Source organism: Ostrinia furnacalis, unplaced genomic scaffold (genome assembly GCF_004193835.3).
Source record: "Ostrinia furnacalis isolate ACB-3 unplaced genomic scaffold, ASM419383v2 OfSCF1435, whole genome shotgun sequence".
NCBI classification, from domain to species: domain Eukaryota; kingdom Metazoa; phylum Arthropoda; class Insecta; order Lepidoptera; family Crambidae; genus Ostrinia; species Ostrinia furnacalis.
In genome coordinates, this window is record NW_021131674.1 from 265,597 (window position 1) to 337,685 (window position 72,089).

General features: G+C 36.9%; 3 protein-coding genes across 4 annotated transcripts in view; 2 read left to right on the plus strand and 1 right to left on the minus strand.

The window, feature by feature from the left end:
- Positions 1 to 1,967: 1,967 nt before the first annotated feature.
- On the minus strand, positions 1,968 to 5,982 carry LOC114352756 (BTB/POZ domain-containing protein 1). Of its 2 annotated transcripts, XM_028304465.1 has the most exons (5): positions 4,982 to 5,982; positions 4,440 to 4,893; positions 4,194 to 4,340; positions 3,307 to 3,404; positions 2,275 to 2,800 (listed from the first exon to the last, which is right to left on the minus strand). In XM_028304465.1, exons 1-5 carry the CDS (start codon positions 5,740 to 5,742, stop codon positions 2,752 to 2,754), a joined length of 1,509 nt encoding a protein of 502 aa, XP_028160266.1. In that variant the 5' UTR covers positions 5,743 to 5,982; the 3' UTR covers positions 2,275 to 2,751. The 2 variants fall into 2 exon arrangements, with proteins under 2 accessions (XP_028160265.1, XP_028160266.1); XM_028304464.1 differs by lacking the exon at positions 3,307 to 3,404 and having other exon boundaries at positions 1,968 to 2,800.
- A 504-nt stretch (positions 5,983 to 6,486) lies between these two features.
- On the plus strand, positions 6,487 to 54,145 carry LOC114352753 (ras-specific guanine nucleotide-releasing factor 1-like). The gene is made up of 9 exons (XM_028304462.1): positions 6,487 to 6,566; positions 9,239 to 9,335; positions 13,682 to 13,750; positions 15,310 to 15,423; positions 17,585 to 17,691; positions 43,889 to 43,940; positions 45,381 to 45,507; positions 47,459 to 47,520; positions 54,140 to 54,145. Exons 1-9 carry the CDS (start codon positions 6,487 to 6,489, stop codon positions 54,143 to 54,145), a joined length of 714 nt encoding a protein of 237 aa, XP_028160263.1.
- Positions 54,146 to 64,621: 10,476 nt separating this feature from the next.
- LOC114352754 (ras-specific guanine nucleotide-releasing factor 2) overlaps positions 64,622 to 72,089 on the plus strand; it is a 15,326-nt gene continuing 7,858 nt past the window's right edge. The window contains exons 1-17 of the mRNA XM_028304463.1: positions 64,622 to 64,698; positions 65,154 to 65,273; positions 65,358 to 65,455; positions 65,541 to 65,598; positions 65,967 to 66,138; positions 66,643 to 66,836; positions 67,869 to 67,994; positions 68,278 to 68,380; positions 68,451 to 68,639; positions 68,716 to 68,814; positions 68,949 to 69,245; positions 69,578 to 69,760; positions 70,493 to 70,555; positions 70,805 to 70,872; positions 70,969 to 71,056; positions 71,372 to 71,523; positions 71,867 to 71,986. Coding sequence (XP_028160264.1) covers positions 65,439 to 65,455; positions 65,541 to 65,598; positions 65,967 to 66,138; positions 66,643 to 66,836; positions 67,869 to 67,994; positions 68,278 to 68,380; positions 68,451 to 68,639; positions 68,716 to 68,814; positions 68,949 to 69,245; positions 69,578 to 69,760; positions 70,493 to 70,555; positions 70,805 to 70,872; positions 70,969 to 71,056; positions 71,372 to 71,523; positions 71,867 to 71,986 — 1,929 coding nt within the window. The 5' untranslated portion in view covers positions 64,622 to 64,698; positions 65,154 to 65,273; positions 65,358 to 65,438. The remainder of the gene's footprint in view (positions 64,699 to 65,153; positions 65,274 to 65,357; positions 65,456 to 65,540; positions 65,599 to 65,966; positions 66,139 to 66,642; positions 66,837 to 67,868; positions 67,995 to 68,277; positions 68,381 to 68,450; positions 68,640 to 68,715; positions 68,815 to 68,948; positions 69,246 to 69,577; positions 69,761 to 70,492; positions 70,556 to 70,804; positions 70,873 to 70,968; positions 71,057 to 71,371; positions 71,524 to 71,866; positions 71,987 to 72,089) is intronic.

A 72,089-nucleotide genomic window follows, 5' to 3' on the forward strand; every position in this document is an offset into this window, starting at 1 on the left:
AGCACTTCAAGTGTGTATCTTCTGTGGTGGTAATACATGTGCTTTTACAACAGAAAGTATTATCTTGTAGACCTTGTAGTGCTGTCGACTCTGATAGATCGGTTAAAGCAGTCTTTTTGAAGCCAGACATTCAAAGAAGGTATGTATTATTTAAAATTCAACCGAATATACGTCATGGTCAGTTGTATTCGTATTATGAAAATTGTTGCGTATCGAAATAAATGTCAGCGGGGTTACAAGCGTAAAAATCTATTCGTTAATTTTATTCATATCATTATTCGAGAAACTATGTAGCCATTCGAAGGTGTTTGAAATTCATAACATTAAAATTAAATTAAACTTCGAATATTCAAACAAATTGACCGTGAAAACGAATTGTAATACAAAACAATTTTTCAGTGAATGTAAATGACACACTTAATTTACTGGACTGCTAGTGACAATTTCTGGGCCACACATATCGTGATAACATTCGGGAGAGCGGAGCGAAGTCATTGCGACTATGCACGAAGCACTAAACTCACCGAAGCATACGCAAATACTTGACTACACACATCTCGATAGCGCGAACCTTCGGGTTATCCCGAGGAGTGTGGCCTAGGGGTATGTGAATTTCTATATTTATTTCTAAATTTTAATTCATGTAAAAAAGTCATCACATTATTGTTCTGTGAACCTTTTTTTTCATGGTGTGGTATTTATTAGCCGTGGTATTTTTTTATTAAAAAGGTTCCACAGATAAAATTCTTAATTATTATGCGAAAACAGGCAACACTTTTACACATACAGCATGTGATTGTCTATGGCCATTTTGTAGGTGGAGCGGGGCTTAAGCTGGCAATACTGACAGTAACAGTCCCATAGGCCCGTATTATAAAACAGTCTATGGTTGGTATAGTCTATTGTCTGGTTATACTGACAGTTTCGAGGGAAGTTTAATTTTTCTATGGTAACATAGGCTTGGTTTGGGTCGAGTTTTAAGCGCCATTTTGTAATACGGGTCTTAAGGCTGTTACTGTGTTCGCTATAATGTAATGGCGCCCTTCCTACCTTTGAAATTAGCTTGTATATTGATATGTATAATACTTAAATCACGGCTACAGGAACATTGCGTTTAGTTTACAAATACAAACATTACTTGTTCAGATCTATTTCCTAATACAGTTAAAAGTAATGAGTTAACGTGATATTTTAGTGATCTTTTTAATTTAAAGAAATGATGATAATCTAAAAACATGTTCAGTTCCTACACCCGCAGAATAGTAATCTTTCAAATATTTAACAATGACTGAATCGTCACATCTTGAATTTGAACCTCAAAGGTTCAAAAGTAATGAAAAATATTTTTTGATTATTGTTGGCGATGGGCCAAAGCTATTTTTTTTTTACATAAATCAGCCTCATCTTGATGAACTTCAATGCATACTTCATTTATATTTCTGCGGTTTTGCTGTTTTAAGGGTCCATGCACGTTTTTCGCAATATTATGAGAAAAACGCGGCGTGCATGGACCCTAAAGGTACATTATACCCATTGTGATATTGTGACATTCTTGTGCCATGTTCCAGTGTCAACAAACACGTTGGGGCAGCATTTTTAGCTATAGACTTAATATTATTCACTTTCAAAAAGTTATTCTAAATAATTATTGTTGATTAATTTTTACAGTTTATTATTCAAACACCAAAAGCAATTTATTTAACCAAAGTTGAGTAATTATGGCTAATACAAGTTCCAGTTAATGGATCCTAATTAAAGAACTAGAAAGATACAATACGCGTGGTTATTATTAATAATACAAGATACACAATTATGCTACTATAGTCTGGTCTGTGAGCACGTAGAATTTTATCCAATGACCCCAAGCTACCTATCCTTATCACTCGCGCGTAATTATGTTGCTGTCGCGCTCGCACACTTACTGCGGGCGCCCGTCGCACAGTCGCGACAGCAATATAATTACGCGCGAGCGATAAGGATGGGTAGCTTGGGGTCATTGGACAAAATTCTACGTGCTCACAGACCGGGCTTTATTACTTTACTAAATTCTATATTTTATACCTTTATCAGCAGGTATTTATGGTTAGTTTTAGCATCACTCATTTTTATCATTATTTTAAGTGCAAACCGTATTATTCAGATAAAATCACTTTTTCGTGGACAGTAATCACAGGGCGCGAGGGCAGAATGTGATCCTTTACTTTGTGACGTCACATTAAATTTATTTAATTAAGCCTCGCCTTAAGTTCAATTTTAAATTAACATACTACTTCCTACTGACACATTTAAAAATACACAACACTAGATTCAATAATTTTATAAACGCAGTATCGTGTAAAAAACTATTTTCTATTGATCCATAAGCATAGTTTACAAATCGATTAATAATTATATCCACGAATGTATTTACAACAATTTGTCTCTTGCCAACTATTTTTCTATTTTATCGATAAGCATAGTTGTATAAACCGATTAATGTTAGATACACGAACGTATTTACAAGAAATTCTCACTCACACCAAAGTCAGTTTTCCCGCGGATCCGAAAGCCGAAACTTGTAAGCCACACCTTAAGTCCGTTTTATTTTAAGTTTGTGTTTGTTTAAAGTATGCCTGTGGTGTTGCCAGCACACAGGCGCTTCTCAAATGTAGAATATGATGGCGGGTATCTGGCCGTCCTCGACGGAGGTGCCGTTGTTGTTGCCGGCCGCGTATGAGAACTGAAACACGACCTTTTCGCCGTTGTTGCAGTCTACAGGCACACGGCGGAGACCTTTGGTGCCGTAGTACGAGTCCGTCCCCTGAAGAAAAAAACGAAAGACAATCAAATTAGTGCTCTTTACTGCCAATTGAGCCATATTGTATCATAGGCGATAATATCCATACAAGAAACCAAAACCTTAATTTTTTTTAACTACTTGCACATTTTTTTCGTATTTTTGTTTGACAAATTTTGGATATGATATTGATGCCTTTCAAATTACTTAGACTGGTTTTAGAGCCACGCTGACGCACGCTGACCGACAGCGCTGACAGCCGAAATGTATGAAGCGTCGGCGCCGAGCGATCAGCGTCACTCAGGGACGTTCCCTTGAATTACATACATATTGATCTGTCAGCGCCGACGATCAGTGAGCGGTCAGCGCGATTCTAAAACCCGCCTTAGATTATGTACGCGAATCAGCATTTCAAGTCAGTCGTCATGCTATTTAGATATGGTTGTAGCATTCAGTAAGACCTAAAGCCAAGACAGACAAGCGGAGATAAGATGCGCGGGTAGTTCATGCTCCTGAATGATTATACCTACTTCTTTTTCAGCCTATCAACTAACAATTCAATTTTTAAATGGAGGACCGTCTTGTCAGTTTCGGCATATTTCTCCCGCCAATTCTTTGTCTCGAAGCGCTGGTAGAGAAAAAAAACGGCATGAGATGGGTAAAGATGGCCTTGGATGGACCCAGGGCGATCTTTATAATATTTTTTACTTAATGCTCTGCTTTTTAAATTATTGTGAAATCTAAAATCTAATTCCATGCAAAGTAAGAAAATATAGGTGACTGAAGGATGAAAATAATAAGAAGTTAATTAAATGTTAGTTTGCAGAAAAGAAAATCAGTAAATCTACTCTACTGCTGCTACACAGATTGGGTACAGTATCATAATGGATAATCGCAAAATTAAGAAAAAGAAGCAATATTTATGTAAATATTGCTTCTTTTTCTTTATGTAATTATAATATTTATGTAATTACAACAATGTAACCTGTAAAAGATGTACTGTGAGTATTTATATAATCTGAAACATCTCAGAAAATGATGTAACAAACTCCCTGATTCAAATACACCAAATACATTTATTATGTTACCACTGTAATTATTATTGTTCTACTTTAACAGTGCTTTGTTTTATAATTTTATAAATATTAAGGCCAATTTGATACTAATCACTATTGCAATATCAATGCAATTACTTACTTAATTTTAGTTTTGTAATTACAGTTATTACAAGTGTTGCAAGATGATCAATGTAGTCAAGTTTTAACAAGTTTTATTAACAGCATTAAAACAATTACTTTCAATTAAGTTCTTAATTAATTAATAGATATGAACATAATAGTCACTGGCAAAATATTTTTCATGTTAAATCAAAGATAAATCCATAGATGTTTTTTGATGAAATATTTTGGAGACATACCTTAAGTTTAGCACTGGCTATGTAGGAAGTGTTGGGTAATATTTCGACAGGCTCTTTAAACATGGCCCTGAAGGTGTCATCAGTGCCATCACAGCAAAATGTTGTCGTGTTGGACCCACACACTTTCTTTGTGGCCAAGTGGATGATCTGTAATGACAAAAGAACTTAATAATATGCAGCATGCACACCAAAAATACCACGTTTTTTTAGTAATGTCATGAAGTATGTAAAATGCAATAAACAAACCTGTAGATGAACTTCATATTCTGACGGTCCAAAATATGATCCATACAGCCCAAACCCTACCACAAAAATCCTTTGGTCTACCGTGAATCTGATCCTATCACTAGTGCCACTGTAACCCCACCTAGACTCAGTTTGCGGAAACCTGTTCACCGTCAGTTCTTTGCCAGTCATGCAGCATCTCGGTGTGTCCAGGAACCCAACATTTGGTTTAGGGTTCACAGTGAAATAAAGAAACAATTGAACTATTTCCCTGTCATCTAGCAGGCCACTTTGTGCAGGCCCCATGGCAAATTCTTCAACAGACATCAGGGGAAATCTGATTGCGTTGAAAGCACGACCAAGAACAGTCCGTTGGTTTATAGGGGTCACGGGCAAGTGACGTCTGGTGCATTCTGCTTCAGACCAGCGTAATACTGCTGCGAAAATTTTAGCCTCTCTGATTCTTAATGTATCCCTGTAAAATTAAATAATTTACAGTTAATAAACTAATAAAACGTTAAACAAAATTCACAAGTAAATAAAAACTTTATTACAACATATACCTCTCCAGCACAGCGTTTAGGGTGTCTTGATCAATATCAGTGAAGCCCTCAGCGTTGAGTGCGTCTGTTGTGTTCTTGTCAATCATTTCTAGGCACAGAGCAGCTAGCTGGGGCTCATCAAATAACCGAGCCTGTGTCAAGAGCAAGAAAGCATTATCTGTGCCTAAGTTGCTTTTCAGGAAGTCTACACAGTGCTCCTCTAGGGCTGCAACTGCATACTTCTTGGCAGTATACAGAGTGGTCATTACACTCTCAGGACCGATCCTAACCTCATCAGAATATAGGAACTTTAACAAAAGTAAGAAAGCAGCTGGCTCAACATCAGGTAACTCTACTTCATGAGATTTGGTTGCCAGGACTCCATTGAACATGGCGTCAAAGACGGCGCTGCCTACCGACAGCACGAATTTGTGCGCCGGGATGACCTGCTGGTTTGAGTCTTTTCCAACAATGAAGTGGACGTCGCTCAGGATTTCGTTATTAAATAAGAAGGATAAGCGTTCTTTTACGGTGGTTTTAGTCGCTTGCCAGTTGTGGAGGCGGCCGCTCGAGTTGTTGGTGGGCATGTTCTCTATGGCGGACGAGGATGGCGCTGGCTCGCTCGGCTGGCCGTTGTCGTCGCCGCGCATCTGCTCGATTTGTCTCGCGAGCTGATTCGACGGCAGCATGTTCTGAGGCGGGTTCTCCTCGGCGGCTTCCGCATCTTCCATCCTCACGTTCAACAGTCTATTCACAATATCATTCTTCGAGCCGGATGCCATAATAATAACACGCACTAATAACTGTTTAGCTTCTGAACATAGCACACTACGATGACACTCAATATCTTAGTTTGGTGGGTAAAAATAGATGTAGATGTTTGTAATAATAGTTAAATGAACAAAAGCAGTGAATTACAATGAAAAGGACTTGATTTTATGATGAAAACAGCTTCGAATTGTGTTTATCACGAGATGAAGTTTGGATAAAATTTTGACGCTTGGGTGACAACGACGTTGACATTTGACAGCTGACTGCGGCGTTCTTCAGTGTTGCCAAATATAGAAATAACGGTATTTTAATAATATTACCGGTAACTTAGTTTACCGGTAGATCAAGGTCTAAGAGCGGGAAGTTTTGGTTTGAGCTAGCTAGGTAAAGATATAAGTTCATTCCCATAAAATAACCTATAAAATTACGCCTGTCTCAACAAGCGGCTAAAGTTCCAGTTTTGTTTTTGTGATTTTTGTTCTGTGTAAATTCTGCGCCAATAGGCTTTGGCAATTTTGAAAACTAATAAAGTTAACAGCTAATATTGTTAACGAACCCTGCCCTGGTAATTTCCTTTTATTTTAAAATGAAATGATCAATTTTTGTTTCAATTGAGTTTTTTCAAAAGCATTTATAAGCACTTTACCAGTCTATTGCCTCGAATTACAAGCAGTTTATAGGGTAAAATCCCATCTTATTTCACAGTTTCACTCACCGCAACTCTGAAGATAAAGTGCACCTAAAGCGGTGGCCCGATGAGAGATGCGCAAAAAGACGCGCCAGAACTGTGCCTGAGTCATGAGCAAAGAAAGTGTACGAAAAGTCTTCGTAGAAGGTGAGTCTTCTAAACCTTCCTAAGCCCTTTTAGGTCTAGAGCAAGTATCCCAGAACCCCTAAATAAAATATCGTTAAATATAGTGGATATTCTAATAGACCACCTCATGTAAATCTATTTCATGGAATTTTACAAGTTCAATGACAATTATTAATTACAAAATAACAAACCGAGAGCAATGAAGAATGTTCACTAATTTTGTTTTTTAGCTTTCTGTATTCTCTGTTAAAAATAAAAAATACACGTGAAAGAATTATTTCGATACGTTAATTAGTTTCCAAGATATTGAATTTTAAAAGTGCGGGCGGCGGCCGGCCCGCCATTTTATGCGCGTGACGTCATATTACAACGACTGGCTCATATTTGTATGGGTGGAATCTTGCAAGACCCACTTCCAGGCAACCGATTAAGCTGAAATTTCGCAAACACATGTGATTTGGATGACCATGCAATATTATGATGACATGGAGCTGATCTGATGATGGAGCTGGAAGGTGGCCATAGGAACTCTATAATAAAACGACTTAAATGCATCGAGTTTGGGCTCGTTCGTTTTGTATTGATGAGTATTTTAATTCTATATAGTAATCGGGGTCTAATGATGGAGCTGGAAGGTAATTCGCAATAAAACGACACAATCGCATCAAGTTTGGGTTTGGTTCAATTTTAATTTCTGTGATGGGTCTGGGTGTTATTATGTATAAAAAGTTTGTATTTACAAAAAAAAATGTATTTAAGTATGTTAATATCCGTTTTCTAGTGAGCGGACACTGTGAATGTACGTCACACGGGGTCACGTGACCGTCGGCGGGACTCAATATTTAAGCGAACTTTGAATGCCTATAAAATCATAACTACTGGGTATTTTTGAATGAAATAAAAAGTAATGTATTTGTAAATGTAAAAGCTTAACTGTAACATAGGTTTCAAGTGATTTTGCATACCTAGTAACATTCTCAATTAATGTACGAGTTTAAGGTTAGTGTAAACTGACCTTTACGATCAACCGCTCTCCGCGGCCGCCACTGCGTATCTCTCAGACGAAGACCTATGTAGTTTTACAGCTGACACGTCTGGCTTTAAAATCTTGTTTGTTAAGTATTTCTCTCCCCTTGCAATAAGTAAGTTATTGCGCTAGCAAATAATACTACTGTTAAATTTTGCATGATTCAGACACATAGTACCTACTACTCGTATTTTCGAAAATATTTTAGTCTGATTTTTGTGTGTCCCTCCTTAATATTGATACTTAACATAGAACACACACTAACTCAATATTAATTTAAATTACTAGGTATTTAACTTTAAATTGCTAGTCATTCAAAAACAATAATTTTGAGTTTAAGTAAATTAATACAGTAATATTAATATGTATACAGACAAACGCCTTCAATGATACTTAGGCAAATTCTTATTTAAGTTGGAGGGCAACAATAAAATTCAAACCGTTGCCTATTTCATGTTGGGGGAAAATACTAGAGCTAGAGTTGAGATTAATACGGGTCAGACATATTAAGAAATCTACTAAGTTTACGAAAGTTTATGCATGCATATTTTGGCCACTTAAAAAAGCTCCAAAATATGTTAAATTCATTTTCGTAAGAGGGTACAAATAATGTTGCATATTAATATTATTTGTAAGGTTACAAGATCACCCTTCGTAGGTCTATGGCTAATTTCGCACGTCATCAAGGGCACGCACGCGCGCCACGGTCGATCCAGCTACAGGTGCTCGCCCGGCAGTCGACTGGTCGCCGTCTGCAGGCCGACACCGCACACCCTTCACCGGACTCCCAAAATAATCACAAGTCAATACAAATCATGACTGACTGAAGTGAAAATAGTTAATCATAGTCTGTATTCTCACTCAGATTTGCAAAATGCGCCTGATAAAACTGTATCAGTGATATTATATTTCTGTAACTTTGCGTTTACTAATTCAACAGGCGCTTACTTAGTTCTGCTTACTTATGGTTTTCGGTAATCTTTGAAATTCATATTTTAATGCTTATCTTATGTGAGTGCCATTTTCCTAAAATCAAAAGTGTCTTTTTAAAATTTAATGAAGCCTTTGGAAGTGACTTTTAAGTTAAACAATGATGACAATGAGAAGCTTGATAAGGGTGGACTTAAAATTCAAGTGAATTTCATAAATGTGAACTAGCGTGATGTTTACTACTCAGTTTGTCACCGTGATGATTTAAATACTTAGTAAGTATTGTAAGGCAGTTTTTTTAATACATGCAATTAAATTATGTAGCTAGGTATCATTTATTTAAGTACTTGTCTAATAAAACATTTCAGTACGCCCAATAAGTAAATTGTAGAGATAAGAAAGTAAAATTATTAGAGTACAAAGCCTTAAATTTTATTAATTAACGTAATATGCATACGCTTTGTGTCTAAAATATGGGGCCTCGGTGTAATAATAAAACATAACAATGGGGCGTATTTTTAAGGCATTCAAATTCCAACTAGCTTTGGATGGAATTTGTAACATTCTTATGTGTTTTATTAACTCATGGGATTAGTTAAAACATAAACTGATCCACATGTATTACTTATGTATGTTAAAAGAAAACCCTGTGTAATTTTAAACGACGCATCCGTTTCAAAGTTTATCTTCAATTATACATGTTCTGGTCATCTATTAATTGTATTTATGTTTCTAGCGGCATGATGCTAAGCCCGAAGATCCAACGTAGCATCCGAGTGAACGACGGGCAGCTCATCGCACTCTCCGACCGCGCTCAGTATGACCACTCGCAGGCAAGTCCATACAATGAACAGGACAAGTTACAAAATGTGACAGTGTTGTAGTTCCAAAATCACTTGACTCCAGCGGTTCTAGGTATTACTCGAAGTACATACCTATCTCCATGAAGCGATTTAAGTGAAAACTGACATATTTTGTACTATTAGGGCGATTAAATAGTTTTTTTTGGCGGTCATAAATGATCCTGGCTACACAGGAGTTGCAGTGGTGAACGAGAAGTGGGCATAGGTTGTACTTAACTGTGGTATTAGAACCTCATAACTAAAACAATGATTACTAATTGTACCCATTATAAGATACATTGCTATTTAGGCGGTCTTTTCGCTTTTCGCTTAGCGGTCCCACCTGATTTTAATAGGTTGCAATAAGAGGCGAATGAGCAATACTTATATAATTTAATTTAATCAAATTTTACGTAAATGATAATACCTTATTTAAAGCATTTTATTCATCATATTTTTAAAATTAGCTGGTCCTTTTGATCTCTTGCGTAGGCCTGTGGCGTGGATAAATTAAATTGGCAGAAATTACATCGCGTAAAAGAAATTGCACAACAAGCAGTCCCGAAATAACACATTACTTAAATATCTACTACTTAGTCTGCGCCCTCTGAGCAGAGAGAGGTCAAACTTCCAAGTGCCTGGCTAAGTGGCTACAGAAGATTCATAGAAACAAAGATGTCTGGCAAACATTGCATTGTAACTCATGTAAAACTTCGTTCGATAATACCTAATGAAAAAGTAATTAAATTAAATTGATTATTTACCTGAAATCAAAACGTTTGGTTAAATCTCTGCAAAGATAAATTATTGAGTATAATTTATCCATACTTGTACGTTCAAATAACCGGTGCTTTACAGTAGAAAACACACAACCGTCATATTATACTTAACCGTTGAAATTTAGGTTTTCGGTTTTCGATTTAGGTTGTTTTTCGAGTTAGGTTTTCGAGTTGGGTTTCCGAGTTAGGTTTTCGTGTTAATTACAATCGTACTCAGTATCCCCTACATAAAAAAAAACACTACTACTTACAAATACTAATCCTGTTAAAACTGCCTACCATTATTTTGTGTGCAAGCACGGAGCTTACGATACTTCACTCACTGTCACTCGCGTTGAAAGTGAGGTTTATTAATTGTTCAGCAGTTACCAATATCCTCTTCCTCAACGCTTCAATGGATGTCACAGTAACATACACTAAGTCCTTCATGTTCTGTTGCCTTTTCGATCTAAATCCAATTTACAAATCAAAATGAAAATTTTGTCCTACAGCGCTCTCAAGTTGATGTTTTTATACAGCGAAGAAAGTTGATAACTTTTGTAACTTTTTAGAAAGCTTATAAAACTCGTTAGTTATTCTACTAATTTGTACGCCAACTTCCATACAGTTTTTTCCAATACCTTACGGCGAAGTTCGGGAGAAATCAAAAAATAAAAAATATTGTTACTAATGACCGTTTATTTCTGAGATTATGTAAGTTTTGGACAAGCACTTTGTTTTTTTAATGATTCCTAATTTTTCAGCTTTCAGAAAAGTATAAAAAACTAGAAACAATCGAACTGCCTAAGGCGGGAATTGAACCCACAACCTTTCGCAGACCTTAGGCAGTTAGATTTTTTTCAAGTTGCTTATTAGTTTGAGAAGCGACTCTAATCGCTAAGAAATTTTTTAATGTTAAGTTATCTTTAAAAGAACACGACGAATCCTGCATTAGGTAGTTGACCCTCTAACGCTAGGGTATTGTTTACCTCCCAACTGTTGAACCCTAGTCCTTCACAAAGAATGGTCATGGATCAATTCGATCTGGGCACTCAGCACGCAAGCACGTTGCAACAGGTTGGCCTGGCTTTTGTCCAAGGATCAGTTAATGCCAGAACAATATAATGTCCCGGTTTTTGTCCCTCTGGCTTGATGAGATTGAATGAGATCTTTATGCTCGGAATGTCTCTCGATTGAAGATACAATAAGAACATGGAATCAAAAATAAAGAAATGAAACTCAGGGAGCAAGTCGAAGTTGTAATGGGCTGGTGACATTATTTGGTAGTTGAAATGGTTGAAAATAAAATTTGAAATACACGGCCAGTTACATAAAAGAGCGACAGGGGAACTGAAAAACAGTTTTTCTAAGTAGTATTTTGCTACTAGAATCAATGATTTTTTGTAATTGGATGTTAAGTTAATTAAATTACTATTGTTGAGTTTTCAGAGAGTAGAATAGTTTCTCTCAATTTTTTATGAGCAAACTGAAGCAGTGACGTGAGACAATTTTTACAAAATTAAATGATGATGATGGTTATATTTACAATATGCCTTATTTTATTTTCATTAAGAGTATTGAGAATAACATGTAAAATATTATACGAATGTTACATGAAAATGAACTGCACCTTTGTATGTAAGTTTCACGGTAAATAACATGTGTACTACATTCACTCGCTCCCACGCGAAGCAACACGTGTACAGATGTTATCGTGTAACATTGACACTGATTGTGCATTGCAGTTGCTAGCCGTAGTCGTTACTATGTGCTTGTATTTTATATTTATTTTATGTATTCAGGTATATTAGTATTACCAATTACCAACAACTGACATACAAAAAAAATGCATTTAACAACCTTATATTTATAAAAGTTTACGCCCGTATTCACAAACGATGCTTGCTTAAGTGAAGCAGTAAGTCGAACGCACAGCGTTGAATAGAGCTCTGTGATTGGTTCGTACGTCACCCTGTGCGTTCACGCGCACTGTGAGAGCTCATAGTAATGTTTGTGAATACGGGCGTTAGTATCATAGTAAGTACCTATGTCATGCCAATAACAGGTACACGCAACTTTATCAATTTTATTCAGGTTTCACGGCGGAATTATTTTTATTTTCGAGTTGTATATTCGTGCTCGTAGTACTGTGCTACGTACGGCTTGTAGCAACTTGTAGCTACGGCGAGTCATGCATGCTACGCTACGTCTGTAGCTCGAAGAAAAGAGGTAAACGCGACGCCGGTCTTCGTGCCTCGGGTTGAGGCGTTCGTTGTAAAAGAAAATACAGTACTACCACATAATAATAATAATAAGTACTATGGTATTACTACTTAGAAGTACATATCAGTCGATCATAAAACAAATAATCCAGCATCTTACCACCTTAAAAAGTAAAACTCAAAAACAATAATTTATTTCTGCAAGTTCAATGTCTTTCTGTGTTTATAAATGTATCTCCACTTATTATATTAAATAAGTGGAGTTGGCTTTAAAACTAAATTATAGTTGATCATCTTTCTATTACTATAGCTGTAGAGTGTACTATTCTACATCAATCCCCGTTAGTTAGTTACCCTCAGTTTCAGGTTTCGGAATGTATCTCAACGGAAGGCAGCTAATTACAAGTTTAATGGACGAGGAGCTGGTGGAGGAATATGTACTTTGGCTCCTGAGTGCTAAGAGCCAAACTTGAACCAACGCTCCCACAGCATTGGGGTCAGATGAATAAAATATTGCAATGGTAGTTCTCTTGTAATCAGTGAGTTTGGTACAGCGAGACTAAGAGTAGGAGCACACCGTTGATTTTTAGTTGGCCGATAGTTGTGCCCGATTTTAAATTGTATGAAGATTCGGCCAAATCGAATCGGCGTAGTGTGCGCACTCCCATACATGCCCATACTGATCAACTGCTCGACTAAACTATCGGCCGACGAAAAATCAACGGTGTGCGCCTACTCTAATAGTGACACCGCGAATTTCTGTAATTAGGGCGCCCATAAAAAATGCGTCTACCTAACTACAATGTTAAATTAATGAATTAAAATGTTCTTCTTTTTCTTCCTCGGTCTCTCACTGATGAGGATCGCGACCACATTAACGCCCGTATTCACAAACATTACTACGAGGTCTCACAGTGCTCGTGGACGCACAGGGTGACACACGAACCAATCACAGAGCTCTATTCAACGCTGTGCGTTCGATTTGTTGCTTCACATAAGCAAGCATCGTTTGTGAATACGGGCAATAGAGTTCCTCAACAAATTAAAATATTATGTTACCTAAAAGTAAATAAATATGTACATGGCAAATTAGATACATAAATATTAACACAAGTCAGAAAAAAAATGGTGAATCATAAAACTTAATTAAACCAGACCTTTAGTAGATATTTGGTTATTTGTATCGGGCACATGCAATCGCTATTTGTTCCGATTGCTTGTGCTCCAAATACAAATGTGCTCTAATACGGACCGATCGTTATAAGCGTACATACTAAGCGAGAATGAAATGGAAATTGTTGCGTATTCATACGATAAATTGATATTGAGGGTAGATCTAATTTGTTCTTTGTTCCAGGCGGGGTACTTGCACAAGCGAAGCGCCGACAACACCAAGTGGCAGCTGCGATGGTTCATCTTGTATCAGGTATGTAATTTTTAATTAATGTGTAATATGTTTTATTACGTTTTCTACTTTATATTTTCAGATTTACTTACTGACTTATATTAGAAAATGGCTGGAATCGCTTAAGGTTCTTTAGGTTATGTTATGTTAGGTTATGTTTGTGTTTAACTTTAATTAACTCGCTACAAATAAGTATGTATTTAGAATGCATTGTTAAATCTTCATTTCCGCTGATTTCTAATAGCGGTTCAGTAAAAATATCGTTGTTAACAAGTTTAAACGTAATATTCATAACTTCACTACTACGTGACTTGAAGAATGAGTACCTACTTACCTTGTTGTATGAAACCACGAGGGCTCATACAATGGTAAAGTGAATACACCTTTAGCTTGCAGTTTAGCACATGCTCTACATCACTCTACACGCTTTTTAGAAATGAAATGAAAACGAATAATTTGAAAACTCTCCGTAACTAAACGGAGTGACGGCCCGAGAGAGCCTACTCGCCGCAAAGGGCCCTCGAGGACTCCATGGCTCTCGGCTCTGAATCTATGCAGAATAAATAAAAGTGTGAATTTTTTTATTTCTAAACGACTTTTTGATCAAATGAAATAGGGTTTTGATTTCTGAACTCATTTAGTGCAAGCACTAGGTACCTATGCTAAAATGTATTATTATGGTTATCTAATGTGGAGTTAATGGGAACATTAATTGCTGAACAAATAAATAGCTTATTTTTGATGGTTCAAATTAAAAGAGTGCATGCATTTTAGCTAAGTAAGTAGTTCGCCATAGGTATACTAATACGGAGTTAATTGAATTTGTCACTCTACGTAAAATCTTTTATTTTATATAAAATATTTTGAAAATGCGTTACCTACCTAATGAGAAAGTCCTTTTTGTACGTACTTAAATCTTTTGTCCGTGCCAAACGAATTGAAAACATCTTCCAAACACTGCAATGAAATTCGAAACAACAACATGAGCGGGCGATTACCTATTCCGCTTGTAGAGCGAGCGCAGACTCGTGCCTTTAGGGCCGCTCATTACTTATGTACCGCCCAGCAGGCCCGCCCGACAGATCAGCGGGCCAAACGCAACGATACAGGGCGAATAAATCGGGTAATGTCTTGGAAATATCAAGCATACAGTTACAAATGTAATATTTTGTCAAGGATCATTTATTTATGAAACTGTTCCGTTGTTGACATCAGTCTCAACTTGAGTTCTGAACGTATGGGTCATTTCTGAGTATAGTATTTTTATTGTCATCTTTTTTTAAATCGATGTTAGAATATAAACTTCCAGTTCAAAATGAAATAAAATTATGGGAACGAATTAAGTGAGAGGACTCATCATATTTAAATCGAATGACGTTTCGTTCATACAAAGCTCGTTTTCAAACACTAAATGATGGTTCGAATCGTCACTGCCAAGCTAGGATGCGCACCACGAAAATTTTGGACGATATCATACTCTTGCCAACTGGATGCCGCCGGAGTGATGGCATTTCCACTTTTTTGCCCCTTGTCTAGGGAGACCGGGTCATTATTATAGTAACTCTCACGTTTTCTCGCAGAACATGCTGTTCTACTACGAGTCGGAGAACAACACGCGGCCTACGGGAGTATTGCTCCTGGAAGGATCCTACTGCGAGCGGCTAAGCAAGGCGCCTATGGAAAGGAATGCGTCGGTAAGTACATTACATGTTATGTATGTCACCGGAAAATAACAAGACTCGTAAGTTGATCAATTTTCTAGGTAGTTGATCAACTCTCGGAAAATAATAAACGGCAGTTGAAATGTACTATTTAACGCATTGAATTTTAGCTAATTGGTCAACTTACGGTACCTAACCGTAATTTATTAATTAACTATATTGCTACAAGTAAAATCATCCACAAATGGACCAATCGTTGCCCAGTGTACTATTTGACGGTACACTATTATCCGTCACTTAATACACTTTTCTCTGATTGGTCGACAGCATTAATTATAAGCATTTAGCAAGTGTTTATTCATAGAGTTACAAACACTTAGATATGTTGTTTTAATATTTATATTTTAGAGATAGGGATATTCAAGTTCGTCTATGCTATATTAGTTAAGTAAATGAAAAATGATTAAAAAAATAATTGGAGCTCAGAGTTTTATTATTGTAAGTTATATTAATAATAAGTATTATAATCAGTTTAATCAGTCAGTACAATCAGTGGGCTAAGTACAGAAAATAATAAGTTTATTTATTTTCTGTACTTAGCCCACTGTAGTACTTTTGTAACTCTGCATCAAAGTGTTCTCGATCGACAAAACTAGTATTGCTCACTGATTGTTCGTTTATTTCTACCACTACAGACTCCATTTCACTCATCATAAATAAAATCACGCGTTATAATAAGAATTATTACCAAACAAAACAACAATTGCTAATTTTACTACTGTAAATAAAGATAATAGATAGATTTATTTACGTTTAAACCGGTAATGGCGGCGGCCGGGTGGCGGGGAGCGGTATAAAAGCACGTGAGTCTTTTAACCAATCAACGTGCACCTTGCCTTTGTCGGATGATTTAACGGCAAGACGCCGTAAATTAATCAACTTACTAAAATACATACGTTAAATAGTACATTTCAAATGCCGTTTATTATTTTCCGAGAGTTGATCAACTACCTAGAAAATTGATCAACTTACGAGTCTTGTTATTTTCCGGTGACATGTATAAGTTAAAAAGAATTAATTTCTTAAATATAAAGTCTAAGGCTGAGTTGCACCACCTTCCTTTAAACTTAATATACCCGGTGTTTTGTGTATGGAGTTTGACAGACTTTAGACATTTATTATGGTTAAAGTACCTATCTAACTAACCCACAGAAAAAGAGATAAAAAAAGAGCTTAACTTGATATCCCTGATTATAAGTTTCATACAGATTGATTGCTTATGTATGACTTTAATGTTAGAACAAAAACATTGGGTCAGCAAGTTATTTTATACAATAGAACATTGAATAACCTTGGTTGCAGAGATCTAGTAAAACCTTTGCCTAGTTGTGGCCACTAAGTTCGTAACATGAATAAAAAATAACCTCACAGCAGGTTGTACATCAATTTACATCATTAATTCAAGAAAAGGTCGATGAACTTGCCCATTCTGGCAATAGAATTCCATACCTTACGAGCTCTTCATTATTTTTCAACTAATATTTAATAATATTCTGTGACTATTAATTCAAAACAAAGAAATTTCATTTTAACAAAATGACTGCTTTATTCCTTTTGAAAAACCAAATCTGAAACTGAACTCTGAAGTTTCCTACTAACTTCTGAAAATTTCTGAAGGAATTAAGCAACTTGCCTGATGCCGTTTTTATTGTTATATTGTTTCCTTGAGAATACTTCGGAATCTGTTTTGTTATGGTTTTTATGTTCGCTTGGATCGGATTAAGTTAGAATTCGCTTTCTTAAATGCAGGAAAATTGTTTTGTATTTCTGTGCCAGTACCATTATATTACGTTATATTAGGAGGTCTTGTTTAAAGAAAAAGAAAAGAACGACACATTTATTTATTTGAAGAAAAACGTTTACGTACTATGTTAACTTGTATACATTGACTATACAAAGTGACCCCTATGGCAACACGTAACAGGAATTTTGTTTTCATAGGGGTCACTTAAAAATTTGGGATTGATGGTGAAAATGGGCATTAGTAACTTAGTAATTGGGTCCCGTTTTTACCCTTTGGGAAGGGAACCCTAACAATAAGAAACAAGGCCAATAATTAAAAATACAATACCGATCAAGTAACAACACTCGATTCGTCAGCTCGATGTTATAAACCACTAAACGTTGCCGGCAGTTCTGCTTCACAATCTCGTACCGTCGCGAGAGCCAGCGGCAGTACGAGCTGCGAGCTGCTTCTGAAGTGGACTGCGTGCACTGGGTCGACGCCATCCGCGAGGCCAGGTGAGTCAACAACCTAGACTGCATCCCATTTAACACCAGGTGCGATTGTGGTCAAATACCTGCATTGTTATGCAAAAAAAAACACGTTTCTTTTGTAAACAGACGACGGAATCTCAAGCTATCATACATAAGTACACTGTGGTATAGATAAGTACCAAGTTGTAACAGGGAGTATTACAACACACAAACACGAAAGGAGCAGCAGGACTGTGTCCTATTTTTTCTAATTAATTTCCTTTCGCGATGAATTTGACCTTCGCTTGTTTTATTGGCGACGTGGAGCTGCGGATCCTAATAACGTAAGAGTTGCATAGTGTGGTACTGTGGTACGAGAAGAGGTGAGATAGTTTTTATTTTTAACTGCATATATTTTACTTTCTTAAGGATACTCAGTTACTTTGGGTATCAATGTTTTTATCAATAAAAAAATCTGTCACTTACCATCAGGTGAGATACAGGCCAAGAGCTTCCTCGTTGTGGATAAAAAAAAGGAACAAAAAAAAACTCGGCTTGCCTACATTTCTTTAGTCATTTTCGTGATGAAAATGAAACAGGAAACTGAAGGAATGTATTGTGTACTACCAGTCTACCAGTCAGCAAAAGGTATTCTTAGACAACTACATAAATTTTAACCTAACAATATAAAATAGGTAAAATATGACTATGTTTATACATAATATGTCATTCAAAATGTGTGTAATTATTTAATATGCAGACAATATGTCCGCTAATTAAACAGCATATCGGCTCATCCCATCATCCGCTTGGCTATAAATAGGCTCGCAGCGAGACATTGTTACATGTGCGCTACACGAGCGTGTCAGCGTGCATATCCATGCACGAAGGGTTAAATCATATTCGCGATACGCGAATCTCGTTATGTGCTATCTACATCGTGATAGACATTGCGTTACAGTAGTTCTGTAAGTTTTCTTAACTTATCACTAGCGACCCGCCTCGGCTTCGCACGGGTGATTAGTATTACATATTGTAAACCCTCTTCTTGAATCACTATCTATTAAAAAAACCGTATCAAAATCCGTTGCGTAGTTTTAAAGTTCTAAGCATGCAATAGGGTTAGATAGCGGTAAGCGATTTCTGGTTCTTCATAGGCATTTCATATCAAACTCGAAGAGTCGACTTGCTCTTAGTTACATAGTCATCTCTATTAATTGTAAAATTGATTCGAACCTGAAAAACTTTTTGTCCTTTCATCGGTTAGATTATAACAGATACGTTTAAAATACCATTATGTCGCTGAAAAGCGAATTAATTTTGTTTAAGAGAATCCAACTTTGTTGTGTAACCAGGTGTAAGGAGATTCCGTCTTAGTAAAGGGGAAAAGCAAGCAAAAGGCTTTGTATTCATAATGCACGGAGATTGGTATCTCCACCATTTTAATCCTGTTCGTTGTTCCATCGTCTTTGCCTAGATAAGTACATAAGCTGACTTAAAAGTTGAGTTAGCTTTCTGAAATGAAGGTTCGCATGTACATACAGCGTACAAAGTGGGTATAACAGGCACAGAATGATGTCGTGACAGTCAGCGCAATCACGCGATGTGAACATTTGTGACAACGCGGTGGCTAAATACTGGCAGTCGTGACACTGCGATTTAATTGGTAAATCGGGATAAAAAAAATAGTTTGGTACTTAGGTTTATTTTTTTAATCTCTTGATACTGTTCAAAAAGTCTTTTTTTGTTTGGCTTTTGGTTTAGGCTCTATCCATGCATGTACGGCGGATAGCACAATTTAGCATCTGTTGATGAAGGTGCTGTTTTAAAAAAAAATAGTTTGATGTACAGTTTTGCACGGTGAAAACGTTCACCTTTGACACTTGTAGTAGATTATGGCTGCACTACAAAAGGTTGTAGCCAGAAAAATCAATAGGTTATTTCTGCAATATCTAATGGACAGCGTAACAAGATAAATATCTCTCAAGTGGATAATCACGGTGCGGGGCCGGTACTTATGGCCGGTGTTTATGAAGATACTTAGAAATCCAAGACCGAGTATTGAGCCGAATGGTTCAATATTTACTTGATGGCCACACTTAAAGGCCACTACAGCTTCATACGAATTCGATATTATATAAAAAAAATCTCTATAAGTTTATTCTTTTGGATAAATTCGTTGCGAGCTCCATGGCAGTAAGCATCCCCCAGGACCTCTCAATTTTCACTGGTTGGGCTACACTGGAGACCAAACTATATCCTGGTTGTACAGCAGTTATAATGGGAGCGACAAGATGTAGGATTACACTTAAATCCGTATTGCAAAACAATGCTCAAAACTCAATTTAAGTCATTGATTCTGTTCTGTAATTGCTCTTAATGTTAAATTCAACTGATTGGTTTAACTGCAGTCCTAAAATCTATGCTTGAAATTGAATTGAGTATTGAGTTTCGTTCCTTCGCCTTAATCTTATAAGCGCCATACGAACCAAAGAAAAACAACAGACTTTTCTTTCCTACAGTAAAAAAGGCGACTTAAAATACGAAACAGAATCTCGGCTGTCCCACGATGACAACAATCAAATAATTCTTACGATCTCGTGTGTGCCGTATGAGTGCTTTTTGCTGTTCGCTCGGGTCGAACCTCCTTTTAGCTATTCCTTTCTAAATTCCCCTGTCGTCTCAGGGATACTGATACGCTTTGAAGATTTGAGTAAAAGAGAATATTGTTTGGAATTTTAGCGTATACGAGTAAAAAGTGGAATTAAATTTTAAAATTGTATTTGTTGCAAAAAGATATTTTTTGTTTTGATATTGTAATTGGTTTGTTTTCATTTCCCTATAGGAGGGTTGTAAATACTCGTAATTGTGATGGATTTGATTTGATAAAGTCGCTTACTAAAAGTGCATATTTCGCAATGTTTTTGTTCATTTCGTACATTTCATAATTTGAAATTAATCGCGAATATGACCTACCAAATGTATTCTGTAATTTAGTTCATCTCGTAAGTGTTGATGAGCCTTCTTTTTTGTTAATTTTAATAGATAGTTAATTGATTGAATAAAGGTTGTAGGATTTAATATTTCAGCCTTGTTAAACATTTCTGATGCAAAATGTCCCGGTCATCATTAGATACCTAACCACACTGTGCAGTGTGGTTACCCTACTCTAAGTATAATCGCACTGACAGCGATCGTTTATTGCTGAGTTTCTCTGTCCAAAAAATATTTGAAATCGATACTCATAATCGGTATTGTCTTCATTTTTTAACGTAAATGAAACATCAAATAAATTATTCTGCCTGTAGAAATGTAACTCACTTTTTGTAGCGGTAATAAATTAATGGTCTAGCTAGACGAAGTTAGGGAGTAAGTTGTGTTGTGATATAATTTATTACTGTGTGTAACAATATAAACACACTAGGTACCTTGTTTCTTGTATGAGCTCCTCTTTATTATACACTAGCTAACCCGGCGAACTTTGTTCCGCCTTAATGGCAATAAATAAGCAGACTTTTTTTTTAATTTCGAACGGGACAAAAAGTATCCTATGTCCTTCTCCTGGCTCTAAACTACCTCCCTGACAATTTTCAGCTAAATCGGTTCAGCCGTTCTTGAGTTATAAGTGGAGTAACTAACACGACTTTCTTTTATTTATATAGAAGATATAACTAGCTTTTGCCTGCCGCTTCACCCGCATGAAAGTTTGTCACAGATGGACAAAAATTATAGCCTATATGTTATTTTGGGTTATAAACAATAATACTGTAAAGTTTCATCAAAATCCGTTCAGTAGTTTTTGCGTGAAAGAGTAACAAACATTCAGACATCCACACAAACTTTCGCATTTATAATATTATAGTAAGAAGATACGAGTAGGATTGCTGCTATGCTATGGCAAAACATGCGAAAGTTTAAAGTATTATCTTACAGACTTTAGTAATGGTTCCGGTGGTTGTGGTACCCTTTAGGAACAGAACCCTAAATATGATGTTCAAGGACATTCAATTCGCCTCGCTTGCGGGTCAACATTTACTTAACGCTACTCTAATTATAATTGCAGATTTGTAGTTACTTCGAATTCAGACTAATATTGTGTTTGTTTCCAGTCAGGCGGTTGTTAGTAATAACATTGTTATTATTTATGCAGTAAAATCAAAGGGGTTAGACCAGCTCATTTTATACATTAGAAAATCTTAATACGAGTAATTTTGGCCACTGGCGTTGATTTAAATGTCGGTTTTTGATAAACTCTGCTTTGTAGTATTCTTCAGATTAAAGCATAATACTACCATCACCTTCCTACCTTGGAGCCATAAGGCGTACTGCGGAATACCATATTTATCTACACTACTAATATTATAAAGAGGAAAACTTTGTAAGTTTGGTTGTAATGAATAGACTCAAAAACTACTAGACCGTTTTTAAAAATTCTTTCACCATTCGAAAGCTACATTATCCACGAGTAACATAGGCTAAATTGTATTTTGGAAAAAAATAGGCGGGTCCGTTATAGGCTTGTATAATGTAGTCCACGCGGGCGTAGCCGCGGGCGGAAAGCTAGTAATGTATGTATAATTACCGACTATCGTTTTGTAAAATCTTTTGTGATGCGTATAGTAGATAGTTGGAATTCGCTGTGGATGTCAGTTTTCTAAAATTCTTACATACTGGGTTAAAATATAGGACAGTCAAGTCATCATAATATTAAAAGCATGGCTACACAGTTTCAGTGCAAATGCATACCAGTTGCAGTAGTGCTGTTGATGGCGGTTAATTTGTGGTCTACCACATAACAAGCTAGTGTTACTTACCTGTCGAAGCCATTACATAGTAATAGAAATAAATAGAATATAGTAAGGGTCGGTTAAGAAACTAAGAAGAGGAATTGTAAAACGCACGATGTTTTTCTAAGAAAAAAGTAGTTGGAATATGCCTATTATTATCTACACTTACCCGCTTATTAATAAGAAGTTAAACCTAGGATGAACTCTGGATTAAAATGTCATTTCCATACTAAATGACAACTTAAGCCAGGGTTCAACTAGGGTGTAACTTTTGTTAATGAGGCCCTTAATGTTTGATTCTAAACATTTTCACAATACACCTTAGGTATTGTGAAACTTAACCTTTTTTCTCTTCACAAACAATCCAAGCACGAGTCTAGTGTTGCAATGCCTACAATATGCATCGCGTCAGGTCATTATGAGACTGTACGGCACTCGTCAGACTCGCAAATGGCCTCTCGCGTCACAAACGAGCCGACAAAAATAACTTTGCGTCGCTAAAGGCACAGTTACATTGATAGTCATTTATTCCGTGCCTGCCACTTTAGTCCAGGCTTCCTAGGGCTGTACCATATTACACATATACACGTTACGACACGAAAGGAACTCTACAACAATCCTGATGGAAATTATTTGATCTGGATATCACAAAATACTTAAATCTAACCCTAAAGGAACTAGAACTCCGCCATGTTAAATACTTATTCTTATACCGCAACACGATGTTTATACTCCATAATGACTTGTGCTTATTAGCTTCGTACCTGCAGTAGACGTTGTAATCCGGTACCGAACATGCCGGAACCACCAGCAAAATGATTTTAGTATATTACTAGCTGACCCGGCGAACTTTGTTCCGCCTTAATGGCAATAAATAAGCAGACTTTTTTTTAATATTTCGAACGGGATAAAAAGTATCCTATGTCCTTCTCCTGGCTCTAAACTACCTCCCTGACAATTTTCAGCTAAATCGGTTCAGCCGTTCTTGAGTTATAAGTGGAGTAACTAACACGACTTTCTTTTATATACAGGGTGTTAGGTAAATGGGTATATGAGCCGACACTAGCCCATGTTAACATGGGCATATAAATGGTATGGTGAAGTCAGAAAATTCATATCTTAATTTTAATTATTTTTATTTTCACACAAATCGGATTTTATATTTATTTTGTATGAAAATTAAAAAAAATAAAATGATGATATCAATTTTCTGACTTCACCAAATTGTATGATAATAAATTGTGTGTAGACTTTATTTTTATAAAAGCAATAAATCATCATCAGTCCCGCTTATTAAAGTTATCCGGGTAACACCAGTTTAATCAAAATCCGGAAACTGGGTCAAATTTTAATTGTAAGATTTAATTACTCTCAGATTGAAACAGAAACGGCTCTTCCTGCTCCGAACGCCTTCGTCGCTTAGTGGTCGGAGAAATGAAAACTTGCGATTCGGAGGGTTCAATTCCTAGGAGCTTGTAAATATAATAAAAAAACACTTTGTTAGTATACAGCACAGTAGGATGTTTTTGGAAATGCAATCTAAATAATAATAATAAATACACTTTATTGCACACCAAAGAACAGAAAGTGACTGACTGACTGAGTGACTGACTGACTGACATAGTGATCTATCAACGCACAACCCAAACCACTGCGGATCGGGCTGAAATTTGGCATGCAGGCAGGAGTTATGACGTAGGCATCCGCTAAGAAAGGATTTTACGAAACTCCACCCTAAGGGGGTAAAACGGGATCCACGCGTACGAAGTCGCGGGCAGCCGCTAGTCTTGAATAAACCTGATAATACGAACATTTTCATTTTGATTTCGTGCTTTAGACAAAAAATCTGTCACGGTGCTCTGCCTGACTGTCTCTTTAGGAGGCCTTATTAAAGCTTGTCAGGACTGTGACGTCATTTGAAACCATAAATAAGTGGACATAAATAGACAGCTTCGGAAAAATGTTTCAGTCAAAAATTAGGAATTCTTGCTTACGAAAATCTACGCAAATGGACCGTTTAAAAATAAACGACATTGGAACATCTCAGGTGCTCCAGATCACAATCTTCCGTCCTCGTGCGTTGTAAATAGGCCTTTATGCAGATTAAAATAAAGTCTCCGGCCGGGACTGGGTCACGGCCGGCGCGGCCCTAATCCGTTACTATGGCGACGCGATGCTGCCGGGCTGGTCACATGACACCGGAGGAAGTGGGCTCACTTGGTGTTTATAACATCTCCTTGTCTTGGTGTTTATAACAAACCTTTGTTCGTCACCTGTCATCCGCTTTGCAATGGAGGGAAGTCGAACCTTAGTTTCGAACTCCTCCTATGTTCTTCTGATTAATTTCGTTGCGGGTCTAATGACAGTTTAACTTTCCCCCGGGACAAACTTGTCCTTCATTGGTTGGGTTTTTTTTATGGCGGTCAAGCTGTAGATCCTGGCTACACAGGAGTTGCAGTGGGGAGAACGAGAGGTGGGAATAGTCCCGAACATCTCCTTGTCTGTGGTGTACGTACACATGCAGCTTACGCTAAGCTTTGACCTCTAAGCTGAAAGGTCCGCGTACCGAACTACTACTATACCAAATATGGATTATCACGAATATATCCCCGCTTTTGTGGTCTGAAAGAGTTTTCTATGTTATGTATATTTTTACCATAGTGAACCACAAAGCCAAGTAGTTAGAGTTAGCTGATGATCACTTATACTCGTATTACATGCATATTTAAGTCATGGCTACTAATTTCAGATTTATTAATAGGGGCAAAGCCCGTCTTCTAAGATTCTCCCAAAGACGCAACTTCTTGAACGCTTTTCTTGTCACGGCGACCGATTCTACTGTGCCCATCTTTCTATCGTTGTTTCTGGAATTGAAACCATTCATCTGGAATGAGGAAATTAGAATGAGTTATCTGTTATATCTTGATAACAAATTAAATATACTTTTGTACGATCGAGAATCGCTTTCAGTCCAACTCTAAATCCGTTTTGTTGCTATACAATAAAATTAAATATAATCATTTAAACCAACAATGGTCATGGTAACGTGTACCTGCAATCATATTTTCTAACCGTATGGTAGGTAACAATTATTAAGCTATTTTTAGGCGACATTTAGATTGCTTTATCGATTTATGCCACAACGAATGTAAAACAACGTGTGCATTTATTATGAGCTGCATCGGAATACGCCCAATCGATACCGTCTACAACGAGTACGTTCCTGTTCAATAACTAGATCTAGTCTTTTAATAGTCATTTTAACTCATACACAAAGCAAGAACTATCAGATTTCTTAGTTGCGATTTTTTATGGCTAGGGACATCAGATTTCAATGTAGGCAGTATTCACCAAATACCGTTTGTTAGGAAGGCAGTATAACCCTGCAAACTTCTGCTGCTGCAATAGAAACAAACGCTGCACCGCACCGGAAATTCGTAGCTCGTAGCACAAATAAATCCGGTTACCAGTATTCCATCACTATACCACATAACGAAAGAATTGGATCATATGAAATTAAAAGAAATACCTCATATTACAATTTGGAGCAATTCTGCACGTATTGAATTGCAGACTGGTGTTCAGGTGAATGTAATTCTTAAACACAACGGTGAACTTAAATGATTTCTTTACCAGTTTCTAGTGTTAAGCTACCTACCTATTTTTTCTGAATTTTGATGCCTAGAAATATCCCATTCTCATTACTTTTTGAACACCCGTAGTAAATTAAAATTGTCTCTACCTGTAGCGGAGAATAATGTTGTGGCAGGCCTTTGTTCAAACGATCATAGCAAATGTTGTGATAGGGATAGAAACATGCGATTTTTGGTTTTACAAAGATAATACGATAAAGAATAACACAAAGTAATAAAAACCACCTGTTATGGGGGCATTATTTGGAGTTTATCAAACAATAAAAAAACAAATTAAAATGCAGATTTTTCTCAAAATGTATATGTTTTTTAAAAAAAATCTTTAAAAAATAAAACCCGATATCACAATAGATCTCAAATACTATCAACTATACCATTATATGTACAGTGGATTAGGATTTCTTCGTGTGTGTACATAGTATTCGTAAACAAACGAATAGAAGTTTTTGTTTGAACAATATCTCTTAGTATGGACTTTTCTAGATTGAGAGACATGTTTGTCAATTCTATACATAAACATGGAGCAATGCGACGGGCAAGAGACCGTTATCATGAATGTTTTATTAAGCGTGATGTCTTTGTTTTGTGAATTTGCTCACACACAATATTTATGGGATGTTTTGCATTTATATGCAAGTGGAGCAAACAGTAAATGTACCTAATAGATAGTATTTTGATTTTGTCTTTATAGAGAGTTCTGTCTCAGTCTGAGAAATGTTCGAGTAGAAACCGACTTTCAAATTACTACATTAATCCGCTTAGACTAGGTATTTATTTAATGTCGTGGGACCTAAATTGTAGTAGGTATTCTAGAGTTGAATGTCATGAACTCTTGTATAATAGGTACATAGAAATAGTACTCACACACAGCACAATATGTCATGGTCACGTTCACATTCAATGTCGTGTTGACTGGCGATAAAAAACTTGTAGTATCTTCCTAATAGGCATTCAGCTGAGCTTCCATCTTTTACATTATAATTTAAAACAGGGATATTAAGGATATGAAGTTTCGGTTACGGTTACGGATAATATAAAATCATTTGGATTATCCGAAAGTTTCGGATAATTTTGGTTACGGATATGAATTAGAATTTTAAAAATGTAAAATTCAAATTGCAAGATACTGCGCGGCGACCCACATAGCAGAGTAAATACAAATTTGTATTTACTCTGCACATAGCCACAGTAAAACAGACGGGGATGTTAGATGGTGTCAGGGAATGCCAGACAAGTAAAAAAATTAAAAATATTAAGATTTAGACTCCGTCTTTATCCCAAACTATCCAAAACTTTTGAATCGGTTACGGCTACGGATATTTTTTTATTTCGGATATCCGATAGTTTCGGTTACGGTTACGGATATCCATAACATCCCTGATTTAAAAACATAGCGAGTACATACTACGATCAATAAAAAATATGGCGCGTAGTCCGTAGCATCTCGTAGCTCGTAGCGTCTCGTAACGGCGCGGACGTGTACATGCGCATTTTAATTTCGTTGAGCATAACTTCGTTGCTTTATTACTGCACCAGCTAAAATGGACTTAATTTAGACAAGATGGTCTGTTTTTTTAATATTAAATAAATAATTTGTTTTATTACTCTAGGTTTCTTGGAAGATTAGCTTTCTATCGATACTTTCTATGGATTGTATCACTTATATTTATTTTGTACAGTTGAAAGCGGATCGGCATACACATTATACTAAAAATTAACAACTACAACGACTATGTAGATACCTAAGCAATACATCGACGTACCGACTTCCGTATATAAGATTTATTCATCTCGGACTAAAGGGAATATAACTAGTATAGTTATGGTGGGCAGCAAGTGGGTAGAAAAAATACGTTTATTGAACAAAAGGTTGAGTTTGGTGTCGGTTAGCGAGAGCCTGCATCTAATGAGCTAGTTACGAGTGCTAATGTTTCTCCTGAGGGTGTGACCTATCTCTGGTTTCCAGTGGTGGGCAGACTGGAATTGAACCCAAGGCTGTTGGTATTAATTTAGTGACCGTGTTTTCTGGTATATTGTGTTGCAGTCCAGGAACTATCCTACTAATATTATAAATGCGAAAGATTGTGTGGATGTCTGGATGTTTGTTACTCTTTCACGCAAAAACTACTGAACGGATTTTGTTGGAACTTTACAGTATTATTGTTTATAACCCAGATTAACATATAGGCTATAATTTACAAACTAAGTTTCACGCGGGTGAAGCCGCGGGCGAAAGCTAGTACAACATACTATTGTACGAGTATGTGTTGTAAACGTTTGACGCAGCCTTTGTAGTTTGTTGACCGGACGTCAACCGCAGCTGGCACTGTTTCAGTACCTCTATTACGAAAAACTTTCGAGTTCGTTTCGTTTGCGTATTCAAAGTGCCATCGAAACATTTTGTATGAAAAATTAAACAGCGCCCCCTATATTATAGCCGCCCTAGGGGGCGCTGTTTAATTTTTCATACAAAATTTTTCGATGACACTTTGAATACGCAACGAAACGAACTCGAAAGTTTTTCGTACTAGAGGTACAGTACCTCTATTACGAAAAACTTTCGAGTTCGTTTCGTTGCCTATTCAAAGTGTCATCGAAAAATTTTGTATGAAAAATTAAACAGCGCCCCCTAGGGCGGCTATAATATAGGGGGCGCTGTTTAATTTTTCATACAAAATTTTTCGATGACACTTTGAATACGCAACGAAACGAACTCGAAAGTTTTTCGTACTAGAGGTACAGTACCTCTATTACGAAAAACTTTCGAGTTCGTTTCGTTTGCGTATTCAAAGTGCCATCGAAACATTTTGTATGAAAAATTAAACAGCGCCCCCTATATTATAGCCGCCCTAGGGGGCGCTGTTTAATTTTTCATACAAAATTTTTCGATGGCACTTTGAATACGCAAACGAAACGAACTCGAAAGTTTTTCGTAATTGAGGTACAGATTTTAGTCCTACTTTATTTTATTAAAATGAATGTATTCAAGTATAGCTACTAGTTATTCGCATAATACAAACTGTACACATATTTATCTAATTGATATTTTTGAACCGAATTAGGATGGAACAATTTATTTATTTAAAATTTTATTCAACAGTAAAAAGCCTATACTTTCATGGCCATAGCCTTGCCAGTTAATAGTGAAAACGGCACATACATACACTTATGTAAAACACAAAATACTGTTTATACAAATCCATATTTTCGTTTCAAAACTCGGCTATTACAATTTTCTCTTTAACGTCAGTGATTATGCATTTACTAACAGTGGTTCGTTATTATATCATTACCGTGAAGAGCGGCCTTGGCTGGCTTGCACGTAAGTTGGCTACACGGGAGCTAATACAATTTATTAGTTGCCTTTACTTCCCGTTAATATAATTTTGCAGAGCATGTGTTCATGCTAGAATAAATCTTCGCGAATACGAAACGACAAATATTGTTTTAAACTTTCATGGTCACAACATCTTATTATTGACGGGATTGCTACCATCAAAATTAAGGTAGGATGGTAGCAATCTCGTCAATAAAATTATTATTCAAATAACTCTTTGAAATAAGTTATTATTTTAGTTATTGTCCAGGCCGTATTGTTAAGTTGTACCTTTTGCCTAAAACACACTACTGTATCAACCTATGCCCTTACAACATTGATTTTATTTGCAAATATTTGCGTATCATGTTTTTGAACCGTTGTTTTATTACAGTACTATTACTACAGTAAAAAGTTCGTATTTCTTCCGGTTACAGTACCTTTGATCGCTTTTAAAACCAACCACCATTATTTTTTATTTCCGGGCCGTTAATGTTATTAACAATATAGATGTGCTATGAAAATCGTTTTGCCTGAAAAAAGAAGAGTTTTATGTAAATAGTGTAGCCTGAAAATCCGCTCGTGAATTTATTCCTCAACTGGCTGCAGGAAATCACAAAGCTCGGTTATTGGAAATGCTTCCTGTTGCATCTAGATCCAGTTAGTGATCTAGGTCGATTGGAAAATTGACCTGTAATTCATTTATTGCTCGTGCAAATACTACGTTCCAGCAGAAATTGGTATATTGGACATTAAGCGATTTTTATTTTATTTATTCAGATTTTTTTAGGTGGATTACATAGAAGTTCTATATTACATACATAGAACTTAATACCTAAGCTAGTAAAAATATACAAAGTACCTGTGCTTGTAACGTGATATTGTGCGAGAAATAGTGAGGAGAATTGAGATCATAAACTGCGGTCGGTCACAGATTGGAATTGAATAATTCCGCGAGTTCTAAATTTGAAATTTATCTCGAACAACCACATATTGCCATTTTCTGGCTCCTCTGGCCTTAACCCAGTTCCTTGAACCCGAGCTCTCCCGCAAATTACATTTATGAGCCAGCCAAGTAATATCCTAAGATCCTTCGCCCATCTGCTTATGGGATGAAAAATATCCTTTACCAAATTTTTATTTAGAGATAAGAAAATATTCTCCAATGTTCATTCAAAATATTGTTAAAGTTAACATGTTATATTTCATTCAGTTTAACAAAAAATATGGAGGTATTCGAAAGTGAAGCCTTCCAAAGTTAACTTTTGTTTTGTTGAAAACCTTTTCAGATTCTTTCTATTGTTTATACCTGACAGTACGTACGAGTAAGGAATTTTATTGTAGGTACTCATTGTTTTTTCATTAGTAGTTAGTTTATTGTTATTTCAAAGTTGTATTATTTTCTATTAATAATTAATGAGGCAAGTTAATTAGGTATATCTTTGCGTCAGAAATGGGTCCACCGCAATATAAAAATCATGGAAAGCATTGGGGGAGGCCTATGTTCAGCAGTGGACGTCCTATGGCTGAAATGATGATGACGATGATGATGAATATAAAAATATTTCTTTTGACCATCGATGTAGTCTAAAAAAATATTTTTAACATTCGTCATTAACAATCGTCTTGGGTATAATATAGGGAGTAATTTAACCGCTAGTTTTTCTTTACAAAATATTTTGATAAAAATACTTTAATTTGCGAATTAGATGGCCCCGGGTGAAGGACGCTTCTAATTCGGTTCCTCTTTAATGAGAAATTCCACGCTACGGACGGACCGTGGTTACACATAATGGGGTTAGGCCCGGGTTATATTTAAAGCAGTTTATTTGTTGTTTATTTATTCTACAGCACAGATAGGTATATCAGAATGAGACGAACTTCACTACATAGTATAAAACAAAGTTGCTTTTCGCTGTCTGTCCCTGTGTATGCTTGGATCTTTAAAACTACCCAATAGATTTTGATACGGTTTTTTAATAGATAGAGTGACTCAAGAGGCAGGTTTATTGGCATAAAATTATAGAAGATAAAAGTCGGGAAATTCCATTGCAACCATGCGAAGCCGGGGCGGGCCGCTAGTAATATCATAAAGTGTTCTTAGAGATCTTACTTTAGTGATTTAAAAAGTACCTTCCCACGCAATTGATGGTGAAGAATGAACCATTAAATAGCATAAGTTCCACAACATTCTTGGGAATCACTTTAGATTCTAAACTTCAGTGGGGTCCTCATAGCAAGCAAGCATAGCAGCAAGGTTCAGTTCAGCTGCTTTTGCAGTGAGAAAGATAAGGCAATTAACTGACATTGAAACGGCAAGGCTAGTTTATTTTAGCTATTTTCACAGTATAATGTCATACGGCATATTGTTGTGGGGCTCAGCTGCGGACATTGAAACTGTGTTTGTTCTGCAGAAGAGAGCAGTGCGGACCATTTATAACCTTGGACCCCGATTTTCCTTGAGAGAATTCTTTAAGGAGATTAATATACTGACAGTAGCTTCACAGTTCATTTATGAAAACCTTTTATATGTTCGCAAAAATATAGAGCAATTTACTAGAAAGAGTGATTTACACAAGTTCAATACAAGAAACAAAAATAAACTTGCCGTTCCAAATTTCAGACTGCACAAGATCGGTAATTCATTTATGGGGAAATGTATTAAACTTTTCAATAAATTACCACAAACTGTTGTAGAATTGCCCATTCATAAATTTAAAGCACATAGCAAAAGCACCTTAATGAAAAAGGGCTACTATAAAGTTGATGATTATATAAAAGATAAAAATGTTTGGAATGTCTAACTACCTAGCTCGCATCAATACTTATGTCTATAATATTTTGTATATTTTAAAGACTGTAAACCCTTGAAAAGGAGGCTGACAATAGTGACTGAGTTTCTTGCGCTGCTTCTTCTCAGCACTGGTCCATTTGTTGTCCCGAAGCAGTGGTAGGGTTAATATTGGGACGTGTAAAAGTGCTTTCTAAAAGCCTATTTGCAAAAATAAATGAATTTTATGAATTTTATTTTATTTTACCGTACCTATTCGGTGCTTTTGTATCTACGTGTCTAAATGTAGAGTGCTTAAAATTAACTCTTACAACTTATAACTATTAGCGCTATCGATATCAATCAGACAATTATTTTATCATTTTGGTAATTTATTTCAAAGTTTATGAATAGGTACGGCAATAGAAAATTAGATTGTTGAGTGTATCTGTCTGTATCAGGCAAAATTCCGGCAGAGAAACCCGCGGGCAAGTGTTAGTTATAGTACACAGTGTGTGATTATTGTTAGAGCTTTCCGTTCACCGTTGATTCTGAGGCGGTAAACAAAGGGTTGCGGGGACTCCTCACTTGTCAATAATGTGCAGGTACAGGCTCGGCCCCGCGAGGCGCCCTTGACCCGTCCCGGGACGCCGCGTCCTTCCCCGGGACTCCCGATCTCTATCTCGGTCCGGGAATCTGTTGTTATTGCATGCACTGTTATTAATTTGGCAGAACTGTTTACAAATAAGGTTGGTTATAGATTAAAACAGCCAGTGGATTGTATTTTATGTTCAAGATATATTTAAAATGGTGCATGAAGTGGCTTTCATATTGACTGTGGAAACTCTATCAGTGACTAAAACATGACACATTTAGAGTAGGCGCACACCGTTGATTTTTAGTTGGCCGATAGTTTAGTCGGGCAGTTGATCAGTATGGGCATGTATGGGAGTGCGCACACTACGCCGATTCGATTTGGCCGATTCTTCATACAATTTAAAATCGGGCACAACTATCGGCCAACTAAAAATCAACGGTGTGCACCTACTCTTAGAAGCAGAACGTATCATGTAAAATATTATCGCATCTTCGAGCGATAATTTCATTTCATTTAATTTAATAAAAGCTTAGCTTTTAAATAATAACACACTACCCCGCTGATTGCTTCGCCCGGGCCTAGGATGCGCACCGCGATAAGCTCCATTTTATCGATTTTACACGATAAACCCATACATTTGTCGTCTAAAATCATCGATAAGATTTTATCACGGCGCGCAACTAGTCGCCTCAAGACTTGGCAATCAATTAAGCGTGCCTCCGTTTAATTAAAGTAAGCCACGTCTCAAAGTTCCGCCAAGTTGGGCTGCTGTAACCAATGTCGAAGTTTCAGGGAGAGGAATAGTTTGGGAAATGGATACGAGGTTACATGCTGTGCGACGAGTATTGAATGCGTTTTTATTATTTTCTCTTAATGAGGGTTTTCGCGATTGAAAAATCCGCCAGATGGCAATACGTACACGCGAGGTCCAAATGCTGCATGATTGGTGGATTTTAACTAGAGATGAAACGGATAGTTGTTTGGCCGGATACCGGATACCGGATATCCGGCCAGCTGCTAGGCCGGATAGCCGGATATCCGGCGGCCGGATAGTTGGCCCATTGTCTCGTTGCATGTCGTCACGAGTTTAGCACCGCACAGGTGCTTCGAACGCGATCAGTGAGTCTATTAGTAGACTAAACTAGTCACACTTTTCTAAAATCGAATCCATCCGAATAGAATGTCAGATTTTGCCACTTGTCTAGGGGGCAGATCAATTCGGGCGATTTCGGTTGCTATCGTGAGTGTGTGATTGAATAGCGAAAATTAAATTACTTTACTTGCTGCGTAATCTGACTGAACTGCATGCATCATGTCATCAGACCATCAGTGAAAAAAAGGTCGCCCTTTTTTATTTGGCGATATTTTGACATTAACAGATATTTACTATTTACATATGTACATATTCGTCATTAGAGTAAATAGCCCAGAAAAATAAATTAGTTTTTTGAATGGCCTTAATAATGGCTTTTTTGCAACTTTTTGAACTTTAAATAAAAGCCTTCATTATTATAAGACATTTTATTGATATTTACCTCAAAGAATAATGTATTTCATTTTATTAATAGGAAATTGTCCTAGTTTTTTAATATCCGGTATCCGGCCGGATAGTGAGTTACCATCCGGTATCCGGCCGGATAGTAAATTTAGGCCGGATATCCGGCTTACCGGATAGTTACCGGATATCCGTTTCATCTCTAATTTTAACATATCTGTCAATGTCATATGTCAAAAATAACCAATCATGCAGCATTTGGACCTCACGTATTGCCATCTGGCGGATTTTTCAATTGCGAAAACCCTCATTTATCCAGAACTTGAAGTAAAGTGTTATAATCTCAGATTTTTGTTACGATTTTTATACAACCACTTTGAAAATAGTCAGTTCTATAATACTATCTTAAACTGCATCTCACTTAACATCGTGTGATTGCAGTTAAATACCTGCTTTGTGCTGCATAAGAACCCCAGGTGTGGTCTTCAATTATGACACCATATCAGAGAGATTACAGTGAGCAATATAAATTGATGCACAGCATTCGGAGCAATAGGTATCTATACCTATTAATTATTATTACTTACTAGCTGACCCGGCGAACTCTGTTCCGCCTTAAAGTCAATAAATAAGCTATCGCAATTTTTCCTTATTTGCTCACCGTTTAGACCTACCCTGGACTACGACAAACATTTTAACACCAAAATCAGCTCAATCGGCCCAGCCGTTCTCGAGTTTTAATCAGACTAACGAACAGCAATTCATTTTTATTTATACAGTGTGTCCGGGCATGTAGTGATCAAACTTTATGGGCCAAATCTAGGGAAAATTTTATCGATAAAAATACTTCAAATTTGGGGCTTGACCCATTTATCGCAAAATTACAAGGATTTAAGTTTTTAATTTTTAGTTTTCACCTCTTCCTTTAAAAACAAGTGAAAGCGTGGTTAGCTTAACATTAATAAGCAAATATTTTATATCATGCGATAGCCAATAAAATTATCTATTAGCAGAAGTAGAAAACAGATACAAGTTTCATACATTTTAAGGGAGTAAGAATGGATTTAATTAGAAAAAAACATGACTTTTTTCACTTCTTTTTCAGTTATTTTCCAACACAAGAAAAACCAGGTCGTTAAGGTATGTTTTATTTGCATTGTATTANACATTAACAGATATTTACTATTTACATATGTACATATTCGTCATTAGAGTAAATAGCCCAGAAAAATAAATTAGTTTTTTGAATGGCCTTAATAATGGCTTTTTTGCAACTTTTTGAACTTTAAATAAAAGCCTTCATTATTATAAGACATTTTATTGATATTTACCTCAAAGAATAATGTATTTCATTTTATTAATAGGAAATTGTCCTAGTTTTTTAATATCCGGTATCCGGCCGGATAGTGAGTTACCATCCGGTATCCGGCCGGATAGTAAATTTAGGCCGGATATCCGGCTTACCGGATAGTTACCGGATATCCGTTTCATCTCTAATTTTAACATATCTGTCAATGTCATATGTCAAAAATAACCAATCATGCAGCATTTGGACCTCACGTATTGCCATCTGGCGGATTTTTCAATTGCGAAAACCCTCATTTATCCAGAACTTGAAGTAAAGTGTTATAATCTCAGATTTTTGTTACGATTTTTATACAACCACTTTGAAAATAGTCAGTTCTATAATACTATCTTAAACTGCATCTCACTTAACATCGTGTGATTGCAGTTAAATACCTGCTTTGTGCTGCATAAGAACCCCAGGTGTGGTCTTCAATTATGACACCATATCAGAGAGATTACAGTGAGCAATATAAATTGATGCACAGCATTCGGAGCAATAGGTATCTATACCTATTAATTATTATTACTTACTAGCTGACCCGGCGAACTCTGTTCCGCCTTAAAGTCAATAAATAAGCTATCGCAATTTTTCCTTATTTGCTCACCGTTTAGACCTACCCTGGACTACGACAAACATTTTAACACCAAAATCAGCTCAATCGGCCCAGCCGTTCTCGAGTTTTAATCAGACTAACGAACAGCAATTCATTTTTATTTATACAGTGTGTCCGGGCATGTAGTGATCAAACTTTATGGGCCAAATCTAGGGAAAATTTTATCGATAAAAATACTTCAAATTTGGGGCTTGACCCATTTATCGCAAAATTACAAGGATTTAAGTTTTTAATTTTTAGTTTTCACCTCTTCCTTTAAAAACAAGTGAAAGCGTGGTTAGCTTAACATTAATAAGCAAATATTTTATATCATGCGATAGCCAATAAAATTATCTATTAGCAGAAGTAGAAAACAGATACAAGTTTCATACATTTTAAGGGAGTAAGAATGGATTTAATTAGAAAAAAACATGACTTTTTTCACTTCTTTTTCAGTTATTTTCCAACACAAGAAAAACCAGGTCGTTAAGGTATGTTTTATTTGCATTGTATTATAGACTAATAAATTTACATTCGTTTTGTAGAATAGCTCAAATACTAATAATACAATGCAAATAAAACATACCTTAACGACCTGGTTTTTCTTGTGTTGGAAAATAACTGAAAAAGAAGTGAAAAAAGTCATGTTTTTTTCTAATTAAATCCATTCTTACTCCCTTAAAATGTATGAAACTTGTATCTGTTTTCTACTTCTGCTAATAGATAATTTTATTGGCTATCGCATGATATAAAATTTTTGCTTATTAGTGTTAAGCTACCCACGCTTTCACTTGTTTTTGAAGGAAGAGGTGAAAACTAAAAATTAAAAACTTAAATCCTCGTAATTTTACGAGAAATGGGTCAAGCCCCAAATTTGAAGTATTTTCATCGATAAAATTGTCCATAGATTACGCCCTTAAAGTTTGATCACTACAAGCCCGGACACACTGTATAGATAATTATACCTATTAATTAGTAAAGTTCTAGCTTTACGGAAAATTACGCTCGATCCACAAGTACTAAATGTCGAAAAAAAAGTCTGTGCAAGAGCTCCTTATCGTAAACATTATTTGCATCCTAATGGTTGTAACAAAATACCTGTTAAAGACCAGAGATGAGTGGTACGAAAACCCTGCATTTGAATTCAGAAAGGTACGTCACAGCCTCACAGGTGAACGGTGGAAGCGCCGTCGAGCGCAAAACATCGCTCGAGCGAGTCGCGATGCGAATACAAAGCAGCCGAATGGTCACGGATTATCTAATTTCATATCCTGTTATGCTTGAAGCCGTGTGTGAATTTGAAAATTAGAATAAACAAGCGGTATTTTTGATGGATAAAATGTGTTGGTCGTGCCTGATGCGTTGCAGCATGGAGGTACACACTTTAATCTGTGCCAATCGTTTTAATGGAAAAATACTGAAACAAATTATTTTGTAATCTTTTCTATTAAATTTTTCTTTTGAGGTTTTTTGTCAAAGGGATAAATGCAAAGGATTCCTCTAGACCTTAATTAATTCTCAAGCTACCTACTATGTCTTTGAGGCATCAAACATTTATTAAAATACGGCTTCAGCCTTTACAGAGTCATGGCAGGCATTTTGCAGGTAGGAGTACCAGTAGGCGTGTACCGCCAGCAGTTTAATTTCGTTTGAACGAGCTCCGCAAATACCCTGTTATTGCGAACGGTGCACGTGCGGACATAACACATTTACCCCATGGCCTCAGTAGTGTTGCCAATAAGCAACGACATAAAAAAAATTGTTTGTGTGACTTGTTTTGTAAATTAGTTTCATCGCTGAAAAGATTGATGTTATTAATAAAAAAAGCGAAATTATTGCAGTTTCAAACAAACCAATGGAAAACGCTGGCTATATGTATACTATGATCTAATGATAGTGGTTCGGGTTTTCCTTAAAACAACAATTTTCCTAAAATCTGGGACATTCCGAGTAAATCGGGACACCTGGCATCTCTACTAAACTCCCTACGCTTTAGGGACGGCGTGGAGTCAGGCGGCAAATAGCGGAAGGGTGCAAAATTTTTTAAACAGCACAGCTACAGTTCTTTAACTGCAGATACGTTGGACTATTGGGTTATTCAGTGGGTTTATTTTAAATAGCGAACAATAAACAGCCTTGAACCTTCAAATTGTATCATTTTGCACTACATACAATTTATTAACCTACAACATTAATTACGTTTTGTAGTCGCATTAACGTAAAAAAGCTGTTAATGAGTTGTCAATATAAAACGTACACGAAGTAACAACAATGTTCAAAAGAAGAATAATAATAATAGGTAGATGACCCACGCTGAACTGTCCCGCCAAACTCAATGACAGGGGGGCGCTACCATCGTTCAACTATATGGTTTCCAACATGGCAAAAATCTGAAACAGCGATCCGGTATTGACGGTGGCGCCCCACTGTCAATGTCATCGACAGGACAGTCCAGTATTTTGGAACTATAATATGTTTCTCTTTTGTCGATTCGAAAAAAGTTTAAAAAAACAAAGGAGTTTTCATTATTCGTTTTTCATTCGAACGCCGTGTTTACTAGGTACTGGCTGGTGGGAATAAGCGGCGGCGAACCGAAAAGAAAAAATGCAAATTGGAAAAGCGACATACACGTTACTGATTGTCAATTGTTTATTCGATTGAAGTTAAAGTAGTTTTGCAATTTAGTTAATTTAGTAGCATAGGAAAAGTTAAATTAACACACTGAAATGAAAATTAAGTTGGATTCTATTCTTTTGTGTTGCCTGATTGGTGAGTAATTTAATTGTAATTAGTTAATAACAATAAAATTCTACAATATGAAAAATAACTTTTATATGGAAAAGTTGTGCATTAATGAAAGTAAATACTATTGAACATTCGAGTAAATGAAACAAATGAACAAATTGTATAAACCAATAAAAGGTTTATTCAATTGAATAAAAATCGAAGCATTCTCCGGACACTACGTTAGCAGATTGGATCACAATTCAGCAAATTGAGTTTGTCGCAAACATTTAAAAGATTTGCAATTCAATTTCCAATTATGAGTGGACAGAGCCTTGTATTGTTTCGGCCTCGGCTTTTCATAAGGCTGATTGTTTTTGCGCATTTGTTTCTGATCGGCTTTTAGGTATCAAAGTAAAGTGGCTTTAACTTTTACACTTTTTTGTTGGTTTCCATTACCTTTCTTAAAAAAGTTGGATTAGGTTAGGGTTAATAGTTGTTTGTTCTAACAAAATACTGATGTTGGTACATTTTATTAAAATAGTTACACGAACTAACTGAAAAATGATAGTTATCTAGAACAAACGGATACAATGATAAAAAATTTTTTTGAAGGTTTTTTTGTTAAATATTTGATTAATAAATCATCAATGTTGTATCCTCAATGTATGAATCTTGCAATCCTTATGTGCTCAGAGGACTGAATTCACGACCCCACATTATAGAGTGAACCTGCTGTTTCTGTTTTCCCTGGAGGAGTATTAATATTTCACCCAATATCACGGCGAGCGACAAACGGACGTAATTAATGACGGGGTCCGGGCTTTTATAGTTATTAACCGCACAATCTGCCTGATGAATTGCGTTCACGTTTCAAATATGCTTAGTTACTCTGGTTTTTAATATTATAATGTTTGTGATTTGGTGTTTACAGTTTACCCCGGGCGTAACTCGTTTACCTCGTACTCGTATGAGTTAGTTTTTTTTTGTATAGAAAACATACTTGAACTCTTGAACTTAATCAGGAGAAACAGGAGAAGTTCGGGGTAGGTTATTTTGTGTAATGGAAAACTGGAGATACTCGTAGTTGGAGATGGGAAGTTAATTTAATACCTTTCTAATAGTGATATTACATCGCGTAAAATGTGTTATAAATTATAGAGATCAATTTATTGAAATTGAAAAAAAAAATTATTAATTATTGTCAGACGGGTGTCCTTAATCGTGTTAGTATAGTAACAATAAATATATAACTTATATTTCATACCTCTAATTATTTATTCTTTATTTAACACGTGAGATAATATAGTAACTGCCAGAACGAGTACCTATAGGCGTTTGACAACATAAGCTTTAATGCGATGCATATGTGTACATCCATACATAATAATAGAGGAAAAATTTCGCCCTGCTTACGAAGTAACTGAACTGTGAACAATATTCTCACAGCTCTCCTGCCAATCCCGGTTAAGCGCCGAGTAAACTTTGTGGCCTCCCTTCCTGTTACACGTAATACAGTATGAAGCTCGACATTTTAGTTCGTATAACGTTGGTAGCTCGTAGCTCGTCCCTAAACTGAGCTTAGTTAACTTGCATAGCTTTTAGCAAATAGACTGACTTTAACTTTATCATGCCATGTAGAAAAGCAGTTCTGCCTATCCTATTAAGGGTGGATTCGACCAAACAAGAGTAAAAATTAATCTCAGAATAAATCGTCAGTTTTACCATGTACTGAAACTGTCAATGTGCCAGTTATACCAGGAGTTATTCTCGGATAGAAGTTTGATGGAATCGGATCGAAGTGACCTACGTGGTATAATATGGTAGTGAGAATATACTTATTTGTTATTGTCATATGTACAGTCACGGAATGAAAAGGTTCGTCAGTTTTCAAATTGATTCCTTCAACGAATCGCGAGCACATATTATTATTACCTTTTGAAACTATGTTACAGAATAATCTCGAGTTAGAGAAAATAATCTTTAACTGTTCGTCAGTAAAGTTCAAAAGTATTCAGATCAAAGTTGTTTGACGATTTATCTTGTCAAGAAGATTATTATGATTGATAAACTAAAACCTTCTTGTTGGTTCAACCTGCCATTATTATTTCTATTTAATAAAAAAATCTATTGTCAATTGGTCAATGTCATCATTGCATTGCACTGATGGGATAGAAAAATAAACAAGCAAAACTTTATTCGTTAGCAAACGTCATGAATATTTATTTAAATGTTAGCAGCACTGTTTCTTGCACTGTTATGTTGGCAGGTTTGACTCTTACAGTACCTAGTGCAAGCGAAAACCGACACTAAGGTGACGAACCTTTTCATTCCGCGACTGTACCTACTTTCTACCAAAATATGTACATGATATGCTACCATTCAATACTGTGCCGATAATAATAATAATAATAATATAAATAAAAATGGAATTTATTTCTCACCACAAACAAGATACAATGTAACATGCTTACGATTAGGTATAACCAAATATGTATATGTAACNTTTTTCGCCTTTAAATAGGCAACATCTTTATCTCATATAGAAATGTGTCTCAGGGGGAAATTATTATCAATTTTCAATCGAGAAAATAAATTTATACTCTTGACAGACACAAAACCACTCAATGGTTTTCCAGCAACAATAAATAAGGCAGTATTATTCAGGGTTCGAGGATATATATCAAGGGATATACAGGGTGTTTCTTGTAAGGTGTCAAGCCGAAGGCAGGTGATAGGTAAGGATTAGACCTATCGATTTCACCCCCATGTATGTTCTAAGATTTTTCATAGTTTAGAAGTTATCGTTAATTTCGTGATTTTTTCAAATTTCATGACCTAGCAGGCTTTAAATTTTTTTATCTTTTTTTTGGGTTGACTTTTTCAGATTTCTTTTTTTTTGACAGATTCCCTATTAATTGCAGTTGTTTGAAAAAAATAATCACCTTTCTACCTTTGATGCAAGATACAAAATTTTTGCTAGAAACATAAAAAATATGCTTTTAGCGGAACATTCTAAAATTTTCAACATAAAAGTTTAAAAAAAAAAAGAACTTCTATAGGTCCAAAATAATTTTAAAAACTGCACAGTTTTCTGAACTTTCATAATAACACAAAAAAACATGTACTTAATAGGCCATTATTTTCTGTAATCGCTCCACTAAAGTGGTAAGTCGGAGATTCCGTTACAAGTTTTTGACTTTCTTAGGACTAACTAATGTTTGCAATCCCCTAAGTTTACGTTATGTAGAACACATTTAGAGACAATAGCTGAAAATATTTTTTTTTATCCACAACGTGGAAGCTCTTGCTCTTCATCTGGTATACAAAAGGGAATATGAAAATATTGATGAACTGCGGACAAAGCTGACTGAAGCNTTCTCCGACGGCCAGTTGTATGTGGAATACTCCAGAGTATACGCACACAATAGCCTGGTGATTTAAGCACCTGAAGGAAAAACAAAAAAACATTTGACAACAGTGCTACTGACAACGCCACTCTTGTGGCGGAGTTTTGGGCTGACACTGTGTAGGTTTGTTGTCGACACGAAAAGAAGAAGAAAAACACATTGTTTACAAAGAAATCTGTGGCAGGTGTAGTGTTTTAATTTTGTTTTAGAAAGATCTCATAATTTTGTAAGTATTCAAATATTTAAACATAATGATGTGCAGATTTTATATCAAAAAATATAATCATTTAACAAAATTAATTTTATTTATTTGTTTATTTATTTTTGGGAAACATACATGTACGAGCTGCTTACTGCACATCTTTAGAATTGATAGAAATGATACGATTTTAGACTTGATGATTTGCTTTGATTTATTGATATTGATAGTATACGAGTACACGCCGTAGCGGTTGATTGTGCACTGATTTGATGGATGAAAAGTGATACAATTAGGGTGAAAATGCTGATGGCGCGGAATGTGCGGTCAAGACCGTACAATACAGTTACAATATAATTTAACTTAGGTGCAGTGAGAAAACACATAAACCAATTAAGTTTCCACAGTTAAATATACACATAAAGTTGGGCAAACCATTATGACTAATTTTTTGTGGTGAAAAATATAAACTTANTCATCCGAAATCTTAAAGCCTGTTCCTCTTAGCCGTTGCCCGTTTTCTATTATTTGGGTGACATAATTAGTCATAGATTCGCAGTTTTCGAGGCGTATGTTGATGAGATTTTTCAATAGACTTATCTTTCTTGTGAAGCCTGAATCATCAAACATATTCTTCAATGTAGTCCAAAGATCATATGTGGTAGCTGCCTGCTTTATGTGAACATAAAGCGCCGGATCGATAGTGAGGATTAACTTTGCTTTCGCCTTCGAATCTTCAATTTTCTGGGCTGTAGTCGCCGTTGCCGCTAACTGTGTTGCAATGGCGNCCGGGCTTTATTGTCGACTATAAAGGGCGGCGAGTGTGGTCGGGTTGACCTGTACCTTTGTTTGTGTGTTTACCCCTTTTTGGACAGCTTTTTTCATCATGACTCTACCGTTAAAATTTCACTTTGCTCGTCATTTTTAGTTACTCATCTATCGTGTCAAGCGTTACGAGTTGCTATCCATAAACCATCAAATCAAATAGATTATTCAGTACAGGCCCTTTCCATGGCACTTATACACGTCCTAAAGCTTGCCCTACCTACCACTTCGGGACAACATATGAGCTGGTGTTGAGAAGAAGTCATCTTCAATAGAAGCCGCACGCCCTGGCATGGTGACACGTTCTGTCGTAGTTCACAGCGTGGTCTAGAGTTTAAATCTTGGTCACGTCACCATCACCATTTCGACAATTGAATTTTGTCTGAATCAGCTAATGTCAGATTGAGTCATGGGACTAAGGGGGCGTTTAACAAGTACATTTATTTATCTGTATTTACTCAAAGAGCAGTACAAAATATATCATCGTAATTCAATTAAACTCCCTATCGTTGAGATTATCCGCAGTTCCTGCCAGATGTCGCTGCGCGTGATCTTTATTAACCTCACCGGCGCACGCGCATGTGGCACTGTTTTCGTTCCATTTCAGCCCGGGGGGAAGTGTGCGTAGGGTTGGTGGATGAGAAAATAATATTTTCTTTGAAAAAAAAAAATTTTTTTTGCTAAATTAAAATTATTTACTTAAAGGGTTTTGGAATTACAAGTTGAGTAGAATAATAAGTTCTTCTCTTTAGATTATCTTTGCAGTTTTGCCAAGCTTTGCTTTTGTGTAACTCGATAGAGCAGTATAAGTTCCAAGGACTTTTTACACACCAAAAAAATGATTTATTTCAATAGTGTTTTAAATTAATTATTGTAACACATAAAAATAATAATTAAAAACGGAAAAACTTGACAGAGTAGGTTTTACTTCACTACAAAGCTAGCTACCGAAGTAAAAAATTCTTACTACTTTTTTCGTCCACCAAGTCATGTTGTTTCGTGCAAACGTTTTGTAAAAAAGAAGGCAAAATAAGTATAAGTTGAGTTATTAACTTTACTTGAGAACCCTAGTTAAGCTACACCGCGTTACAGCGCTAGTGGAGATTAACTACGGAACAGTTTTCAAGTTCATACCCCGGGATTATTTTAGAACTCTATTTCTGACAGGACTTAACGCCCTGACCGTTTCTCGGAAGTAAACATGTTATTACACTGTATGTTTGAGACAAAGATGAAAGAAATTATAATTAAATAACAAGGTTTTGACTGGCCCTGTTGTTTAATTTAACTTTCAATTTAGTCGGAGTTGTGTTGTGTTAAATTGAGTTTATCGTTTTGTTATAACGGAGTCCAAAGATGCTTTATTTACATTTAGCCAATACTTGGATGCTATTAAGATATTTCATAATTTTCATACTTAAATTCATCGTTGACCTTTTTTTTTGTTTTGTAAGTATTCATAGACAATTTACAGTGACAAAAAATAGGAAGCTTAAAAAATATATTAAGTTTCCTTGTTGGACTTTTCAATTTATAAGTGACGAAAATGTCTCAATAGTTTCAGTGCCTGACTGCCCATTCAAATGGTTCGTAACTTTCGACAAGTAACAAAAAAGAATAAGTATTATTATGGATTTAGTTTTGATTAGGATTGATTTTTATGTCACAAATTATCCTCTCTACTAAACAAGAAATACCACGATTGTAATGATCCAGCAATTGTTATTTTTTTCTGCTACAGCAGCCATCAGCTCTGTGCCCACTGCCACATGATTTTAGCGATTCTGCGGGCTATGTCAGTCACTCTGGTTCTCCTGCGAATCTCTTCATTTTTTATTCAATCACGCAGGGAAACTCCGAGCATAACACGCTCCATCGCCCTTTGGGTGACCTTGTGCCTTGTTGTTATAATAACTAATTATTATTTTACTTTTATATTTATTTGACGTTCATAAGTGCCACTTGTGGTCTAAACTGAATAAATATTTTTGATTTTGATTTTTTGACTTTGTTCCAGGCATGTGCCCCCCGCTACGTGTCGTTCGTGTCCCACAAGCTGAACCAGCGGGACCCGGTGGGCACCTGCTACGTGGCCAAGACCTCGGACGCCATCAAGGTCGAGGAGATCTCGCCGTGCAGGACCAGTAAGTTGACGTTTTGATAATCTGATGTTGAAGTTGAGTTTCAAGTGAAGCAAAAAAATTCATACATGTAAAATTAACGTAGTCTAGACGATACACTTTGTTATCAAGTCTGATACATAATTTGTATAATGAGTTTAGGATCTCTTTCGTTGGATAAAAATGTAGGTAGAGCCCTGAGGACGACTTAGAGAAAAAAATAACGTAAAAATAAAGTTTACAGTACATACATCTTCAGTACTTAATTATTTTGGACGTAAAGCTTGTTGTTCTAGCCAAACAATACGATGCGAATCACAATATATGTCGACATATATTGTGATTCGCATCGTATTGTTTGGCTAGAACGTAGAATAGCAATTTACATCATTATTAAATTCTTGATTAAGCCCTCATTTGCTTTAAGTATTTTGATACCCACCGTATCTTAAATAGCAACTTAAAACAATCGCCTCATTAATATTCGCAAGCATTTAGAAAATGTGGCGATACTTTGTTTCCACGTCGCATAATGGCGGAGGGCGCGAAAGCTTACGAAAGCTCGCGAAGCGCGAATTCCCCGGCACTTCCGCCGGTAATGGCTTGCCAGGGTGACGGCTCAAGGCGATAAGGGTCTACTTTGTGGAATATTTCTATAAAACTCTTTAGTAATTTGCAATTTTATTACTTTTAGCACTTATTCAGTAAAAGGAACCAACATAAAAGCTTATTACAGACAGGAACATCAGTAACTCTAGATTTGCTTTCTATTTCTGGCCATCAAAAGAGTTATTACTTTAATTACTCTTTTAATGAGATTTAGATGAGAGTATCCAGGAGAAGTGATAGAGACGTTCAGAGAAGAAAATTACGAAGAAAATTTTGTGTAGTAATAACTTACAGCTTCAGCATTTTAGCTTGAAATTATGGAGTTCCAAAGAGTTACTTGTTTCGTAAATGCGGTGTAAACTTAGTACGTACTTATCTGCTGACAACATCTTTAACGGGCTCTTGGTGTTCGCATACGAGACTTTGCTATTTGCGGGTTCGAGTCCCGTAGAAGACAAGTGTTGGGTTTATGAGAAAAAGAGAAAATCACAGTTTAAAGCAGATTAACTTTTATAAAAGCTCAATAATTTTACTTTGTTTTATGTGAACTATTCGTAATTACAATTGATATTTTTATATTTGTATGTAATCTCTATTGTTATGTATTGTATGCCATTATTTTACATAATGTACTTTGTTTAGGATATCGCCATGTGGACGAGGGTGAGTGGTAGCTCGGTGTTAGAACTGCACTGTGTATACTGTACTGCAATTTAGATGTTAATTTAATCATCTTAACTTTTAATGTAATCCCACCACTATCGATGTTTTGTGTAAGCTTTTTTTTTTACTATCGTCTCTCACACAAACATAAATGATAATTTAATTCAAGTGAACATCAAAGAACGATGTAGGATTTATGGAAATAGTTCTGATATTTATTTTTTCTTAGCCTAGGCGCAGACCACTGAATTTTAGTCGGCCGATAGTTGGACCCAATTCTAATTTTTGTATGAAAAATCAATCGATGTAATGTGCGCACTTCCATACATGCCCATTCTGATTAACTGCCCGACTAAACTATCGGCCGACAAAAAGTCGTTACAGTCTGCACCTAGGCTTACAAGAATATAGGACATTGTTTAATAATAATTAATGTATCTTACATATCTATACAAAACCTCTTGAATGTTGTTGTAGATAGAATACATTTAACTCAAAAACTTAAAACTTTTCTAAATACCATTAACCTTTCAAAACCATAAACAAAATAATTTCAAGTTTTGGCATTAATGTTACAGTCGTTAAACATTTGACATTCGCAAAACTTTCAGCATAATAACAGTAATTTCTTATAATCTCTGTGTACAGGTGGCATCGATGTAATTAGCTAATTAATATGTTAAAATAATTGTTTAATTCGCAGCGAGCCACGGGCAGCGCAAGACGGGCGTGTGCCAGGCTGGTTTCTCGGCGGCCGTGTCAAAGGTAAACAACTTTATTTCATAATCCCAACTAATATTATAAATGCGAAAGTAACTCTGTCTGTCTGTCTGTCTGTTACGCTTTCCCGCTTAAACCTCGCAACCGATTTTGATGAAATTTGGCATAGAGATAGTTTGAGTCCCGGGAAAGAACATAGGATAGTTTTTATCCCGGTTTTTGAAACAGGGACGCGCGCGATAAAGTTTTTCTGTGACAGACAAAATTTCACGCGGGCGAAGCCGCGGGCGGAAAGCTAGTAATATTATAAGTTGACGACTTATTTCACACTCGAGATTTACAAGATTTTAATAATTTATTAATTTTAATGGAGAAACTGGTAAACAGGATTCAGCGTCGACTGATTTGGCGTTCCTAATCCCTACGTTATTGTATTTAGTAAGCGCGATAGAGATTAGGGATTAAGGTAATTTATGTAGGTCTTAAATTACTATCAATATCCAAGACCGGGTGATTGAGTAAAGGAACAGCCGCATATTCTAAAATGGCATGAAATATAAGAATATTTTTTAAAGTTCATTCTCAACTTCATTTGCTAACAGAGATACCAGCCCTTATGTGAAATTATGATGATCATCTTATGATTATCAAATAAACTCCACCCCGACACTCTTTCATTACCGATTTATCCCGCTCATTACGAATTAACCCCAAGCCGTGCCTAATGCCCACATTCGGGGACATTCGTGAGAAACCTGCGCGTGCGGTTGTATTAAATTGTACGCGAATTATATTCGAATTCTCCGCGAAATTACAACTTTAATTTTCGATGTGTAAGCGCACGCTTATTAGGGCTGCTACACACATAAGCGGGCTGGCATCGACGAGATTGTTGAATCCCAAAACTGACCCTAAAAATTACTGCATTTGTTCGGATATTATTGACTAGTTTATATGGGCGGAAAAGCTGAGAGACATATTTACCGAACTAAATGTCCGGACATCTCATATTCATACGTTTCAAACTAATGTCGTCCACTGCTAGACATTGACAAGACTTTAAGGTTTTCCACAACAACCATTCCTGCGCTATCCGCATCCAAATGCTTTCTGCGACCTTCACCAGATTACCGATTAATGCCGGCCCATTTAAATAATAAATAATAATAAATAAAAATGGAATTTATTTCTCACCACAAACAAGATACGATTANTAATATAATAATAATAAATGGAATTTATTTCTCACCACAAACAAGTAGATACAATGTAACATGCTTACGATTAGGTATAACCAAATATATGTAACTTGTTTGTGGAGACTGGTGATCTATGGTAAGTAAAAAATACTTGTGTTACAGACCACCAGGTCTCCACCCCCAGACATGTCTTTAGGTATAGTAATACCCGTGGCTTACTTAAAAATACTTAGTATAAGTAGGACATTAATGTACATATTTTAATGTTACAGTTTCTTTATAAATATATCCTCTGTCTCTTGGTAAGATAACTTACTTAACCATCTAAATAAGATTTCTTTACATCCGTGCTTGTTTTTAGGGTAAATGTTCAACGAAGCATTAATTTTATCGTACAGTTTTGGTCCTTGCGTACAAAAGAATCTATCAGCAAAAGAAGAGTAAAAAGTTTCTGTATGGCATACTTTTCTATATCTTCGTCTGACAGCAGCTTCTTGGTCCTATATATATTTAGTATCTCTATGTTGCATAAGTATAGTATTTAATATATATAATTGACGGATAGTAAGAACTTAACTATCGGCATACAATGTTGAAGTTGGGTATAGGATTGGGTTAAAAATACATAATAATATTTTTANTGGGTTTAAAAAGACATATTTTTAGAATTAACCGCTGCGCCCTTTCAATTTTTAAAAGGTGACTTTTTGCCGCTCCCCCCCAGATTGCAACACAGTATGACATAATTGATTGACATAGAGATAAATAGACCTGTGGGTCTAGACAAAGTGCAAATTATAATCGCAAACCAGTCGAAAAGTGGTCGAAAAGCCCGTTTTTTGTATGGAGTTTTGACGGATTCGATTTTCGATTCGATCAAAAAGTGCGTTTTGTCTAGGGGGGCTGCTTTAAGGTTTTGCCATAAGTGACATGTCTAAGTTGTTTAAAAATATAAATTAATTTTCTAACTTTTTGTGTCAAACCCATTATGTGCTCTTGGAAAGTAAGAGTCTTATCCAGTACAATACCAAGATACGTTATAGATTGAACCCGTTGTAGGTCTTCACAAGAACAGTTTTCTGGTAGAGGATACATACAGGTATGTGCAGTTATTTTAAGGTTTGTAGAAATATCTTGAGAGTGTCGCATCGAAAAAGGTATGTATTTCGTTTTACTAGCATTTAGTGTTAGAGAGTTAGAAGCTAGCCAGTGACATACCCTATTAAACCCTTCCTGAGCCTTGTGGTAAACATCTTCCCAAGTATCGCCATAGAAAGTGAGAGATGTGTCATCAGCATACGCTATAATCTTACAGTTATCAAGTTTTAAATTGCATAATTCATTTATATAGCAGAGAAACAACGTAGGCCCCAACACACTTCCCTGCGGCACACCAAATGCTATGGGAATTTCCTCACTCAATAATGTACCGACCTTTACTCTTTGCGTTCTATTTTTTAGGTAATCACTTAGTAATAGAAGTGGCAGACCACGGATTCCTAATGATTCAAGCTTCTTTACAAGGATTGGTATAGAAACCGTATCAAACGCCTTTCTCAGGTCCAAAAATATAGATAGACACCGCTTCCCTTTGTCCAGTTTACGGACAACAAAATCTGTTATCTCATGTACTGCATCGCTAGTTGATTTGCCTCTTCTAAAACCGTATTGAGAATTTGCTAGTAAATTATTAGTTTCTAAATAAGAACAAAGTAAAATATGAAGTTACAAAGTTAAAAATCGGAACGATTACATTAAAAAGTTACCAATTCCCACAATTCCCAAAAGCTTTTTAGGTAAAGCCATCAAATGATTACATACTATAGTAGGTATAATAATAATAATAAACGTATTAGTTTAACCGACAAAACTAAGGCCCAAGTAGGTATATAAAGTTCTCAATTAATCACGGCAACCACTTAAAGTGTAATGAATAGTAAACACCCGGAAACTGTACGAATAGTTAATTCGGAACGCAATCAAACATGTTTGAACATGGGTCCGATTGCCGATTGGCAGTTTGTGGGATTACTGAACAGTTTAAAATGGAAACGGTAGGACCACTTTAAAGTAAAGTAAGGAACCACATGAATTATTCTTCCCACAGTCGTCGATTCAGCCGTTTTTTTCGACTGGAAAATGCATGAAACTCCATACTCACTAGCCCGGGGGAGCCGATGATCGAGTTACCTTTGTGGGGTTCTCCTCGCCTGAAGGGCAAGGCCTACCCACTAAAAATCAGTCGGGTCCCACTATGGTTACGTTTTGTGAGACAGCATACGAGTCGGAGAATCGTTCACATGCTTGCCTTCACGCAGCGTCCTCAGCCTCGCTCTAAAGACGTTCACTGCCGTACAAAAGCCTCCACCATAGATTTCCACAACGACCGGTACTGTGCTGCCCACATAATTATCCTGTCTGCAGTGCACTCATTTAAGTATCTTGTTTCGATTCCCCACAGAAATATTTTACGGTACGGAAGCCTCTCATTTTCTAGTGAGCTTGGTGCTTGGTACCTACTTACTCTGCGGTATTTCGGACATGAGTATATGGCGAAGCTTCCCGAACGCTGCCCATCCGAGTTGGATTCGACGATTGACCTCTTTCTCGAAGTTGGACCTACCTAACTGGACTGTTTGTCCCAGGTATACATAATTGTCGACAACTTCGAGTGTAGAGTCTCCAACCTTCAGAGGAGTGGGTGCAACACGGACATTAGACATGATNAAAGTACCGACCTTTACTCTTTGCGTCCTATTTTTTAGGTAATCACTTAGTAATAGAAGTGGCAGACCACGGATTCCTAATGATTCAAGCTTCTTTACAAGGATTGGTATAGAAACCGTATCAAACGCCTTTCTCAGGTCCAAAAATATAGATAGACAACGCTTCCCCTCGTCCAGTTTACGGACAACAAAATCTGTTATCTCATGTACTGCATCGCTAGTTGATTTGCCTCTTCTAAAACCGTATTGAGAATTTGCTAGTAAATTATTAGTTTCTAAATAAGAACATAGTCTAGAATTAACAATCCTTTCAAAGATCTTAGAAAACGTTGTTAATATTGCTATTGGACGATAATTATCTATGCTATCTCTGTTTCCCGTTTTATAAATAGGAACAATAATTGCCTTCTTAAAAGCATCCGGAAAAACTCCCCCCTCAATGCAGACATTAACAATATGTGTAAAGTGAGCTGCTATCACATTCTGAATGCTCTTCAGTATTTCTGTTGTAATGCCATCATAGCCTGCCGAACACCCGCCCTTTAGTGTTTTAATAATACTAATTACCTCTTCGCAATTTGTGGGATTAAGGACAAAAGAGTAACTTGGTGAATCGCTATTTTCCAAAAAAGGCGACGTAGGTATATTAATTTTGGCAGCTAGCTCCTTCCCGATATTGGCGAAGAAGAAATTAATAGCATACATAGAGTCCGATCTGTCCTCACATATCTTTAGCAGTTCATCTGATGGTACTTTACACTTTAGACGATTTGTGATTGCATTAATCGATTTCCATAGTTGTTTACTATTTTTACCTGCAGAGTTTAAAAGTTGAGTTTCGTGTTGTCTTTTTAATTTTCTTATGAGATTACAACAGTAATTTCTATAACGTTTATAAGTGATCCTTAAAGTTTCATTATTTTTATGCTGTTTTAACTTCTTGTATATTTGATCTCTGTTTCGTAGGCACCTTAAAAGGCCAGTAGTCATCCATGGCTTAAGAGTAGTTTTTCTGCAGGGAGGACAATATGTTGAAGTATTTCTTGAAATTACGTTTGATAGGTTTTCAATAAATAAAGTGACTTTATAGTTTATGTCATTATTTTCGTATATATATTGTAAGTTTTCATTTTTACAGTCTGTTAATATTCCTTCTAAATTTATCCTCCGGACTGGTTTTTTATTTATAATATTAGCAACTTTAGTTTTTAAGCAAAACAAGACTGCTTCATGATCTGTTACTGATGTTTCCAAAACGAGTGTATAAGTAGTGAATCTTGTCTGTATTGCAACATGATCAAGACAGCTATCCTTCCGAGTTGGAAGACTGTGCGCCATAGCAAGTCCATAAAAAGCAATTATATCAAGATATTCCAAGGTATTTTCATCATAGTTAATTATATTTATATTTATGTCTCCTACCATAATAATGTTTTCATACGATCTCAATTTTTCGAATAAATTCCTTAAGGATTTCAGAAATGGCCCTAAGTTTTTAAACTCACAGGGCCGGTAAATAGCTATTATTACTGTTTTATGGTCCAATTTTACAAGTAAACAATTACATTCATTTAGATTCGGTTCTTCAATAACAAAAGTCATGTCTTTCTTTATAAATACTACTACTCCATCATTTTGGTTGTAGTTATTTGTAGTGCTAAAACCTTCATAACCGCCAAGTGTAGGTAAAGATCCCACACAAGAGAGCCAGCACTCTGAGAGAACTACAACATCGCATTCAAAGTTCAAACGTTTTAGTAGAATACTAATTTCATTAAAATTTTTGTTTATACTACGTATGTTTTGTTGCACAATCTTTAGATAAGAAGCAGGCTCTTTTAAAATGTCCGAGCAGTTCTCAGGTTGGCATTTCACAGTCTCAGATACGCAGAATGTGTCTATATTATTTAATAAATGGTTAGTGTCCGCGAATTTTGTATGTTAATGTTTCCCCAGAGATATTGCAAGGTACCGGTGCATAAATAGTTCTAAGTTCATTATACATTATGAAATAATAAATGTACAGTGTGTTTGTAGAGGGGCAGAATAACATTCTTTTAGATATTGGAAATTTCCAAGAAGGATTCCTTACACAATTTTGATGGAACAAAATATAGTTGTTGTTTTGTACCACAATTAACTCTGTTTTTTGACGCAATGAACAATACATAATTAAAACATAGCAATTTGTTAAGATACATGCAAAATATATCAAACAGTTCAGAAAATAAAAATATTTTAGGCTTAGTGGCTTTCCATTACATGTCACCTTTTTTACATTATGAATAAAGACGAAACCACAGCAAATACACCGATTAGATGATTTTTGTAATGTAATAATACACCACCATTGTGCTTTACGACCATAAACCATAGACAAATAGAGCATTGACAGTCATTGTTGTGATTCAAATGTTTTAAAGCATTTTTCGGATTTAATTGTAATAATTTTAGCACTATCCTTAGTTTTACGAAGTAAAATTTTGCCATTTGAATACCAACAAAATTCAAAATTATTTGTTTTAGCATACTGTCTAACTTCATACATAAGCTTCTTCATGGAGAGGGGAATGTGTTCATCTACATAAATTGGTTCATTCTCATTTGTCAACCCTGTATTCAATGTATTCAGTTTATCCGCCACATTTCGTTTCTTGTTAAAGCTGCGTGTCAACGATAAAAACTCGTGCTTCATGCCGACGGCATTAAATTCAGTGACAATCGATCTTATATTTCCAGGTTTAGCCGGTAATCTGTACATATCTCGCACGTCGGCAGGCATAATTTTCATTCCTATAGTGTTTGCGATTTTATTCACAGTCGAAAACAGGTCTTCGGTAGTTTCCTGCTGCTTCATTGGAACGTTTTTTATTTCTATTGATGATGATCTTCTGCCTAACTGCGTCTCTTCAAGTTGTTTTTCCAGTGTTTGAATTCGTTCACGATCTTCTTTTTTTTTCCGTCTCCAGATTCTCAATTTTATTTTTCAAAATTTCATTTTCCTTGTGGATAAAGTCCATAGATTTTTCTATTTCAATATTCGACTGTTTTATTTCATTGCATTTTTCTTTTAAATCTCTCATATCCGCCATTATTTTTGATAAAATTTTATCTTGTTCCGTCTTCCAGGAGCTAAGCATTTGCGTGAGTTCCTGTTGAGACGCGAAAAAGGTGTCTGTAGTTAGTGTGGTATCGACTTCAGTTTCGTACTGAGGTGATCCATCCATACGGAGCCGCTTAGAGGCGTGCATTTCTTTTGTCGTAGCATCCTTATTCTTCGCCGAAGAAATATCCGGGTCTGGCATCGTTGGTTTCTGTTTCGACGATGATTTACCTTGTGTTGTGGTCGATAGTTTAGGCATTATGTAGTGTCAAAACAGGACAGTATGTAAATTCTCCAAACGACTCACACTGGTAGGGTTCGTAGCAATGCGATTTATCAGTCCGTAGCAATTTCGTAGCTCGCACACTACTCTCGTCGTAGCACTCACGTAGCGTAGAACCGGCTCACAGAGGCAGTGACCAATGTTAATTTCGCCGCCGTGAGTTGCTGTCTCGGTAGCCGAACTATACCACGCGCGGACCGAACACCGAAGTCGCGGGTTCAAATCCACTCGCACTCAAAATTTTTCACTTTTAATTTTAATTATTATTTAAGTATCTCAGTCACTAACACACGTCCATCTCGTACGGTGTCCGCGGGGGAAGAGGAACATGGAAAACANGGAATGTAACGACATACAGACAGACAGACAGACAGACAAAAATTTTACTGATTGCATTTTTGGCATCAGTATCGATCACTAATCACCCCCTGATAGTTATTTTGAAAATATATTTCATGTACAGAATTGACCTCTCTACAGATTTATTATAAGTATAGATAAGCAAAATAACTGTAACAATAATCTCTACAAATAGAGCTTTCCTGTTAAAACGGCTTTATTGACGTTTTCGTTAGTTAATGCTGTACCTACACAATACACATGTTAGGCCCACGGTTGACCTGCCACAGTTTTCCATTCAGGTCGGTAACCGGTCGCGTAGCTATTCAGAGGTACAAATTAGAACAAAAACCCATTCATTGAAGGGTTAGATGTAGGTAATATTTTATGCGATTTCACAGAAGTTTCCTACTGAGCTTTTGCACTTCCTACATATTAGAATCCTGTAAAAAACAGTAACTCTGATCGTTGTTAAATAGCTAATTGTGACTGAAGATTATTATTCAGTAAACTGAAGACTTACCCACTTATGCAGTAAAATCCCTACATAATCTATAACCTTTTCCACTTCTAACGACACTTCCTGAAACTTCATGATGTTAACTTGCAATAACTCTTTACACATATAAAGTACCTAAAACTCATTTTACGATAAATTGGTTCCCGAATATTGAAATGTAAAATCAATCGTCTTTAAAGTCACCAAAAAGTATCCTTGATCATTTGACACATGATATTTCATGAATTAAACATTAATACAACTGGGTAAAGCATCAAAAACCCGCGATCCGACGCCTAATTTGTTATGGAAATGTACCCGCATTATAGCTCATCCGTCAGAGTGCCGGCTTCCAACCAATTTATCAAGTCAGTGAGAAATATGAGTTACATATGACCTAACTAGACATCATAAGGTTGCTAGGGACTGAATACATTTTCTTATCGGCAATATCAAATGATAGCGGACGCTTTTTGCGACGTATCTTCGTAGCAATTGCTAAATGAGATTAAACGAAAGGCGATAAACGTTTATTTAATTAAGTTTTACCGGTTGCTAAGTTTCATTATAGAGTTTTTCAGCAAGTGGTAGTTTTTCTTTCTTTCAATAGTGACGATTAATTTGATTGAATTGATAAGTCTAAATAAACCGATGAAGACATTTTTGATTAGATTTTTACTGTAAACATCTATAGTGCAAACTTTTTTTAGTTTCCAGATTAGTATGTTTTTGTGGCAGTACATACCTGCGTGTACGTCACAAGGTTTAAAAAAAAACAAAAGAATGCGATAAAAAACTTGGTCTTTACTAATAAATACATAACACAAGCATATTAATTGCTTACTTTGGGGCTAGATGGCGCTGTGTGAGATTGTCCAAACATATTTATTATTATTATTATTAAAGGTTTTTTTTGGCAATGAAGCTGTAGATAGAGCGACCATTAGATCGTTCTGACAAAATATTATGTTCGTATAGTGATCTTAGATACCCTTTGAATTTCAGGTTAACTTAATTCCTCAATAAGTTCAGATTCAGTAAAGCAAAGTTAACCTGAAAAAATCAAGTTACCCAAGACGACCGTATTAATATAGTAGGTTACGTTAACGCACAGCCCTGGAACTATAAACCACCTCCTCAATTTCCAGCGGCATGAGAAATTGTTCTCAAGTCACTGGAAGGCAAGGCACGCGACCTATATAGAGCAAACAGTGTGCCTACCATGAGTTTACGTTAGGTGAGCTCGCTAGCGAATACGTCAAAAAATTCTATGAAGATCTTATTTCTTGAAAGTAGCCACTAGGGGCGCTGCACAATATGTCATACATTTAAATGTCATTTTTTTACGCAGTCGCTAGCGAGCACACCTAACGTAAACTCATGGTAGGCACACAGGTCAACTGGCTAACTTAGGGCGTTAAGTGTTTTATATTGTAGTAAGATACTCGAATAACTTGTAACTTAGACGCTGTAGTAACGCACTGGGTGTAACAAATGAAGATAGCAAAAACAAGTGACTTTTAAAGTTAGCAGGCTTTCGCACGGATGCCTAAAAGTTTTTAAGAGAAAGTGAAATTTTTGTCATTCAGCATTTCAAAGGTACTGGACCAAAAGTGTTATGTTACTGAGTTAATAATTAAACGTGGGTGAAACCAGGGCGGACTGCTATTTATAAATAAAAACAATAAAGTTATTATAACTGTAAAACCAGATGGCTTGATTTATGCAAAAAGGTATGAATTGTGTATTTATTTACGATTTCCCACAAGCGCAGCGTTGTACGTCCACCCACAAGGTGGACCGACGACCTCATAATGATAGCGGGAAGGCGCTGGATGCAGGCCGCCATAAACCAGCCATTGTGGAAATCATTGGGGGAGGCCTATTTTCAGCAGTGGACGTCCTAATGGCTGAAATGATGATGATGATGATTACACGCTATTATACAACGCCAGTAAGTAATCTGTGCGAAAAAGTCCCTGCAAATCAAAAATATTTTACATGGCAATCCCAAACGCGGCTAACTTGAAAGCGGGGTAAACTCCAAAAGTAGGGTAAATGCTCTGAGTCCGACGCTGACATTACAAATGAGCTGTCATGCCTATCGACTTCCCAAGTCTGCAAACGATTTATGCTAATCCTACTTAACAGCCACGAAATTGCAGCTTTACCAAGTAACCATGAATTCATTTGTTACCCAACTGCAGAAAGATGATTAAAAGTTTTCGGAGAAGTTAAAATTCATCATCATTTGTATAAAGAACTAGCGGCCGCCCGCGACTTTGTACGCACGGAGTCAGTTATTTTACTCCCTTAGGGGTGAATTTTCGTAAAGTCCATTCTTAGCGGATGTTTACACCTTATAAGGAACTACGTAGTTCAAGTTTGTAGTGATATAATTTCTGAGATTTCGTGATTAATCAGTAAAGTAAAATACCACTCGTATTTCGCCTTTATAATGTAGGTATAACTATTATTATAGAAAGGAAGAAAGAAAGAAATATTTATTACGATGAACATCACTCAGAGAACAAAGAAAGTATACGGAAAAAAGACAGAAATAGCACATAAATATTACAAGGAAATAAAAAGTGAACTGAGCAGTGCCACCCTGTTGCAACAGCGATGCCCATCGCAGTGGGACTCTACTCAGCGTAGGTATGCTGTGGCCCAGTAGCTAACTTGAGAAATTATGTTACCAAAATAAATTATGAATTACATTAACCTCTGCGTGAATAATGTAGGTAAGTAGAGGTACCTATTTATTTCGTGGATATTAATTAATTAACTCATCACTTAAGTATTGCATTAATAAATGCACCAAAATAGTGAATATGGGTTTTTGAAGCCATTTTCCCTAGTTGTGTATCAAAGTAATGGAAGTACATTGACACTGGCAAAATGGACCTAACCCTCTTTGGTAAGGGACAAAACAAAGAAATATGATATGCTTCAGAGTGCTCGTTAATCCGTCTGTCCAGTAGAGCCATGATAAGCCCAGTTTGATCGCTAGTTAAGTAAAATAACCAACAGTTTTGTTACTACTTTGTCTAAAACTAGAAGTAAGGTTGTAGTAACTTCCATAAAATGCTCTAGAGAAAATCGAATGAACACCGATTAATCACTACATAATATACTAGCTTTCCGCCCGCGGCTTCGCGCGCGTGGACTACATTATCTACATATTTTACGGAACCCTATTTTTTTCCTAAATAAAATTTAGCCTATGTTACTCGTGGATAATGAAGCTTTCGAATGGTGAAAGAATTTTTAAAAACGGTCTAGTAGTTTTTGAGCCTTTTCATTACAACCAAACAAACAAACAAAGTTTTCCTCTTTATAATATTATACTGTAGAAAACAAAGTCGCTTCGCTGTCTATCTGTTCTCTATGTATGCTTAGATCTTTAAAACTACGCAACGGATTTAGATCCGGATGATGATGTTGATGACCCGGTCATTTTGTGCCTATGCGAAGCAGGGGCGTCACTAGTTATGGATATAGAAAGAAATCTCATCACCACTCACTCAACATAGATTATTTCTTTACTCTAAATGACCACAAGTTTAACAAAAGAATGCACACAAATCACAATAATTTCCATGTTCGAATTCACCATTAACTACACTCAACATCAAATAAACCGCACCTTCCGCGACGCGAACTTTAAAGATTTTCTTCTGACACAATCATAGTGCCCCGACAATATTGGTGTTATTTGAAAGACCAGTAAATATCCTTTAAGAAAAACACATTTAATTGCTCAATAAATGATTAACATATACCATAAATGTGACTTGAAAAAAGACCTCACTTTGGGCTCACCTATGGGATCAATTAGACCAATTTTTATGGTTATAAAACCAAATATTGATCACACGTGTCCTCTTTAACAGATAGATAGCGATTAATCCCAACTTAACAGTTTTATAGCCATAAAAGTTGGCTTAAGCGTAACTACCTATTTTTTGAAGAAGTGACTCTGGATCCTTCTAAAGACATATTTTTGGGGTAAAAACCTTTCCTTTAATGAAATGAAGTTTAGAACTAGGCTTTTCAATGGTGCCAAATTGGTGGGAAGTGGGGATGCATACGTTTGAAAATGCTTGTCGCGGGAGGTGCGATTTATTTGATGTCGAGTGTATAAACCCTCGTCTACATTACGAATTGTGTGATTTCACCGTTCATAGATTCATACTTAGACCCTCGTCCATTGCGAACACGACTTTAGATTGAAGCTAGTAAACATAGTAGTTTGAAACTAATGCAATTACTGTTTTGAACAAACTTGCGTCGCCATTTACTGAGATATTAAGTAAGAGTCTACTCTAAGCCGAAGCAGTTTTCATGCTTTGAGATTAATGTTTATAAAGTAAGCCGGACATCTTTTAACTGGCCTTAATATTAACATAACTAAATACCTAAATGTATTCTTCCAAAAATTACTAAATGTTTTTGATGATGATCGGGACGCGAGGTTCGGTATGAAATTTGTAGGTAGGTATTGATATGTTTTCATACAAATTATGCTAATATTAATAATGATATCAATATCATGTAAATAATTATCAGATTTAATGATTAATATGGTAGCATTGACCACAATACATTTGCAATTTCCGGGACTCAAACCGCGACCGCTGTTTTAGTCCGTAACTAACCACACCGCCAAAAACATATTTAATTTCGTTAATATGAGTAATTTTAATATTTTATATTTATTAATTAATAGTTTTACCCGACTGCGCCAGAAGGACTAAGTATAATGATAAATTTAGTGACTAAATTAACTATGAATAAAAATATTAGAATGTATACTGTTTTATGTTTCAAGCTTTGCTTAGTTTGGGACTAGATGGCGCAGTGTATAATTTAAATATTTATGCATATTCATGTCAAAAGTCGACGACTCATGTCGGCGGGTTTGGTGAGTAGACTGCAGTATTATTCTGGCAGTACACTTTAAGCTCGTGAAAGTCTCGTCCGAGATCTCTCGCCCAGTCTCGCCCGAATGTCTTGCGAGACAGCCCCATGTGCGGAAGCGATAGCGAGACACCCCGAGAGGAAACGAGAGCTCCTTGGGAGATTTCATTATCGTGGATGCAACACATAAACGCATTTAAACGACAAAATAATAAAAACGTTCAATAAAATAAATCCTGAACGATAAAACAAAAAATATTTTTGATGAAATTGATATTAGAAGAGGTACATTTTGCCCTTTTCATTTTATATTAGTGTACAATAATTTTAATTCGATAATTATGTAATGGGAGGAGGGTTAAAATGTAAGTCTTCCAAGATCAATTTCATTAACGACGATTTTTGTTTTACCGTCAAAGAGGTTTAAATGCGTCAAATGTTGCATCCAAGATAGTGGAATCGCCCTACGTACACTGTCGCATTCGGCCTGTCTCGGCTCATGGCAAGCTTGTACTGCATGCCGGTAGAACGTCATATGTTCTTGTGGGTAGACACGTCTAAACAAAGCCTAATTGTATAAGCTAGTTCAATTAGTTCACAGCATTGCCACCTCGAGGCAGCCCTCGACAACTAGGTAGATATCTGTCGCCAATAACAGAAGGGTAATTGGATTTCCCGGATGCAGCGTGACTAATTCAATTCTATTTAGATCTTGGTACAGATACAGGTTCCAAGAAAACTGGATGTAAACAGTTTAAACCTATACTTAATGTTATAGAGCTGAAGAGTTTATTGGGTTGTCTGTTTGGTTGAACGCGCTAATCTCAGATTTTGTTTTTCCTACCTACCTACTTAGGCTATTTTAACATCACTCTACGACCAATAGGGGCGGACCACCAGTAAAAAAAACGGGAAAATTATTCAAAGAAAATTCACACGAAGTCGCGGGCACAGCTAGTTACGCTATGAAACTCTACACGGAGTCCAAATCGTTTTTCTTGGTTATTGTCGTTTCTTTTACTGGTTCCTTTTCATATTTTTAACAGTGTTCGTACGTAATTCACAATTTACTTTTTTGTATAAATAAAATACTAAAAGTCTAGCGAATAAGCACCAAAATGGTGTTTCAGTGTAATCTTATTCAAATGGAAAGCAAGCTTCACATTTATATTAATTTGCGCCTAAATATAAGCTTTCAGACAGTCTCTTAGCCCAGACAAAACAAGACATTACAAAATACTATGTCACGCGAAAGTCGACATAATAAGACTGTTTAGGTACATATTTTATGTTATATGTGGGAACAGAATGAAAAAAGCTCCATTTTCCTCTGTAAGCTCAAGTCTAAATATAGAAAGGTCTATTATTGCGACTTGCATGATGGATAGTTTTCTCTTGAGAAGATCTGTGCCACTATTCTCAATGTAATTGTGCTAGAAAAACGAGAAATACCTTCCTACATGCGACACAATTCAGTCATATTGCACTTTTAATACAGTGTTTTTAATTATAGACAGGTAGGTAAGTAAAGCTACAAATAAGCTACACATGCTCATAGAAGCACAAAAGTATGTCACTATTGAGAGATGATACTTACTAACTATTAAAAATTAAACACTCGTTGAACAGTGCTCTAAAGTGACGGAAATGTCATTTGAAAACAGTGTTCAACAAGTGTGTAACTTTTTATTAGTAAGGGGGTTAGTATCGAAACATTTTCTAATAAATAAGCATGCTCATTTCGAGTAGTTCAAGCACGCTTGTTTTAAGCATGCTAATAAGCATGACATTTTTATGAGCATGTGTAACCGAACTTTTTGTTTACCATAAATGAAATAAAAATACCAACATCGTATTTTACAAATAAAATAATTCTAGACTCAAGTCTCAAGGCAGTATCTTGAAGACGCTGCCATATAATAAATCTTTGACAGCGCCTGTCATTCCGCAAGAAACGAGGCTTTTTAGCTCCGCGGCCCCAGAGACTGAGTTTGGCAAAAACTTTGTAGTGTCAGTTATCCATTTTATGTCAGAACCTACTCAACTTTTAGTCCTCCAGGGAAATGGTGATTTCTTGTACCGTTGATATTATTTTTTACTTTTGGAAGTTTTGAGAATTCTCGTGACGTCAAATCTAAATAATAATCTTCAACTGGGGATGTCTCCGTGCTCTGGTAGGTATCTATCTAAATAAAGGTGACTGACTGACATAGTGATCTATCAACGCACAGCCCATACCACTGAATAGTTCGGGCTGAAATTTGGCATGCAGGTAGATGTTATGACGTAGGCATCCGCTAAGAAAGGATTTTGAACATTTCTACCCCTGAGGGGATAAAGCGGGATCCACGCGTACGAAGTCGCAGGCGGCCGCTAGTTTTTCATATAAAACAAGGCAGGTGAGTGAGATGCAGTCTAAGGTTGCCCAGTATATTTCGTTGGTAAGCCTTCTTAAATCAATCAATATTTTAAACCTAATTGCCGGGTCTTATTACCGTCCGGAAAAAAATATCATTTTAAAGCTACATTTATTACAGGTTTCAATTTAAGTGATTGCCATTTGCAAAGCATATTCACCTGCGTGATCGAATCAGAAATGAGGAGATCCGCAGGAAAACCAAAGTGATCGACATAGCTCGCAGAATTGCTAAAATTAAGTGGCAGTGGGCGGGGCGCATAGCTCGTAGAGACGTTGGCCGTTGGGGTAGAAAATTTCTCGAATGGCGACCACAGGCTGGAAGACGTAGCGAGGGCAGGCCTCCTACTAGGTGGACCGACGATCTGGTAGAGGTTGTAGCAAGAGCCTGGATGCGGGCAGCGCAGGACCGTTCATTGTGGAAAACCTTGGGGGAGACCTTTGTCCAGCAGTGGACGTCATTTAGCTGAAACGAACGAACGATATTCACCTCTTAAGCATTACCTACCCAATAGGGTAGCCAATAAGATTCAACCAGCTTTAGTTACAAACTTCTAACATCGACTTAATTATTTCACAGTTCATGCGCAAAGGAAAATTGGGTTTAAACTTGAACTGGAAGGTGGAGGGATTATCCCAACAATATTGCTGTCTAGGTAGGTTAATTTGCCAACCACGTATATGCAAAGTTTATTTTATATCTAGCTTGAGGCACGTCTCTCACAAAGGATGATGGGCACTTTTCTATGGAATCTGGGCGTAAAACCAACAGAAATGTAACTACTATTATTTGTTAGGACTTAATATCAGAAATATATTTTCATATAAATAACTACCAAAAACTCCCGGGTTTGCTTGAAAATTGACATAATGTGTAATAGTAATAAGTGCTTTATTGCGCAAACAAAAAATATTATTAATTAATATACTTATCTACTTACATTTTAANTTTCGCCGCCGTGAGTTGCTGTCTCGGTAGCCGAACTATACCACGCGCGGACCGAACACCGATGTCGCGGGTTCAAATCCACTCGCACTCAAAATTTTTCACTTTTAATTTTAATTATTATTTAAGTATCTCAGTCACTAACACACGTCCATCTCGTACGGTGTCCGCGGGGGAAGAGGACAAGAAGAAAACTCATTTCCTCGTCACAATACAAAGTTACTGTAGAGGAGTGGATCAAAGGCGGCTTACTTGAACGTCATTTAAAAGTTTTAACTGCGCCCATGGGAAGAATATCAATATTAGATACTTAATTACAAATTTATTCTAAATGCGCTTTTTAAGTAATATTACCAATTTACTTTTAAGTAACTTAACTAACTCAAAATGTTTCGAAAATTGTCAAGCTGCTTGCAACATCTTCAAGAATTGATTAGATGAACTCTTACAATACTGAATTATTAATCCTAAGCCTACTTATTAGACAAAAATACAAATATCAGTAGGTGGTTACCAAGTCTACATTTAGTTAAAGATAGGTGGCGCCTTTGGGTTAAATAAAGTCGTAAGAAAAATAAACTTCAAAGAACATACATAGTACCTTTTTGTTTCTATAGTTTACAGTCATCTGTTTGTTTCAGTTTCAACAAACTGCTGCTGCAGAAGGAAGAACTAGAGCAGAAGCAGCTGCATCTCCTGCAGGTGGTGGAAAGCGAGCGGACCTCGCGTTGGCAGTACGCACAGCAGTGTGACGAACTCAGCAATGAAGTCAAGAAGCTCCGGACTGAGGTACTGCCCATTGCAGCGATGAAATGTTACACTAAAAGGTTTACATTTTAGTTACAGCCTGCATATACCTATAGCTTGCAGTGAAGGACCCTAATGTCCGTTTTCACCATCAATCCCTAATTTTTAAGTGACCCCTATGAAAACTAAATTCCTGTTATGTCTGTTACCATAGGGGTCACTTATTAGGGATAGCATATGTCATTCATTCATAGACCACCTTAAAACAGACAGAGGATTACCATATTTACAATAATCCAGAACTACAATTTAATAAATTTTTTGCTGAATTATAAAAAATTAATTCAATAGCACTGTATTGACCCCAACCACATCGCATTCCCTGAAATCCCAGATAGATCCTCTTTTGTGCGGGCCTTGTTTTTGATGAAACGAATAAAATCATTGTGTGCGGAATTACCTATTGGTTGTAAAAATATTCTGTTCGGTTGTTTTAGCTGTGCACTTACAAAAAGGAACATGAACCGAGCACTCGTGCTGATTCCACCACGAGTCTATCGCCTACCGACTCTCCAGAAATTGACCCGGCTGAGTTGAGGAAGATCAAAAAGGTTCAGGTAAGTCTTCAAGATTACAATATTTATAGGCTTCTACAAAATATTAGGTAACTAAGTTGTTTTCAATGTTGTGTAATTTTCCAGAGCTTCTTTAGAGGATGGCTGTGCAGACGTCGATGGAAGCAGATTGTTGAGCAGTACATCAAGAGTCCTCATGCTGAGAGCATGAGGAAGAGGAACAGGTATTTTATTGGTTTAGTTATGTACTCGTAGCTTGGAATGACTCAATGGCTGACTTGTTCTTTAAATATCAATGTATTATTGCAGCCTCGTTTTCAAAATGGTTGAAGCTGAAGAAGAATATCTTGAGCAGATGGAGATTCTGGTCAGTATAATAAAAAAAAACTTTAAGGCTGACTTGCACCATCTTACTTTGACAGTAACTATAACGTTATATTTCCAAAATACTGAACTGTCCTATCCATGACATTGACAGTGGGGCGCCACCGTCAATACCAGATCGCTAGTTCCGATTTTTGCCATTTTGGAAACCATATAGTTGAACGATGGTAGCGCCCCCCTGTCATTGAGTTTGGTGGGCAGTTCAGCGTGGGTCATCTATATAACCGATGTTTTGTGAATGGAGTTTGACAGATTTTTGACGTTTGTTAAAGTTAAAGTAAGATGGTGCAACCCAGCCTAAAATTATTTTTTACAGTTTAAAATTGTCTTAATTATTTATCATGATCATAGGTGACCTGCTTCCTCCGTCCGTTCAAAATGGCGGCGAGCTCGAAGAAGCCGCCGTGCACCCACGAGGATGTGAACTCCATCTTCCTGAACAGCGAGACGGTGCTGTTCTTGCACCAGATCTTCTTCAAAGGGCTCACCTCGAGAATGGAGTCCTGGCCCACACTCGTATTAGGTGAATTGTTTATAGTCATTAGACAAACGATGATCACTAAGGGCCTGTAATGTATATCAAATTATAATAATAATTTAGGTGCTGATTTTCTATGTATGCTACCCGTAAAAAAACCACTAGGATCATGGACGGTTCAAAGTTCAAACGCATTAAGCTTGGTTTTAAAACGCAGAATTTTTAAGGACACATTTTTTATTACTGTTCGGTCGTTCGTTCGTTTCAGCCGAAACACGTCCACTGCTGGACAAAGGCCATCCCTCAAGTATTTCCACAAAGATCGGTCCTGCGCCATTCGCATCCAGGCACTTCCCGCGACCTTCACCAGATCGTCGGTCCACCTAATGGGAGGCCTGTCCACGCTACGTCTTCCAGCTCGTGGTCGCCACTCAAGAACTTTACTGCCCCAGCGGCCCTCAGCTCTATGACTTATGTGCCTAGCCCACGCACGCAATGGGATTTTATTACTGTAATATGAACCAATACTTAGTAGTGTACTGCATATAGGAGACCTATTCGACATGCTGCTCCCGATGCTGACGATCTACCAGGAGTACGTGCGCAACCACCACTACTCGCTGCAAGTGCTGACGGAGTGCAAGCAGACGCAGCCATTCGCTCAGCTCCTGGCCCGTCTGGAAAGCAAGTCAGCCTGCCAGAGCCGAAGCTTGGAAACCTTCCTCACCTATCCTATGCATCAGGTAACAATAGTTTTAGGTACACATGGTGCAAAAATCTACAACTAACCATCTTGCTTTTTAATTCGGACTGCCTCTAGTTTTTATTCATTCCTCAGGGTCTTGTCTTGTTTTACCACGCAATGGGATTTTTGAATTCAATCACCAATAAGCAAAAACCCTTGCATGTACCCCCTTTACTATTGATTTTTCTGGCCTTGAAACGCACTGGCAAATGCCTTACTGCGCTTAGTGTCTAGCGAGACGACGCCCAAATAAATATGTGAAATTGAAGGCACGTTCGGCGGCCACGATACGGTTTCCTCAGCTGTAAGTTTCCCCAGGTTCGAGTCCCAGTAGAGTTATTTAGATCATAAAAGGAATGAATCTATTCAGCTCTCCTGGATCCAGGTGAACAGTTAGTGTGTTTGAGGCGCATATTTTTTAGATTCTTTTAATTATTATCTTGCTTGGTCCTTCACTATTCACATAGCATTATTATTAGCACGTGGATTAGCTAGATACTAGGCGTTATGCTAGCACTATCAGTGCGTTCGCGGCCTCAGTGATAACGGATTTTAAACATAGCCAGCTGTTTGCTCAGTTACTGGAGCGGCGGAAGACTAAGCCGGCTTACCAGAGCTTAGGCCTGGACTCCTTCCTCGCGATCCCCATGAACCAGGTATGAATGGGTGTCGTGTTATTAGCTTACTGGATGTAATCTTGTGCCAGATGGTACCAAGAGCTGGCCCACCCAATGTAAATGAGCATCACTTATTTGCTGCAAGTCGCTCATAAAGAACTGTGTACTCGAAACTAACAAACTATAACATTACACTGCAGTTGCTTCTTACCCCTGGGCCACACACATCGCTATAATATTCAAGTGACAGCGGTGTCCTTGTGGCTATACAAAAAAGCACCGAAGTATTCGCGAATGATGCTTGTGGCCTAGGGGTAACAGATGTTGATGTGATGCACAATCTAAATAATCGTGATATATTATGTCTGCGGGTCTAGCTTAGTTCTAAAACTGATCCGCCACGGTCTATCCAGATTCCTCGATACATAATAACTCTCCACGAGCTGCTGGCGCACACGCCGCACGACCACGTCGAGCGCCGCAGCCTGCAGCACGCGCGTGCGCAGCTTGAAGAGCTGTCGCGCCAGATGCACGATGAGGTAAGGATTGGGAATTCTGGTTTGAATAAAAGAGCCACCGTTTCTCACAGATATTTGTATTTCTTTTCGAATTCAATTCAAGTTCAAATATTTTATTAATCAGACTACAGTTAGTCCATGGTTTCCAAATGATGTGTCCGTCACACATGATGTAGCGTTAATGTGATGTGCCATAATCTACTGATACCAATTTATTAGTCTCCAGATTTTCACAAAGTAATTCTTAAATATCTTACCCGTGTTCAATTTAAGCTCAGAATATAAATCACTAATCCGTTTACAGGTCAGCGAGACTGAGAACTTGCGGAAGAATTTGGCGGTAGAAAGGATGATCATCGAAGGTTGTGATATTTTGCTGGACGTCAACCAAGTCTTCATACGGCAAGGTACATAAGAAATCTTCAAGTTTACAAACCTTACCTGAAACTTTTGATACTGATCAATATCTGTTTGCAGGCACTCTTTCTCAAGTCGTAGGCAAAGGTCGCAGAGCCACTCTTCAAGCTAGGCAAGCCTTTCTGTTCAGCAACCACCTGTTGCTGACCACCAGGGCTACTGGAGGAAGGCTGCACCTGCCTCCTGCAGGGAGACTGCCTCTGCACGATGCTTTGTTGGTCGAGGACCCGTCTAACCATGACGATGATGGTAATATTTAGACATACACAAAAAAACATACATTTAAAAGCGTCAAGTAACATTTCAAACGAATCACGTTTTGCAGACACCTCAGTATGCTCGTCTCCTGGAGGCGACGCTTATCAAGGGAAAGACTTCAAGATTCTAGTCGAAGTCAAAGGCGAACAAATTTGTGCACATTTGGGTAAGTTTGAATTCCTCTCCATATAACTGGGTTAAGGGGAACTCATAATCCATAAGTGTCTGCTTCATATTATCTTCTCAATATTTTTGGTAAAGCATCTTCCCTAAGGTGTTTCACATACAATACCCATTCAGAGTTGCAGCACGAGAAAGTGCCAAGCCAAAATCTTTTTATTCTAGTGGCTGCAACTCTTGAAGAGAAAGCAGCTTGGACCAGCGAGCTGGCCCAATGCATGGAGAGCGCTGCTCTAACCGAGCTACTCCGCGCTTGCGGGGCTTGCGGCGCCGCCTCCGCCTCGTTACCCGCGTGTCGCTCGGACCGAGCCCTTTTCACTGATGACGTGGATATCCGGTTTAGCCGCACGTTAAACTCGTGCAAAGTGCCACAGATTCGGTCTGCCACTCCTCAAAGGCTTTTGCAGAGGCTTACTGGTAAGTTAACTTGCGACTATATTTGAGACTATCTATTCAAATCATTTCCTCTTTGATAATATTGTAGTTCATTGACTGTGATGTTATCGCTCGTTAGCGTGAATGCCATTCAAATTGCCTACAATATCTTGTCAGCTTGTGTGGTGTACATTTAAAAGTCTCTATTTACTTATTTACTTTCCAAGAATAGTTTGAAGTACTTAAGTAAAATGAGCATTTCAGCATACAAGAGCTAACGGGGTGCAAGAAGGCTCTAAGACAGCTCATTTATCGTGTAGTACACTACATTATGGCTTCTATGGGTCACCCGTATAAAAACATCACATTTCCAGATCTCCGCTTCCTCTCGGTGGACTTCCTCAACACGTTCCTGCTAACGTACCGCGTGTTCACGGACGGCGTGACGGTGCTCGAGGCTCTGAAGCAGGTGTTCTACGAGCAGTCGCAGCAGGAGTTGGAACTAGCCCCACCGCCTGATGCCACAAGGAAAACTAGCGCGGCTAGCTCCGTGTCTGGTGAGTGGAGTAGTCGCGAAATTCTCACGTCCGAAATACCGCAGTGTCTCAAGTCAAAAGTATTTGACCAGTGTGTGTTGCCAGTGATGGTGTATGGCTCTGAGACGTGGTCGCTTACTATGGGCCTCATAAGAAGGCTCAAGGTCACCCAAAGAGCGATGGAGCGTGCTATGCTCGGAGTTTCCCTGCGTGATCGAATCAGAAATGAGGAGATCCGTAGGAGAACCAGAGTGACTGATATAGCCCGCAGAATCTCTAAAATCAAGTGGCAGTGGGCGGGGCACATAGCTCGAAGAGCGGATAGTTTATGTGCTGCAATGTTATTTTGAGGAGCAGATGAGGAAGAAGATATTTATAAGCTACTTGGAAAAGTGCCGAACTCATATTCATCATATTTTGCTTAAATTACGCTTGAGTGTCTTCATAACCTGCTGCAAAGAGTGGGACTTGATAGGGAAATGGATAATGTAGCTGCTGCTTCTTGTATTTATTTTGTAGATAATGAAATGGTTCTAAGACGTTATTATTGTTTTCTATGTGCTGAATCTTATTTTCAATGCCTGTGGATTTAAATTTATTGTTTTTGGGTTTTTTTTATTTGAAACTAGGTAATTATAGTATGTTCTGCTTTGGTGCATCTTCTCTAGGAAAAGACCTACATGATACTCGTAGCTTAGACCAATTCATTCATTTTTATTGTAGAACTAATACAAACGAGTAAATATTTCGCAGGTTATGGATCAGAATACAGTGACAGAGATTGGCAGTCACGATTCTGGAGAACTTCACGAAAAAGTAAGATCATAAGACTTATAAGACATCTTGAATAAATAATAGCTTGGGGATAGTTTCGCAGAGGAATTCATTCTTACCCTAAATACTACACAATGGTCGATCTAAATTTTCTTCTCGGCAAACAGCCTTCTTCTCCAAAAACTTCCATATCGCTTATTGATGAAACGCCCACAGGCTTTGATATTTATAATGTACGAGTACCTTGAAGAGATGTTACCGTATTTCGATAAATTTTATTAATCGTTTTAGGTGAGGAGGACGACAAGTTGTCTCCATACTTGATGGCTCCATCGCGCAGAACATCTTCAGTTAGCAAGGTATCTTTTGCTAAAAAACTAAAACTAATTTTATACATAGCTTTAGTTTTACGATTAAGCTAATCACTCAATTTGTAATGAACACGCTTACTGAAGCCGGAGGAAGATAACAGCCATTTGACAATCCCCAAGATCATGGCTACGTCGTCGAGCAATGAGACCTTGAAAGGTAAAGGAAAAGAAGGTAAATTTATGATAATGCCTACTTGATGTTGATAGATGTTATAGAAAATGATCCTCACTGGCCATAGCTAAAATCCACTCAGCTCAACACAATTTCCGACTTGGTCGTCCTGGATTAACACCATCTTACTCAAGGTTTGGCAAAATTAATTCAAAAGTGTTAAAAAACGTTTATGGCTTTGGCACATCCGAAGAATATTCTTCTTAGCTGAAGAGGCTTTATTATATTTCACTGTACTACCAATTTTTCTCGAAGGAGTCAGGGTTGTTACAAGTTTCAGCTGTGAAATAGACCTAATTGTGTGTTTCATCTAAGGGACATCACCGTCTTCACCTGGGGCCATCAGCTCAGTGACCCTGGTGGGGAGCCCGAAGAAGGCGAGTCCAGAACACACAGCTAATAAGCCGGAGAGGAAGTCCCCTACCAAAGACAACGACGCTGCTGCTGCCATAATGAAAGTGAAGAAGGTAAAAGACAGTCTTCTTCTTTTTCCTAGTTCTTTTTCCCATTATTTAGGGTCGGCAAAAGACAGTGATATTTTTTATCTTTAATGGATCCAGTGCGGTTGAAATAGTTTTAAGACTGCCTTACCATTTATGGCAGCCCCAAATGCAGATAGGTACTTAGATCAGCCTAGGATTAACTTAAAAGTAGATACAAGACAAGACACGTGACACTATTCTAAGCAGAAATTCAGGTTTAGGTACACTTCCATCTACCATCATAATATTTCGTGGTTACTGGTGACATTTGACTATTCTAGTAGTCACAAAGATACAATTTATGGATGATTTCATAACTATTTTGAAGGACGAGAGCATCGAGCTGGTTGACCAGAGCGACGAAGACATCAAGTACAAGGAGGAGGAGCAGGAGAAGAACAAGTACAAGATCGACGACAAGTTCAAGATCTCGCAGCGGTTCTCGGAGGTACCTATTTAGTGTTCTTATTACTCTTTTGTTTAACTTTAATGTAATGAGACTAATGGTAAAATAGACAACTATTGTATCAATTGTTATAATTAATCGTATA

Coding starts and splice junctions, on each gene's coding strand:
- LOC114352756 (XM_028304464.1), bottom strand. CDS start 5,742: ATGGCATCCGGCTCGAAGAATGATATTGTGAATAGACTGTTGAACGTG. Junction 4,894..4,981: donor CTAAACGCTGTGCTGGAGAG/GTATATGTTGTA, acceptor TTAATTTTACAG/GGATACATTAAGAATCAGAG. Junction 4,341..4,439: donor AATATGAAGTTCATCTACAG/GTTTGTTTATTG, acceptor TTGTCATTACAG/ATCATCCACTTGGCCACAAA.
- LOC114352753 (XM_028304462.1), top strand. CDS start 6,487: ATGAGAGATGCGCAAAAAGACGCGCCAGAACTGTGCCTGAGTCATGAG. Junction 6,567..9,238: donor ACGAAAAGTCTTCGTAGAAG/GTGAGTCTTCTA, acceptor TTATGTTTCTAG/CGGCATGATGCTAAGCCCGA. Junction 15,424..17,584: donor CTATGGAAAGGAATGCGTCG/GTAAGTACATTA, acceptor CGTTGCCGGCAG/TTCTGCTTCACAATCTCGTA.